At 34.5% G+C, this 72,089-nt stretch overlaps 1 protein-coding gene and 1 long non-coding RNA gene across 4 annotated transcripts; one reads left to right on the top strand and one right to left on the bottom strand.

Annotated features, from left to right (window-relative positions):
• Positions 1 to 13,022: 13,022 nt before the first annotated feature.
• On the bottom strand, positions 13,023 to 13,855 carry LOC150034896 (uncharacterized). Its single transcript, XR_016530971.1, has 2 exons — positions 13,798 to 13,855; positions 13,023 to 13,218 (listed from the first exon to the last, which is right to left on the bottom strand). It is a non-coding gene; the product is annotated as an uncharacterized LOC150034896 (long non-coding RNA).
• Positions 13,856 to 45,716: 31,861 nt separating this feature from the next.
• Positions 45,717 to 65,340, top strand: SMC3 (structural maintenance of chromosome 3). 3 transcript variants are annotated; one of them, XM_039020607.2, is made up of 28 exons: positions 45,717 to 46,156; positions 46,268 to 46,357; positions 47,634 to 47,735; positions 47,851 to 48,027; positions 48,101 to 48,231; positions 49,390 to 49,468; positions 49,573 to 49,730; positions 50,223 to 50,298; positions 50,420 to 50,548; positions 50,891 to 51,035; positions 51,310 to 51,440; positions 51,821 to 51,973; positions 52,061 to 52,250; positions 59,895 to 60,028; positions 61,065 to 61,223; positions 61,791 to 62,099; positions 62,190 to 62,366; positions 62,595 to 62,678; positions 62,755 to 62,964; positions 63,041 to 63,130; positions 63,237 to 63,358; positions 63,443 to 63,595; positions 63,674 to 63,781; positions 63,955 to 64,015; positions 64,278 to 64,412; positions 64,649 to 64,736; positions 64,833 to 64,905; positions 64,991 to 65,340. In XM_039020607.2, the coding sequence occupies exons 1-28, from the start codon at positions 46,004 to 46,006 to the stop codon at positions 65,109 to 65,111; spliced, it is 3,738 nt and encodes a 1,245-aa protein (XP_038876535.2). In that variant the 5' UTR covers positions 45,717 to 46,003; the 3' UTR covers positions 65,112 to 65,340. The 3 variants fall into 3 exon arrangements, 2 of the variants coding, with proteins under 2 accessions (XP_038876535.2, XP_038876534.2); XM_039020606.2 differs by having other exon boundaries at positions 45,724 to 46,156; positions 47,848 to 48,027; XR_016530924.1 differs by lacking the exon at positions 63,955 to 64,015 and having other exon boundaries at positions 45,724 to 46,156; positions 47,848 to 48,027.
• The last annotated feature ends 6,749 nt before the right edge of the window (positions 65,341 to 72,089 follow it).

Genomic DNA, 72,089 nt, shown 5'->3' with positions numbered 1-72,089 from the left:
GGTTTCTTCTATCTTCAAGGTAAAAAACTTGTTCAGATTGGCATGCTAATACAAATGGCTCATTTGTAGCCAATGTGTACATTATATTCACACTAGTTAGTCCATGATCATCAATTCTAATTCCTTTACCAAGACCGTTGATATTCCACCATTTTCATTTAAACAAAACGACCTTGTTTCCACCCATATATTGCAATTCAATAATATCATGCAATACACTAAAGTACTCTTGATCATCAATTCCTCTCACTACTAACCCACTATTTTGTGTTTTCTTAAATCATCACTATCTTTGATTCGAAATCTAAATCCATTAACAATGAACCCTTTGTAGCATGTTACTTCTTGTGATGGACCTCGAGATAAATCTAATAACTGTTTATCAACTTTGTTGCTTCCATCGATATATAATTTAGTAATCTACATAGAAAATAGTGTCAAATTTTAAAATGAATAGAAATTGTATAGATGAATAAATATCATAATTGTTGTCTTTTCTCACTTACATGATCTTCAAACCATTCTACAAACTCTTTATCATGCTTTCTTTGTGCATTTCTAGGGTAAAGATGTTGTAATCCTTGTATGTGCTCACTAAAAAATTAAAAAGTTACTTTAGATACTATTTAAAAATATTTTTAAAAAATATCAATAAGAAAACTTTTACATACCTAACATATGGAAGGACATCATCACAGTTCTTTAAAATATAGAGATGAGTTTGTCTCCACTCTTGTATCGTTAGCCTTCTTGTTTGTTTGATTAGTCCCATAAGAATTAAAGATAGATATTCCTTCATAAGGATTGTGATCATTATCTTCATTTCTTTTCTTTTGGTTGAACTTAGTTTCTATTGTATGAAAATATCTAGTGCAGAACATTACACATTCATTGCTGATATAACCTTCTGTAATAGAACCTTCAGGATGAGCTCGATTGCGTACATAAGCTTTTAACTTACTTAAATACCTTTCAAATGGGTACATCCACCTATACTGAACTGATCTACCAATTCTAACCTCATTTGGTAAATGGATTAATAAATGCACCATTATATCAAAGAACGACGAGGAAACATCATTTCCATTTTACAGAGAAGTTTTGCTATTTCAACTTCAAGAAGATTTATATCGTCCATTTTAACCACTTTGAGCACAAGATCTTAAAAAAATTGCTCAATTTAATCAATACATCACGAACTTCCTTTCTCATCAACCCTTGAAGTTCATATGGAAGCAAATATTCTATAATAATATGATAGTCATGACTTTTAAGACCAAATAATCAATAATCACACCTTCCAATAGTAGAAGAGAATCCATCTGGAACTTTTAATTTCTTCAAATACTCACAAAATGCATTTCTTTCATATGATGATAATGTACAACATGAAACTGGTAAGTATAATTTGTTTTCTTCTTGTATTGGATGCAATTCCTTTCTTATATCCATTTCTTCAAGATCAAGACGAGACTTCAAATTATCTTTAGTCCTCCCTTTAATATTCAATAATGTACCGATTACGTTTTCACAAACATTTTTTTTCAATATGCATGACATCTAAATTGTGTTGCACTAATAAGGTGCTCCAATAAGGTAGCTCAAAGAATGTGTTTTTCTTTAGCCAATCTTTAGAACGTTTTCTCTTTTTCACACTATTGCCAAATACATGTTCTCCAAATTGGTTCACTTGTTCAAGTATATCACTTCTAGAAAAATTCTTAGGAGGTAGGTTTTCTTCAATAAACCCATCAAACAACTCTCGTTGTAGTCTCCATTCATGTTCTATGGGTAAGAAACGATGATGACCCATGTAGCACATCTTTTTACTATTTTTTAAATAAAGTGATCGAGTATCAAAATTACATGAAGGACAAGCTAACGTATCTCTTGTATTCCAACCAGATAAGTTTCCATATACTGAAAAATCATTAACTATCCATAATAATGCAACATGCATGTTAAAATTTTGTTTTAGTGAAGCATCATAAGTTTCAACCCTTACATCCTATAAGAACTTCAGTTCATTAATTAACGGTTGTAAAAAGATGTCAATATCATTACCAGGGTCTTTAGGTCCACGAATGAGTAATGATAAAATGAAATAAGGCTCTTTCATACACATCTATGCTGGCAAATTATATGGGATAAGAATGACAAGCCAGACACTATAACATTTTTTTCATCAGCTTTCGCATTTTCCTTCCAATATAGTTGGCAATTATTAGAGCATGCATGTATCTTCGAGTAATGAAGCCCTAAATCTTGAAAGATTTTTCTTGTCCTATAGTAATTATTAGGTAGATCAGTACCTTTTGGAAATGCATCTTTTAATAACTTAAGTAGTAAAGTAAATGATTAATTACTCCAACTTCCAAAAAACTTCATAATGAAAGACAACTTAGAATATTTTTTTTACACCCAGGATAAAGCTCTTTTTCTGCATCATTCAATAATCTATAAAAATGAGAAACATTCTCATTAGGTTCTTCATCATAACCATGCTTATTTGATTCTCCTTTACCAATCTAATAATCCATGTTAAAAGCACCAAAATGATCCTTTAGTATTTCAAAAACATCTTTATCATCAGTGTCATTATCATTTTCTCCTACTTCATAAGTAAAACTTTCTTCACCATGCATTCATCCATCTAATGTAACTGGGAACTATTTCAAACATTAACAAATCTGCTTCAACATCATCTCAAGTCTTAAGTACTGCATTATTGCATCTTTTACATGGACAAGATATTTGACTAGTCGTTGCATGCATAAATGCAAAATCCAAAAAACTTCAAACTCTGTTTCTATATTCTTGCAATATTCGATTTCCAATTTGCATCCAACTTCTATCTATGTTATACACTTCTTTCTAAAAAGTGTGAGATTACCTAAACCAAATTAGTACTTTAAGCTAATTTACAATTCAAAGAATAAAAGGGAGAGAATGACAATAAAAGAAAAGTAAATAATATATTTAAAAGTAGTTTAAAGATCATCATAATACAAATAGAGAATTATTCATTCTATTCTCTTTTTTTACACTTTGGGTTGATGTTGACAAAAGAGTGTTACTCTGCATTATATACTTTTATGCACTTCAAAATATGAAATAGTAAGAGAATAAAAATGGGGAAGATGGAGATTCAAGAAGTATTTTTACCTCAAAAAAGCATCCACATTTGGCTAGATATTACTTTAAACTAATTATTACATCTAACAACATCAAATTATTACTTTAAACTAATTTACAATTCAAAGAATAAAGGGAGAGAATGACAATAAAAGAAAAGTAAATAATGTATTTAGCAGTTTAAATAATATAAGTATTCATCATGATTTTTCATTGTGTTTTTAGTTTAAAAAATTCAGAAACCTACTTGTTTAAAGATATGTTCTCAATGGTCCACTGATTGGTATTGTTCCACACAAGTCATTGTTTGAGACATCCTTGAAACAAAGGAGACACAATCCATCATAAACCAATCACATGACATGGCACAAAACTTCAATCAGGGATGTATATCACCTAAATGAACTAATACACAAGATGAAAGTATACAAAGACTTACACAAGTTAAAGACTTGTAATTCTAGTAAGTTCTCTCGAGATTGGTCCATTTAATCGATTATCATTAAGCCGTCTACAAAATAGAATAAGAGTTCAGACAAAAGATTGTTAAAAGAAAGGGTCACAGGAGAAAGCATTCATTCAGATTTTACTTCCATCCAGAAACAAAAAGATGATAGTCATTGGTTTCACAATCCTAACATGTCACACCCCTCCCCATCATTTAGTTCCTGTATCTATCGCTTAACTCCAGTGGCCCATCGTGTAGCTTAATCATTTAGTAAATGATCTCGCTCTCAACGATCTCGCGCATAGCCTATTGTTTAGCTACTGTGCCCATCATTTACCTCCATCATTTAGCGTTGATGCCTTATCGTCTAACGCATCTGCCTATCGCTTAACATCATCGCCCAGTGCCTGCGTCTATCGCCCAATGCCCATCGCTTAGTATTCTGCCTATCGTGTAGCGCGTCTACTCATCGTTTAGCGCAACACGGCTATCGTCTAGTGCTATCGTCCAGTTTCTATGCTTATTGTCTAGCGCTTTCACTGATCGTGCAGTACTTTGCCTATCGTATAGCCCGATCGTCTAGCACGTCACTCCTCATCGTTTAACATCGTGCACATCTTCACGATCGTCTAACGCATCTGTCTATCACTTAATTTCATCACTTAGCGCCTGCATCTATCGCCCAACGCCCATCGCTTTGTATTCCGCCTATCGTGTAGCACGTCTGCTCATCATTTAGGCGCAGCACGGCTATTGTCTAGCACTATCGTCCAACTTCTACGCTTATCGTCTAGTGCTTTCATTGATCGTGCAGTATTTTTCCCATCGTATAACCCGATCGTCTAGCGTGTCACTCTTCATCGTTTAACGTCGCACGCATCTTTATGATCATCTAACGCATCTTCACAATCCTAACCTTTCTCAAAGGTTTTTATTAACCTTCAATAAAAGGTGCATATTTTTCAAAGGACTTATTAAAGCCTCCGATAAATGTATGTCTTTCTCAAAGGTTTTTATTACCCTTCGATAAAAACTACATATTTTTCAAAGGTTTTCTCAAAACCTTCAATAAATATATATTTTTTTCAAAGGTTTTTATTAACCTTCAATAAAAAGTACATATTTCTCAAAGATTTTTCCAACATCTTCAACAAATGTATATTTTTCTCAAAGATTTTTTATAGCCTCCGATAAAAGATTGTCGAAATAGCTCAATTTTCTTGTAGTGTATATACAAAACAACCTGCCTAATTTTGTAATAAACTCTATATATATGTGTGTGTTTGCGTAATTTACCAAATAAAAAAAAAAAAAAAAAAAAGAGAGAGAGAGATTAAGAAAGGCTTTGAAGAATATTTGGTGTTTGGTTTTTGAGGGTGTGTTGCAATGGCTAAGGCTGTTGCTGCAATTTCTAGAGCTTCAATTTTATTCCATCTCCTTTTATTGTCATCCTTTCATTCTACTAGTATTTCTATCTTTTCTTATTTTAATCCAATTTTACAATTTAGAAATTTGAATTTTATATCCGATACATGAAACAATAGTTAAGCTTTTAATGTAATTTCCGTATAGTTAAGGGTGTTTATGGATTGGGTTGGGTTGAAAGACTTTTTAGACCCAACTCAATTATTCGGGTTGTAAATTCCTTCTACCCAAATAACCATTATTAAAAAGTAAACCCAACCCAACCATGAAAAATTTAGATTGGGTTGGTTCGGGTTAATCGGGTCATTTATTTAAAATTTTGTTCTAAAAAGAAGCAAAACGTAAATACATAAAAATCTAATTTAATTATTTTCATATATTGAGTTAAGATTAACAACTCAACTCAACTCAATTTCAATTTATATAGTGAAAATTTTCTTTCTAAAGTGCAAAGAAGAGTTGTTGAAAAATAAATTATTTAAAAAATATTAAAATTAAATAAAATTAAAATCAATATATGTATAAATAATTGTTTTATAAGTAATATAAAAATATTTTAAAGTTAATAATAAATTCGAATTGGTTTGGATTATACTAGGTGAACCCATGAACCAACCCAACCCATAAAATTTTTATTTATTTGAACCCAATCCAACCAAATGAGTTGATAACCCAACCTAAATTGCACGGGTTGGGTTAGGTTGGGTTGATCGGGTTTTCTGAACACTCCTACGTATAGTTAAGGACGTGACACTCCGTAAAGTTGAGAGATATTATCAAACCTTTTGAAAGTTCAAGACTCGTAATTTCTTTTTTTTTAAAAAAAATAATATATGGAATGAGTGAATAATTGAATCTCTCATGTCCAGGTCGATAATATAAACTTAGTGTATTAAGGATGGGAATGATTTAATTAGGTAGAACATTAGAGAGAAAATGTGAAGCAAATTCGATAGCAATAAGTCAAAGAGGAGGAGGGTCGCAGTTCAATGGAATCCCGACGTATATGGTGGAGATAACAAACCAATGTAGGGAAAATTGCATCATCTACGATCTCCATTTGAAATGTTGATCTTTCAGCTCAACAAAGTTAATAAACCCTCACGTCTTCAAGCGCATTGTGGTCGGTGATTCCCTTGTCAACAATGGTAGACACATCCCTCCCGGCACCACCATTTCCTTTATGTTCCCACTTTTAGTTTCCTCTCTCAAATGAGATCAGTTCACAATAATACATTCTTTTCTTCACGATTCATTTTTTGTCACAACGGTTTATTTGGATACTTTATTATCCATACTATATATAAAAGAGGTTAAAAGGATAGAATCTATACTTTCCTTTTTTTTCTCCTATAATATTAATAAATGTCTATTTTGTCATTTGTTGATTGGAAGTGACTTTTTGAATGTATGTATCTTTTAAGCTATTTTGCACTTCGTTGGTAAGTAGTGATTGTTTGAATGTAAGTTTCTTTTAAGTTCCATAAGTGCAATTGATGTTTATGGTACCGTCTTGTTCAAGTGGAGGTGTTTACATTTCGAACCGATGCATCCATTCATGTATGGGTACAATCCATGTATAAACTTACAAAAGTTATATGAAAATTTGAAAAAACTACCAAAAGTGTCCATATATAAAAACAATACAAACTAAATTACTTGGAATAATTGATACATTGATGCATTTCGCATATTGCTTTCATGAACCTCTTTCCTTTTGATGTTTGGCTTCATTTTTACTTAATTGTTTGTAACTGAACAACTACAACACATGTGCTCTGCTATGGAGTATTAAAGTTCTATGGTAGTTTATATAATGATCCATTATCCTTGCATTATTTCAAATGATTTTCAAGTTCTCAGCTGAAATGCAATAAAATTTAAAAAATTCTTCACAAGTACGTTATGTAATTTCCCCTAAAAAATCTATGTTCTTCATCAATTTCTTTAACTTAATATGGTTTATATAGCCTGTGGAAAAAAATTATTTACTATATGTATTGTTCCTATTTATTGAATCTCATCTTGGTCTTCTTAAGTATATTTCATTTTTTTCCTTTCTCATATTTCTTTCTCCTATAGGTGTCTTTACGTGTGGAGTTTTAGTCTTTAGAACACTACTGCAAATTTGACCTTTTTTTACACATAGAATTTTTGTTTTCTTGATGGTATAACCATAAAAAAAAATACATTTCTTAACTCAATTAACTTTTATAATTAACTTGAGGTACATGTACATCAAGAAAAATACTTTTCTTGACACAAAAATATGCAAGTTTCATCAAAATGGTGAATTCCCAGTTTTTGGATTCCTTGATGGTAAAAAACTGGCAATAAAATCCTTTCTTGATGGGTCATGGTCGTCAAGGAAGATGCACAAACGCGGGATTTCTTGATGGGCGGGCCTTGCCCGCCAAGAAAAGGGCTAAAGTTGACCGATGTTGACCGTCAAGAAAAGGGATCAAAATGATGCCATTTTGGTTGATTTTTCTTGATGGGCATTTTCCCTCGAGAAAAGTTGATAGCTTTATCACTTGCTTTAACCATCAAGAAAAGCCCCAAAACGATATCGTTTTGAGCCATTTTTCCTTTCCAAAAGCAATGTGGTTTAGGTCTTCTCCCTCCTTTCCTCAAGAAATTGTGACCCATACAAAGCTTTTCTGTAACTTCTCAAGTCTCCGGTAAATTAATTTAATTATATCAAGTTATTGGATTTTACCCTTATCAGGCCACCATATTTGATCTCTGGAAAAGGTGTTTGCACTTAAAGGAATATAGCAAGAAAAGGTTTGTGAGCTTCTTCCTTTACTTTTGCTTGTAGAGAAGAGATGATGTTACTTATTCTACAACTAACTTGGATCACTACTTTTTGGTAATTAACTAGTAGACATGTATATGGGACTACTTTAACCAACGGAAACAATAAATATCGGATGCGACAAGCCAAAAGCTCGAAGAACTAAACTTGTAGATGAATCAACATGTGAGTACGTATTCGACGATCTATTTATAGTATTGCCATATTGTTCCAAGAAGAATTAGCTTTAGGGAGTGTGTATGAAGAATTAGATTTGGTGTATTTTGTTATTTTCGTATAAAAAAGTATAGGTTAGTACCATGAGTTACTTCTTAGTACCATGCATTAAAAGCATGTTTGAGGTCGATTACAGGTTGCCCTTTCTTGATGGGCAAAAAACGTCAAAGTGCCCTTTCTTGATGGCCAAAAACGTCAAGAAAGGATTTTTGGTAACTTTTTTTGGCCGTTAAGAAAATCAGTTTTCTTGCTCGCCAAGGTTTCTTTATGTTGGCTTTGTTGACTACTTTAGCCATCAAAGTAGACATCTTTTTTATATTTTTTGCCCATCACAAAGACCAAATTTGTAGTAGTCGAAAATACTAAATTTCGTAAAGCTTAGTCTTCACAAGAGACTGAAATTAATAAGGACAAAAAAATTTGTCTTCTTTTTACAAATAGTTTTGAGACCACTCATCTTTTGGAAATATTTTTCAAACGATCCTATTTTTATGCTTAATCTGATCGTCCTTATAGTCGGTCAACAAGATTGTAGAGCCCTTAAAAATTGATTGATGATCTAAAACCGATGATCTCTAACATGTCAATTTTCAACATTAGTTTTAGTTTAAGACTATCTACTACTTTCTATAATAGGATGTAGTGCTAGGTGCACTAGTATTTCATCCTTTACCTAGCCCCCGAATTTTCGGGAAAAAAAATTTGAGCTCTTTTGAGTGGTACTAAATCGAGTTTTGAAGTTTAAAATTGATGAGATGGAGTTAAGAAGTGTGTGTTTAGGGCTAGACTTGTTTAATCTCTAGTTAGGCAATAATAGAGAGAGAAAGAGAAAAGGAGACAAAGATAGAATTTCTCGATAAATGTGCAAATTTCAATAACATGATTGAAGTTTGTAGAGTTGAGTTATTTAACATCAACTGGGCAAAATACTCCATTTGTGTATATATATAATGAGGGAATTGTCAAACATAGTCAAAACCAAATAGGACTCCTATGACTCTGAAATGACTATTTTTCCCTTTAAATTTAAAATATTTAGGCGGTCGTTTGTTTTCTGGGGATAGTTTGTATGCCTTAATTCTTGAAGTTACAACTTAATTTATTCAATTATTGTGAACCCTTTGGGTGGATTTGATTTATTAACAATAGAAATTTAATGAATTTTTCTGACAAACTAATTTATTAAATTTCTTGTATGCTAAATCATTCTAGCCTGTGCATAATTGAGTGATTAAGTTGCACATATTAGAATCACATGTCTAGACTTTTTCTGGCCAAATCCATGTATGCCCTAGTATAATATTCCCATATAAATCGTGCTATAAGATGTGGCTTTCCGGCTTGTAGTGTGTCTCGACAATTGAACCCTTTACTTAATGCTTTTCAGTTTTAACTCGTATGTCGCTGAGAAGGAAAAGTCTCAAACTGATTTAAGGCTAATTAAGATTGTTATCGAAATTGGCTAATTGAGCTATTAGAATTTCTAATAGGTTGAGGGGTTCAAATAATTGGAAGAATTAACTAGTAACTAATGATAGAAAACAAAAAGCATGAAAACTAATCCCAAGATTTTCCATTAATTTGATTCAATCTCTTTTCTGTTCTAACATTTATTTATTCTCCTTTGTTTGGCCTTTAATTTATTTTGCAAACAAAATCTAAATAACCAAAACCACTTTTTTTACTTGGAATTCATTAATCGATCTAAGCTAATTTAACAGTTTCCCTGTGGATTCGACCTCGATCTTATCACTTTGCTACATTTGTGGTTTAAGTCTTGGATCGGTCAAAATAAATTATCTTTGCTCGGGCCGAGGACGCTCACGACACACTAGTCTCGAAGTCGAAACACCCATCATATCCCAATGGCATTCTAGGCAAGCCGAATAAGAAATCCATCGTAATATGCTCCCATTTCCACTTTGGCACTAAGAGTGTGTTAAGCAATTTTGTCAGCCTCTATCATTCGGGTTTAACCTGCTGGCATATCAAATACTTATCAACAAATTCTGTTATTTCTCTTTTCATGCTTGACCACCAGTACGACTTCTTTAATGTTCTATACATCTTCGTATTGTCTGGATGCATGACATAAGCTGAACTATGTGCTTTCTCCATAATGGTTTGTTTCAAATTTAAGGCATTGGGCACACATACCCTACCTTCCTTGAGTAAAACTCCATATGTTCTTAACTCATAATCTATCCTCTAACTATTACCTACCTCCTCAGCTATCTTTTGGAGATTAGAATCTCTTAATTGTTCCCATAAAATATCATCAATAAGGTAGGTCGTATCTGAAATGAGGCTAACAAACCTTCTGCCTGATCAACTGCTAGATTAGCATTAGCATATCTCAACTCTTGCAACATCAAACCTCGTACTGAAAAAAGAGTAGCTCCTGTTGTTCCTGATTTCCTGCTTAAGGCATCTGCCACTACATTTTCTTTACCTGAATGGTATTCAATAGTACAATCATAATCCTTGAACAACTCTAACCATCTTCTCTATCTTAAGTTCAACTATTTCTGATCAAAGATATACTTCAAACCTTTGTGATCAGTGAATATGTGGCAACGCTCACCAAACAAATAATGCCTCTATAGCTTTAGAGCTAGTTCTACTGCTGCTAACTCCAGATCATGAGTCGATTAATTACACGCATGCTTCTTTAATTGTCTAGAAACGTAGGCTATCACTCTACCTTCCTGCATTAAAACACATCCTAGTCCCTGTTGGTACGTATCACAATAAATCTCAAACTCTTTACCTGGATTAGGAAGTGGAAGTAAATGAGCTGATACTAATCTTCGTTTCAACTTTTGTAAACTATGCTCACACTCAGAAGACCACTCAAACTTCATATCTTTCCTGGTCAGGCTAGTTAGTGGAAGGGCTATCCTGGAAAAGCCTTCCACAAATCGCCTGTAGTAACCTGCTAAACCCAGGAAATTATGTGCCTCGGATACCTTAATAGGTCATTCCAAGTTCACGATTGCTTCCATCTTCTGGGATCTATAGTAACTCCCATTGTAGATACTACATGCCCCAGAAATACAACTTATCTAATCATAAATCACATTTACTAAACTTAGCATAAAATTTCTTTTTCTCGTAACGTCTGAAGCACTAATCTCAGATGTTCTGCATGCTTCTCTCTGCTACTTGAGTACACCAAAATGTCATCAATAAATACTATTGCAAATTGATCCAGATAGAATGGAATATCCTGTTTATAAGATCCATGAATACCGTAGGGGTATTCGTCAAACCAAATGGCATTACTAAAAACTCATAGTGTCCATATGTAGTCCTAAAAGCAGTCTTTGGAACATCCGCTTCCTTTACCTTCAACTGATGGTATCCTGACCTTAAGTCTATCTTAGAGAACATTGTTGCTCCCTTTAACTGGTCAAAAAGCAGTTTTTGGGACATCCGCTTCTTTTACCTTCAACTAATGGAATCCTGACCTCATGTCTATCTCAGAGAACATTGTTGCTCCCTTTAACTAGTAAGAAAGATCATCTATATGAGGTAAAGGATACTTATTTCTGATTGTTACCTTATTTAACTATCTATAATCTATACACAACCTGAGAGTACCATTTTTATTCTCTACGAATAAGACCGACGCTCCCCAAGGTGACACACTAGGTCTAATGTACCCCCTATCAACTAACTCCTGTAACTGGACCTTCAGCTCCTTTAACTCAGCTTCTGCCATCCTATACAGTGCCCGTAAAATAGGTGTTGTACCTGAAACCAAGTCAATAGTATACTCAACCTCCCTATCAGGTGGCAATCTTGACAACTCTTCAGGAATATTTGGTGTTTGGTTTTTGAGGGTGTGTTGCAATGGCTAAAGCTACTGCTGCTACAATTTCTGGAGCTTCAATTTTATTCCATCTTCTTTTATTGTCATCCTTTCATTCTACTGGTACTTCTATCTTTTCTTATTTTAATCCATATTTACAATTTAGAAAATTGAATTTTATATCCAATACATGAAACAATAGTTAAGCTTTTAACGTAACTTCCGTATAGTTAAGGGTGTTTATGGATTAGGTTGGGTTGAAAGACTTTTTAGACCCAACTCAATTATTCGGGTTTTAAATTTCTTCAATCCAAATAACCATTATTAAAAATTAAACCCAACCCAATCCAACCATGAAAAAATTGGGTTGGGTTGGTTCGGGTTAATCGGGTCATTTATTTTAAATTTTGTTCTAAAAAGAAGCAAAACGTAAATATATAAAAATCTAATTTAATTATTTTCATATATTGGATTAAGATTAACAACTCAATTTCAATTTATATAGTTGTTGAAGAATAAATTATTTAAAAAATATTAAAATTAAATAAAATTAAAATCAATATATGTATAAATATTTGTGTTATAAGTAATACAAAAATATTTTAAAGTTAATAATAAATTCGGGTTGGTTTGGGTTATATTAGGTAAACCCATGACTCAACCTAAACCATAAAATTTTTATTTATTTGAACCCAATCCAACCAAATGAGTTGATAACCCAACCCAAATTGCACGGGTTAGATTGGGTTGATCGGGTTTTCTGAACACCCCTATGTATAGTTAAGGACGTGACACTCCGTAAAATTGAGAGATATTATTAAACCTTTTGAAAGTTCAAGACTCATAATTTCTTTTTTTTTAATAATATATGGAATGAGTGAATAATTGAATCTTTCACGTCCAGGTGGATAATATAAACTTAATGTATTAATTAAGGATGGGAATGATTTAATTACGTGGAACATTAGAGAGAAAATGTGAAGCAAATTCGATAGCAATAAGTCAAGGAGAAGGACGGCCGCAGTTTAATGGAATCCCGACGTATATGGTGGAGATAACAAACCAATGTAGGAAAAATTGTATCGACCAGATCCTTACATAATAAGGTTCGTTCGCTACGACATGCATACTTAGATTTTCTATCATGGGGTGCGTTTTGGTAAAAATTTCAAAAGAACACATCTAAAATTTTATGAATTAAGTATCAAAACTATACAAAAGATTATTTTACAAAACACCAGGATCCTTAAACATTAGCGTAGTAGAACAAAATGCCTATATGACCAAAATAGTGAGTTTGACGGTTGACCACTTGAGCGACGTCCAGTCATGCCATTTACGCTGTGTCCTTACCTACAAAGTCTGTAAAATAGGATGAGTATATAATAAACCCAGTAAGTAGTTCTCACTTAAGGTAGTGACCAAATGTACAGTCACATGCAACATGTCATGAAAACACATAATTGGGACCCAAAACATAAACTTATAATAACATGAGGTGATCGGTTATGCTTCCGATGTAAGTTCCTCCGCCCTGGTAGGAAGATGAGGACTTAAGCGAAAACTAACTCATCTGATGATTAGCGGGTCATTTAGTCAGTAGGGCCAGAGTTGCATCCAACATCAACCATTAGCATAAACGTAAGGTTGGACTAGAGGGGTGCAACATACATACTCTGTTAATCCCTAGCATAAATATAACGTAAGATTGGGCCTAGAGAGGTACAACCATACATGCACTGTCAGCCCTGAAAGCATAACCTATACCTAATTAAAACATGATCTTAACATAATTGTGACAAACATAATGCATGGGGTCCCTTATAGAGAAACGTGTTTTAAACATGTAATGCAACATAACAATAAGAACATAATAAAGTAACATATCAAAGGTATACTACCATAAACACACTTAAAGAGAATGTGAGATAAACTATTTACCTTTACTGCAATCATAATTGTTCCTTATGGTTTGGTCTTGAAATACTCTTGATTTTATTATTATTATTTTATTAACAAAGTGTGCCACTTCCCTATTTATAGAGAAGTTTTAACCAACCTCTCCTTATATTATATATATATATATATATATATATATATATATATATATATATATATATATATATATCTTCTTTTATATTTATCTTCCTTTTTTTTATGTTTATCTTTTTTTATATTTATCTTTTTTTTTAATATTTATCTTATTTTATATATATTTCCTTTTATATATATTTATTTATATTTATCTCTTTTATTCTTTTATTTTTAATGTTTATCTTTTTCTTTCTTTCTTTCTTTCTTTCTTTCTTTTATATTTATCTTTTATTTTTAATGTTTACCTTATTTTATATTTATCCCCTTTTATATTTATTTATTTATTTATGTATGTTTATCTTCTTTTATATTTATCTCTTTTTCTATGTTTATCTTTTTTTTATTTTTAATGTTTATCTTTTTCTTTCTTTCTTTCTTTCTTTCTTTCTTTCTTTTTTTATTTCTTTTTTTATTAAGTTTATCTTCTTTTATATTTATCTTTTTTTTTAAAATATATATATGTTTATCTTCTTTTATATTTATCTTTTTTTTTTAATGTTTATCTACTTTTATATTTATCTCTTCCTTTTCTCTTTTTTTTTAATGTTTATTTTCTTTTATATTTATCTCTTTTTTTTAATATATTATTATTAACTTAAACCTTCTACATATTATTTATTATTATTATTCACTTACTATTATTTACTTTAACCAACATACATGTATACATTGGTATATATATATTTTTATTTCCTTTAATTTATTTCTTTACTTAACCGACATAATCATATATAATTTATTTTGTTTTAGAAACTTACTAGATTTTTCTTCTTAAAAATCTTTCTATGTCATCTTTGTTTATTTATATTTACTTGTTTAGATATTGTTTAATTAAGATTTTATTTGTCAATTATTCAAGGATATCTATGGACCAACTTTTAATATTATGTATTAAATCTAAAATTGGTCTTCTCTAACAAGTCTTGCAAAATAAAAAAATTTAGCTTGTAATTTATGCACATACTTGGGTTTTACATTCTTCCCCCCTTAAGAACTTTCGTCCTCGAAAGTTTCTTGATTCCTAAATAGATAAGGGTATTTGGCTCTCATTTCTTCTTCTCGTTCCCATGTAGCTTCTTCTACTTGCTGATTTCTCCAGAGAACCTTCACTAAACTTATTTCCCGATTACAAAGTGACTTCTTCTCTCTTGCTAGGATGCAGATTAGAGTCTCTTCATATTCCAAGTTTTCACTTATTTCTAGGGGTTCATAGTTTACTACATGTGATGGGTCAAACACGTATTTTCGAAGCATCGATACATGAAAGACATTATGTATTGTAGAAAGGGTTGGTGGTAACGTCAATCGATAAGCTACTTAGCCAACACGTTCTAATATTTCAAAAGGTCCAATAAAGCGGGGGCTAAGTTTGTTTTTTCATCCGATACGCATAATGCCTTTCATTGGTGCTACCTTTAGAAATACGTGATCTCCTACTTTGAATTCCAGCTCTTTTCGATGGTTATCAACATAACTCTTTTGTCTGCTTTGAGTTGTTCGCATTCTTTCCCTAATTAACTTAATTGCCTCTGTTGTTTATTGCACCAACTCAGGTCCTAGTAGTGTTTGCTCCCCTACTTCATCCCAGTATACCCGGGATCTGCACTTCTTTCCATATAGGGCTTCAAAGGGAGCCATACCATTCGACGCCTAATGACTATTATTATAGGAAAACTCTATAAGGTGCAGTTGTGAATCCCACGCTCTAGTAAAATCCAAAGCACATGCCCTCAACATGTCTTCTAGGATCTGGTTAACTCATTCTGTTTGGCCATCAGTTTGTGGATGGAAGGTTGTACTGAAATTTAGTTGGGTGCCCATTCCTTTCTACAAACTCTTCCAGAACTTGGAAACAAAGTGAGGGTCCTAGTCCAAAACAATTGATACTGGGACTCCATGTAACTGAAAGATCTCTTTTAAGTACATTTGAGCTAGTGCTTCCGTAGTATGAGTAGTCTTGCAGGGTAGGAAATGGGCCGACTTGGTAAGTCGATCCACAATCACCCAAATCATGTTGTGGCCTTTAACAGTTTTCAGGAGTCCTGAGATGAAGTTCATGGAAATATGCTCCCATTTTCTGTTATGGAACATTTAGAGGCTGAAGGAGTCCTTGTGTCGTTGCCTTAGAACTTTCACCTGTTGACAAACTAAACATTTACTTACATAGTCGGCTACGTCCCTTTTCATGTTACGCCACCAGTAATGTGCTTTCAAGTCTTGATACATCTTGGTACTCCTAGAATGTAATGAGAAGCATGACACGTGGGCTTCCTTCAGTAGTTCTTTCTTGATTTATTCTTCATCTGGTACACATAGACGTCCATGGTAGTGAGAGTCTATGGTTGTAGAGAATTCACTGGTTTCTCCATTCTTTGACTGTAGTTGGTTGTTTAGGTATGTATCTGTTTGTTGTGCATCAATTATCCTTTGCCTTAAAGTAGGACTTGCAGTTAGTTGTTCTATTCGGGTTGTGATGGTTTCTAGTATTAGTGAGACCTCAGCTCTTTCCAAGTCATCCATTATGTGTTTGAAGTTGATACTCAGAACTGCCGTGTGAACTGACTTTCAGCTAAGAGCATCAGTCACAACGTTGGTTTTTCCTGAATGATGGAGGATCTCACAGTCATAGTCTTTGACCAACTCTAGCCATCTTCTTTGCCTCAAATTTAACTCCTTCTAGGTAAAGAAGTACCTAAGGCTTTTATGATCAGTGTAGATTTGGATCTTTTCCCCATATAAGTAATGTCTCAATGTCTTTAAAGCGAAGACTACTGCTGCTAACTCCAATTCATGGACAAGGTAGTTTTGTTCATAAGATTTAAGTTGTCTTGAAGCATATGCTATTACTTTACCATGATGCATCAAGACACAACCAAGCCCTTTTTTCAATGCGTCACTGTAGATAGTTAAATCCCCTGATCCATCAGGTATAGTGAGAATAGAGGTTATGGTCAATCTTTCGTTTAGTTTCCGGAAGCTTTGTTCATATGCTTGGTTCCAGACAAAAGGATTATTCTTCTTGGTGTGGTTAGTTAAGGGTAATGTTGTACTTGAGAAATTCTTCACAAATCGTCTATAATATCCTACTAATCCAAGAAAGCTTTGCAACTCACTGACCATTGTTGGGCGAGGCCACTTGCTAACTGTTTCAATCTTAGTAGGATCCACTAAGATTTCTTCTTGTTTCACAATATGCCCTAGGTAGGCAACTTGCCGCACCCAAAACTCACACTTGGAGAATTTTGGCATACAATTTCTTTGTTCTCAATGTAGAAAGGACATCCCCAAGATGTTTTTCATGTTCTGCCTCATACTTGGAATATACCAGGATATCATCTATGAACACGATTACGAAGTTACCAAGATAGTCCTTAAAAATTCTATTCAACAAGTCCATGAAGGCTGATGGGGCATTAGTTAATCCAAAGGGCATCACAACAAATTCATAATGCCCATATCTTGTTCGGAAAGCAGTATTGGGAATATCAGATTCCTTGATTCGTAGTTGATGACATCCAGATTGAAAGTTTATTTTGGAGAATACTGAGGCTCCTTATAATCGGTCAAATAAGTCATCAATGTGTGGGAGTGGGTGTTTATTCTTTATTGTCAACTTATTTAACTCTCGATAATCTATATATAAACGCATTGATCCATCCTTTTTCTTAACAAATAAGACAAGTGCTCCCCATGGAGACACGCTAGGGCATATAAATCCCCTATCTAACAATTCTTGTAATTGTATTTCGAGTTCTTTTAACTCCGCAGGCGCCATTCTATATGGTGCTTTAGATATTGGTTCAGCTTCGAAACTTAGGTCTATACAGAATTCTATTTCTCGACTAGGTGGTAAACTTGGAAGCTCTTCTGGAAATACATCTTCAAACTCTCTTATTACAGGAATGGCCTTAATTTCATCCTTTTGGTTTCGTAAATCCACCACGCTTGCTAGATATGCCCAAGCCCCATGGTTGAGCAAATGCTTAATTTTTAAGGCTGAAATTATTCTTGGGGCTGATTGTATATTAGAACTCTTAAATTTAAATTCGGTTCCTGTCGAAAAAGTGAAAATGACCTCTTTATTATGGCAATCTATGCTTGCATAGTTTGCTGCTAACAAGTCCATACCTAGTATTATGTTAAAATCACTTATGTCTAGATGATAAGAGTCACCCCTAGTTTATGTCCTGATGCTGACAACTCGCAGTTTTCCATCGCTGAGTTGGCCAGCATAGATACTCCGACAAGAGTAGCTACGGATAGAATGTAGCCTAAGGGCTTTGATGTTAGTTGAGCATGTTTTACAAATGTTGTAGAGATGAATGAATGACTAGAGCCCGAATCAAATAAAGTGAAGGCATAATACCCGAGGATAGGTAATATGAAGGATCTCTTAACGAAGAGTTCCATGAGCACGTTCGGATCGCTCCACTTTCACAGTGACTGAAATACACCACATACATTCAAACGTACAATTATGCAAACAAACAGTAATTAACGGCAAGCTTTGAACAACAAAATAACAAGGGAGCGAGTTCTCATACCAGTTGAAGGCGCTCTACTAACTATGGAACTCAATGCAGCGGAAGACCTCTACCCGAATAACCAACGCCCAGCAGATGTGTCACCTACAGCAGCACAAACAAACATAAACACACGAACGTAGCGGGGACGACACCACCAGAAAGGAGCCTTAGGTATTCTCACAGTGAGAACCCAAAGCGTGGTCTTCAGTGAGTTTGGTAGAGGTAGGAGGAAGAATTGATCGTGTAGGCAATAAGTAAGTGGGGGAGAATATGAAGCTATCACATAGCAAAATGAATATGAAGCTATCACATAGCAAAATGTTTATCGCTTAGAAGAAACCATATGATCGTGTAGATTTTACTGAACGATCATTAAGAAACCAATAGGCGATCGTTTAGCAAACACGACATACTCTACGACGTTTAGAAAGCTAACCGATCGTTTAGGACTTAGTGTGCGATCGTTTAGGCGCTAGGTAGGCGATCATTTAGGCGCTGGGCGACTATCGTATAGGCTCTCGGGTTTAAGCGATCGATTACGTTTTCATACCCACGCAAAAAATTTCGATATTTTTCCGAACCATTCAAAATGAAACAATTTTCATTTTTATTCATCGGTTACAATAACCGATACTGTTCCCACTAACACATGCCTGAGAGAGATTTTAGGTTAATTATCATATAATTAACCAATTAAATTATTAATAAGTAAAATCATATTATATTTTTACCCTATAGTTTGATATCACATATCTACTATAGTAATTTCACCTCTACCTGATATAAATCATATTTTTATCTAATTTCCTTCAAAATAATGTATCTTATACATTTAGCCAATTATATCATATATAATTAACCAGTCCAATTATATCATATATAATCGAACTTCCTCTTGTCAATTTGAACATTTCAAATTCACCCAATCACTAATTCTCGACTTTATCCAAGCTACCCAGGGGACCTAATGGACCTGTAGCTCGAAGCTCCAACGGTCCGTGAATAGCTGACTAAACTCTTTAGCCACGAGATCCACCATCCGTTAACTGTCAGGCATTCCACTAAAGACCAACAGCTGAACTCTTCTTACCATAGATATATTACTATGTCCATCGGATATAACCAATCATGAGTGCGATGACTCTTCACAGATGCTCATAAGTACAGTTGGGCCAAATTACCTTTTTACCCCTATAGTTACATCTCACTCCTTAAGTACCACTGATTCCTCTAATGAACAATACAACAAAGTCCAACTATGTGTGAACATCTCTCGAGCCAAGAGAAGGTGTGTGGCGCCACATCGTTCAAGCCCTGAAATCGGCCCTTAAGGGAGCCATCTATCTACTTACCCCTGCCTCGGCTGAATTCCATCTTGTATAGCTGAGTTCCCAGCTCCCAAATCAGATGAATCCCCAAAATGGTAGGTTTGAATCGGCGACTTGGCCACTCGCACCCATACAAATCAAATGACCGCCCTCAATGGCAGGAGTTCCCAACTCACTCAGGATTGAGGTCATGTTACCTATGGTCATCCTTGTGAAGTGAAGTCTCTGTCATAAATGATGTTATATAACGAGATGTTAACACTTCGTGGTCAGGTCTTATATAAACTCTTTGTATAGGATGCCCTCGCTCGCATGTCCCCAACACAAATGATCAAGATCAGACCATCTGTGACAAGTCACAACACTTGTGATCATTCCACAAAGCTGGCTGCATCCGTAGTGTTACCAGGATAAGGTTTCCCTCCTATATCCATATACTGCAGACCATTTTGGTTATCACTCAAGACATGATCCACTTGTATGTCACCACATACATGTTTGAGTCACATACAGATAACCAGGGATTTTATGTTTATTGGTTTATGATAAAGAAAATAAAACATGCAACTGAGCAAAATACAAGTTGTGAAGTAAGATATCATATATTAAATAACACAAGCGTTCATAGAAACTGTTTACAAACAGTAGGACAAGAGACTTTAGGGCATCAACCACAACTCAATATACTTGTAACAACTGTATCTTGGTTTTCTGCCTCTTGACGTGTAATAGCAAACACCCGTCCTTTCTACTGCTGGATAACATTATTATTGGTAGGCTGGGTGGTCTGAGCAGTTGATACTTGGGCAACGAGCTTTGGGCAAGCCTTTGCATAGTGACCTGTCTGGCCACAATGGAAACATACTCCTAAGTTTCGAAGACATTGCCCGTGATGGTATTGTCCACAATTTCCGCAATTAGGATTTGAGAAAATTTGGCTCTTCCATTGTGACTGTATGCCCTGAGTGTCTTAGGTAGTTTTAGCTTGCCATTGTGAACGTTGGAAGCTTTGTTGGTAGAATTTCCTGTTTTGATTTGGCATTAATCCTCGTTCAGGAATTGACGTTTTGGCAATGAGATTTACTCCCATGAGCAAGGCCGATTCGAGGGCAAGTACATACTCTTTGTGTCGGAAGGCAGTGACCATATCTCGAATGCCTTCTCTTAATCCCTAAATAAACCTTTCTGCCTTTTTTCTTTTGTGTCTGCTAGCCGGGGAACAAAACGAGACAAGCGATTGAATTTTCATTCATACTCCACCACCAACATGTTCCCTTGACGAAGATTAAGAAATTTCACTTCCTTCAGGTATCTTACTGTCCATGGGAAATACTTGTTGTAAAAAGCCCGACTAAATTGTTGCCTCGAGATCAAACCTTTGATTGTTCTTTGTGTGGATTCCCATCAGAACTTTGCATCACCTCTTAACATGAAAGTGCCACAATTTACTTTTTGTTCTTTTAGGATGTTCATGTGATGGAAAATAGTTTATATTTCTATTTCTATTATCCAATTCTATGCTATAGTTGGATCCACAGATGATTCGTCAAATATTGAAGGATCGAACTTCCTGAATTCTCTAATGATTTTCGAGTCATTTGTATCATTGATTATTGGTGCAGTTGACGAGGTTGTGCTTCCATTACCCATATTCTGTATTAGTATTTGTAGTGCTTCTAGTGTAAGTAACATATAAGGCATTTGTCCATGTCCTAGATTTTGATCCCCTGTGGGTTCATTTCGAGATCTTCCCTGTCGTGTTGGAACTCGTTGTGGTGCCATATGGTACACACATTTATTCATAAGAAGGAAACAATCTAATATTATTTATTTATTTATTTATTTACTCATACTTATGTTTACTAAGTTATTTACTAAATTATTATTTGAAAATTCCACTTACCAGCGTATTTAGCATAGCTATGGGCATCACATAATAGGCCAAACCATCAAACACCACGACTCTTCTAATGCAATAGAGCCTATTTGGCCCAAATGCTCTGATACCAAACTATAACGACCAGATCCTTACATAATAAGGTCCGATCGCTACGACATGCATACTTAGATTTTCTATCATGGGATGCGTTTTGGTAAAAATTTCAAAAGAACACATCCAAAATTTTATGAATTAAGTATCAAAACTATACAAAAGTTTATTTTACAAAATACCAGGATCCTTAAACATTAGCGTAGTGGAACAAAATGCCTATATGACCAAACTAGTAAGTTTGACGGTTGACCACTTGAGCGACGTCCAGTAATGCCACCTACACTGTCTGTAAAATAGGATGAGTATATAACATACCCAGTAAGTAGTTCTCACTTAAGGTAGTGACCAAATGCACAGTCACATGCAACATGTCATGAAAACATATGATTGGGACCCAAAACATAAACTTATAATAACATGAGGTGGTCGATTATACTTCCAACGTAAGTTCCTCCGCCCTAGTAGGAAGATGAGGACTTAAGCGAAAACTAACTCATCTGATGATTAGCGGGCCATGCAATCAGTAGGACCAGAGTCGCATGTAATGCAACATAACAATAAGAACATAATAAAGCAACATATCAAAGGTACATTACCATAAAACACTTAAAGAGAATGTGAGATAAACTACTTACCTTTAATACAATCCTAATTGTTCCTTATGGTTTGGTCTTGAAATGCTCTTGATTTTTTTTTTTTTTTTTTTGTTAACAAAGTGCACCACTTCCCTATTTATAGGGAAGTTTTAACCGACTCTCCTATATATATATATCTTCTTTTATATTTATCTTCATTTTTTTTATGTTTACCTTATTTTATATTTATCTCCTTTTATATTTATTTATTTATTTATTTATGTTTATGTGGTATTCATTCTCGTTCAACTCTTGGAATCACATCCAGCCGTGGTTGGAACAGCTTGCAAAATCCAACCACTTCACCTACTTTATTGCCCCCAACCGTTTCTCGTACCTCTATTGAAACAGAATGGTTTCATGTTCCTTCATCAATTGGTTATTCCTCCCCGTTCGTATCTCTTTTTCCAATTTCAGTCTCAATTAGTTTACCTGAGAACGATGACCCAATGCATGAGATGATAGGATAGATAAAAAGTCCGAGATTGTTTTCTTACACGTATTTCGAAGACAACCGAAACAAACTAGCCCTTTGATGCGTACCATTAGTTATCAACCCTTAGAACTACAACTCGATCAAAGGCATAAATTGTCACTGCCATTCCAACCTAGCATTTACTCGATACGCTAACCGTTATCCACCTTGAACCAAAAACTAGGCAAACAGCCTTCGGCAGCCTGGCATACCACTATGACTTTCCCCAGTAGCCGTATCGGCGTGCTCGCACAGTGCATTCTCAGCAAGTGTCCCGCAGTTACTACTGCTTGCGAGTCCTTCCTCTTTTGAGATTGTCAGAGCCAGGAGTTTCAGAGCTAACCGTAGGCAGTCATATTCCACTTTATATATATAAATATATATATATATATATATATATATATATTTATCTTCATTTTTTTATGTTTACCTTATTTTATATTTATCTCCTTTTATATTTATTTATTTATGTTTATTATTATTATTATTATTTATTATCATCATCATCATCATCATCATCATCATCATTATTATTATTATTATTATTTACATTAACCGACATACATGTATATATTGGTATATTTTTTTTATTTACTTTAATTTATTTCTTTACTTAACCGACATAGTCATATAATAATTTATTTTGCTTTAGAAATTTACTAGATTTTTCTTCTTAAAAATCTTTCTATGTCATCTTTATTTATTTCTTAGATATTTGTTTAATTAAGATTTTATTTGTCAATTATTCAAGGAATCTACGGACCAACTTTTAACCTTATGTATTAAATCTAAAATTGGTCTTCTCTAACAAGTCTTACAAAATAAAAAAATTTAGCTTGTAATTTATGCACATACTTGGGTTGTTACAAAAATTGCATCATCTACGATCTCCATTTGAAATGTAGATCTTTCAGGTCAGCAAAGTTAATAAACCCTCACGTCTTCAAGCGCATTGTGGTTGGTGATTGCCTTGTCAACAATGGAAGACCCATCCCCCCCTACACCACCATTTCCTTTAAATATGCTACTACCTTCATGTTCCCACTTTCAGGTTCCTCTCTCAAATGTATCAGTTCACAATAATACATTCTTCTCTTCTTCACGATTTATTTTTTTGTCACAACTGTATATTTGGAAACTTTATTATCCATACTATATATAAAAGAAGCTAGAAGGATAGAATCTTTACTTTCCTTTTTTTCTCCTATAATATTAATAAATGTCTATTTTGTCATTTGTTGATTGGAAGCTTTTTGAATGTACGTATCTTTTAAGCTATTTTGCACTTCGTTGGCAAGTAGTGATTATTTGAATGTAAGTGTCTTTTAAGTTCCAAAGGTACAATTGATGTTTATGGTACATGCTTGTATAGGTGGAGGTGTTTACATATCGAACCGATGCATCCATTCATGTATGGGACAATCCATGTATAAACTTGCAAAAGTTATATGAAAATTTGAAAAAACTACAAAAAGTGTTTATATATAAAAACAATACAAACTAAATCACTTGGAATAATTAATACATTGATGCATTTCGCATATTGCTTTCATGAACCTCTTTCCTTTTGATGTTTGGCTTCATTTTTACTTAATTGTTTGTAACTCAACAACTATAACACATGTGCTTTGCTATGGAGTATTGAAGTTCTATGCTAGTTTATATAATGACCCATTATCCTTACATTATTTCAAATGACTTTCAAGTTCTCTTGAGGTTCGCTGAAATGCAAAAAAATTCAAAAAGTTCTTCACAAGTACTTTATGTAATTTCCCCTAAAAAATCTATGTTCTTCATCAATTTCTTTAACTTAATATGGTTTATATAGCCCGTGGAAAAAAATTATATACTATAGGTATTGTTCCTATTTATTGAATCTCATCTTGGTATTCTTAAGTATATTTCATTTTTTTCCTTTCTCTTATTTCTTTCTCCTATGAGGTGTCTTTACGTGTGGAGTTTTAGTCTTTAGAACACTACTGCAAATTTGACCTTTTTTTACGCATAGAATTTTGTTTTCTTGATGGTATAACAAAAGACCATAAAAAAAAATACATTTCTCGACTCAGTTAACTTTTATAATTAACTTGACGTACATGTACATCAACAAAAATACTTTTCTTGACACAAAAATACACAAGTTTCGTCAAAATGGCGAATTCCCAGTTTTTGGATTCCTTGATTATCACATCCTACCCTAGATTACCCTCTAAACCTAGATAGAATGGTGACTGCAGTGGTTACCAACCATTTTGCTGGCACTTACCGCCTAACTATCCTGTTAACCTTTACTCAAACCCTGAATACATACATATCATCAATATATCAACATATTAACTCGGAACTTAACACATTTACATTACTGGGTTTCGCAACATTGTTCATATATGAATATTACAACTTAGTAAGCCTCATCTAATATAATAGTCACTAGACAGACACATGTGTACTAACTAACATAGGTCTTTAATTACGCTTCTTTCAACCTGTTTCTTTGAGTGGCAGAGTAGCAGCAGAATAGTCTTTTGGGAACTGACCGCTACCAGAAAAAAAAACATTTGAAAATGTGAGCTATAAGCCCAGTGAGTGAGTTAATAAAAATATAAATCTCATGCTCAAGACCGGAAGCCTGAAACCATAATACTGAAACTAAAGTATACCAAGCAAACGTGTACATAAAACCTTTAAACCACCATTAAACATCATTATTCCTTAGTTGAGAACGAGCATACATCGCTCTAGCTCCCAATGTCTGTTACCGACCAAGAGACCCATACTTCGGCCTCTCTTTGCTAGTATATAGCCTCGGGGACCCATACTTCAGCCTCTTATTCGGAACTACCTACAACACATGGATTTTTCTATGTACTGTCAATACCTTAGGTACATTTATTCAAATACCTTCCTTAACTTCAGTATCTGAGTCACTTAAGCTATCAAGTTCTCGAATATAGCATAGAAAACTCTTTAGGATACCTTCCCTACCTTTAGTATCCCTTTTCATTATGTTTAGGAATACCAATGCATGTACTTTGACAATCTTAGGTATTTAAAACATAGTACATCAAGCTTCATTCAACCTTAGCTTTAACCCTAACGCATGCTTCATACTTGAAAAACTCATACATTAGTAACATTATGCGTTGATAAACATTCATAAGAATTAGCAATTCCAAACTATCCTTCTAGCCGAGGAGAAGATATGACTGCCCTTATCCTTAGTTGAGAGTGAACTATTAGATCTAACCCTCAATATCAACCTTTGTCGGGGAGAACCCTTTTGCTCAATCACTCGACGTCGTATTACCTACGTGCATGTGGTTATAACTGAGTACCGTCATACCTTAGGTACTTGACTAGGATACCTTCTCATTGTCCTTCAGTATCCTTAGGATACCTTCTCATTGCCCTTCAGTATCCTTAGGATACCTTCTCATTATCCCTCAGTATCTGTCATATAACTAGTCATAAACATTTAGTTGAAAGGATACATTCTCATTGTCCTTCAGTATCCGTCATATAACTAGTCATAAACATTTAGTTGAAAGGATACCTTTTCATTATCCTTCAGTATCCATCATAAACATTTAGTTGAACACTAAGGCTTAGTGCTCAAATCATCATACTAGTTCATCATGAAAATGGAGTTACTTAAACATACTGATAGTATTTGGACAAGATAACATATCTAAATCATATCAAATCCATGGAAAACATGCTTTACTTAACATGAAAAACAGTTTCACAAATATGTTGCTTGGCAATCCATTTAAAACACTTAGCATGGGAAATATCTTCAAGAAATCATAGTTTTTAAATCATTAAAACAGTAAGTCATCACATAGTCACTCACAGTTCGTTGGCCTCTTCACGGGTTATACGCCTCTTCTAACTCTTCTTGGCCTGAAAGGACATAATTCCCAGTTAAACCACTCAGAGTTCTTAGCAAAATACCTCAAATAGTTCATTTACTAAAGGAACTTTCATCAACAAAGACAGCTTTATTAGCGAGATCCTTCTCATGAGCGAGATCAAGCTTTTCCTGGCAAACTATCATCCTAGCGATACTAACCTTACCAGCGAGATTCAGCCCAATTTCTAGCGAGATTCCCTTCTAGAGCGAGATCCTCATCACAAAATTAACGAGATCCTCTTTCTCCATATAAGTTGTTTGCTTGTTCTTCCCAAGTAGTTGTCTGCTTATGTACAGCTTCTCTGTTACAACTTCAAAAATTCATAACTCAAAATCCAGCCCTCTTATGAAGAAACTTCCTTCTACAAACATGTTTAGAATTGATTAGCAACATTACCTTAAAATTTCAGCTCAAAATTCCTCGTTGTTTAATCTGGAGATTCAAAAATTCATCATTGGCCCCAATTCAAGCAACTACCTGCTTGTTCAACAATTTCCAGTTCAAATTTCAAAATTATATAACTCGACTTTCAGGCTTCAACTTAAAAAGTTTCATTCTACAAGGTTGTTTATAACTGAGTTAACAATATTTCCTCAAATATTTAGCTCAAAATGCTTCGTAATTCGTCCTAGAGCTTCAATTATTCACTGATGGCCTAGATTCACCTGAGAAATGAACCCTTCGTCTTTATTTTGCCCCTCCGGCCTTATTCCGGTGAGTTTTCCTTTTAGAAGCCCAGCCACAGAAAATAGACACACAGAGCTTTTGAATGCCACTAGAATTACACAAATAGCCTAAGTAGTTTGTCCAAACTGACCCAATGAACTTGACCTTCTTGCTTATATTACCGCCCAAAATCCAGCATGAACTCTCCTTGTGCCAACTGGCTCACTATTGGTGATGAAGGGCTAGGATTTAGCAAATTTCCTTTTGCTAACTTCACTCACAATATTATTTCAGCACCATACCTCATTAGATGGCATGGGCTCATTCATATGCTTATTATGTATTCCATCATCAGGCATGACCTTCCTTAGCCTAGTCGAGTTTTGTCCTACTTTTACACTTAGCTACCCAAGAGCCTATTTCTTCTTGCTTACATCTTCTACCTTTCCTAAGACATGACTTCATTTAGCTCATTAGAAGATGTCATATTACTTACTCTTACTTGAAGTAATTAGGGTTCGGGTTTTACATTGATGGTCAAAAATTGTCAAGAAAATCCTTTCTTAACGAGTCATGGTCGTCAAGGAAGATGCATTACTTGACAAGCAATGATCATCAACGAATTTACCTGCAATTTTAAATTTTGGTGCACAAATGCGAGATTTTTTTTATGGGCGGGCTTGCCCGCCAAGAAAATGGCTTAAGTTGACCGATGTTGACCATCAAGAAAAGGGATCAAAATGATGCCATTTTGGTTGATTTTTCTTGATGGGAATTTCCCCTCAAGAAAAAATGATAAGTTTATCAATTGCTTTAACCATCAAGAAAAGCCCCAAAACGACATCGTTTTGAGCCATTTTTCCTCTCCAAAAGTAATGTGGTTTAGGTCTTCTCCCTCCTTTGGTTAACACTCATCATTGATTCCTTTATTTGGCTCTCCCCTTCAGGGTCTACTTTAATGTTGGTAGTTCCTCTTCTTTTCCATCCACTTCTGTTTTCTACCCTGGGTAAAATTTCTTGGTTCTTCCCTCCGCCACTGACTCATTGATGAGTCTCTTTCCAGTCTTACTTCTTCCGCCGTTAAATTTCTTTCTACTCTCATCGCGGCTTCTATTAGCTTTGAAAATTCTCCCCATTCCGAGTTGCTGTAACAGGAGTTCGAATCTCTTGTTTTAATCCTGTTTCAAACCTCCGACAACATTCTTTTTTATCCACCACTATGTTTAAAGCATACTTGGATAATTCCATATACTTTAATTCATACTCCGCTACAGTCATGTTTCCCTGCATGAGCTGTAGGAATTCATCTTGTTTCATATCCCTGAATGATCGGGGATAGAATCTTTCGAAAAATGCCTTTTGAAAGTTCTCTCAACATATTTCTTTTTGTTCACCTCTCCTATTCTTTAGTAGTGTCCACCAATCTTCTGCCTATTTTTGCAGTAAGAATGTGGCAAGACTTACCTTACGGTTTTCAGGACCTCTCATCACTTGGAAACACTTTTCTATTTGATTCATCCATGCCTCCACATCTGCAAGATCCTTTGTTCCTTCAAAGTTTGTGGTTCCCAATGCCTTTAATCATTCTATACCATATTTCTTCTCGGGATCAGGTTGTATATTTTCTAAGCTTGCTTGAAGTCTTTGGGTGAATTTATTCATTTGTACTTCCTCCCTGGATTTTTCTTTTGGATGGCTTAAGGCACTTTCACTTTCGTTTCCAGAGGGTTGCCCCGTTCTACATTTTTCACTTCTCAGAATTTTGTCTACAACCATTCATATATAAATTAGACATATGTTATCAACATATTATTCTTATTTATGAACATTGTTTCTATTTACATTAGTAGTTTCTTTCAATCTACATAGTCTTTCACTCATTTTCTGATAGTCGTAATTTTTCAAAGTTAAGACGCATTCTCTCGTCTCTCCATACACATCTTTCCTGGACATGTCCTATTTCCTTACAGAAAATACAGAATTTATAGGATTCTATGTTGTTAGAGCCATAGGTGGGTTGTTCCTCGAATTCAATTACGATTCGTCGAGGAATGTCCTTCTTTCCTGCACGTGCCCATTCCTGGTCCACTGTCAGTTCAGGCAATATTTTGTTGCTTCCTGAACTTGAACCTTCGGCCAGTTCCCGTTGATATTTTTCCTAAATCTCTCTTGTTTTTCTTTGAAAAGTATAACAGTTTTTACGGATATGCAACCTTGCCACACCCGTAGAAAATTCCGGTTCCTCTCAGACACATTCCACTATGATTTTTCCCACACTGTGGACATCCCATGTTAGTTCGGTATTCCACCAAGTTTGCATTGTTCAAGGTAATAGGATATTCAGTATTATTATTCACACTATTTTCAGATTGTTCAGGATTTTCCCCTGGGTTAGCACCACGGTCTCCAACTTGCGTTCCGGAGTCATTCCCTCACTAGTCTTGTCTGCTCGGATTCATTTCTAGTGGACATTATTCAAGTTATTACTCACTAATTATTTTCACTTCCCCCTTTTTCTCATGTTTCCCTATGTCCATTTATTATTTCTCATTTCTTTCTCTTAACTTTTCCTGATTCTACTTTAGGCTTTCCTAGTATATTTCATTATACTTATTCTTTTTAGGTTTTGACCTAGCCTAATTTCTATTATCTGGCTTCCCTACCTTAGGTAAGCTTTTTCCTGATGCCGCTTTAGCTTTAACCTATCCCTTTTTCCTTTATTTTTCCTAGATTCTACTTATACTTATGCTAGACTCAAATTTTCCCCAGGTTTTACGTAAACCTTTACTCTGATACCAAGTTGTCACACCCCCTCCCTAGCCTTATCCCCCGAGACCGGGAAGGGAGCGTGAGGGTAAACCAGTAGTATTCCAAGACAACATTTAAATTCAACATTCCCCCCTATATCTATTAAGGATTTCAACATGTTTGCAACACTCTATCTATCTTTCATACACATAGTTTAATTTCCTATATTCTTTATTACATGACCCGAGTCGTGCCCTGAGAATTTACCAAGTCCTGGTGTGATAGTGGTTAGCAGACTCCTCCTTGAACGCTCCGCTTTGCTACCTGGGGGAGATATAAGAAAATATTTGGAAGAGTGTGAGCTACTAAGTCCAATGAGTGGTTCTTTTAAAATAGTAATCATTTTGCAAATCGTATTTTTGAGAAATCAATCACATAATCATAATTCCAATTTAATTTATGCACGATCATGTATATGTTCATTCAATCAACATTTTCTAGTCCCATGCTATACGTGGCATGCTCATATCATGGACACATTATCAATCATCATAACTTTTTATGGAAACTTTCCTATAACCCACATTTCCCGCCAATGTGCACACCGATAATTCTTTATCCCACTAGTCATGCTTAGATACTTGACTATATTTCCCGCCAGTCATCACCGACTATTATTTTCCACCGATCGAGGCCGACTATATTTTCCCGCCAAGCACCTTTTGTTAAGCATGCTAACTATGTAATCTGGGTATAATCTTAGTTTCCATAGCAATTTCACAAACAATATCATGGCAATCATCATAACATCATAAGCATATATTTTGCACTTACATATGCATTTATTCACATATCAAAGCATAAAGCTAAGTAAACACTCACCGTCAGCAAGTTTTTCCACTAAAATCACCTTTAGACTACCTTCCTGAGAATTTCTTCATATCAATGGAAATTCTTCAATTAATACTTGTTATATCAATAAATAATGTCAAATTTAGCCAAAATATCATTATATATTGAAAACACCAACATACCCTACTCAAAATTAGCCAAAATACCAAAGTTAGCCTCTTTAAAGGTTATTTGGACCAAGATAGGCAGCTGGGCGTTGAGTAGTAGGCAGAGTGAGCGTGCTGTGCCACACAAGGGCTGGCGCGTATGGGCGTGCATTGCGTTGGACGTGTGCTGGGCATGATGTGTCGTACGGGGAAGGCAGCTGCATTGGGCTGCCACACGGGATGCGTCGAGCGATGCTCGTGTGGACGGACGGATGGACGCAGTGTTGCATGCGCACAAGGCGTGAGCTGGCTGTGCATCCGGCTACCTCAATGTCTCACTAATGCAACCTTATTTCTTTTGATCTCCAATCAGCCTAATAACTCAAATGTCACTCTCTAAATATGCTCTCAACACACGATTTAGGTGTTGGTACGAATGAATTTCCCTTGACCAACTCCTCTATTTATAGCCATTTCAAACTCACCCCATGTTGACAACATAACTCCCATTTGTCTCCCTTTGGAGTTGCCAACATTCAGTCTACCCAGCCTATCCTTAGCCTAGCCTTGAGGTGTTCTCCTTTCAGCTTGCCATCCAAAATTTCTTTTGTTGCATGAAATCTCCTTCACCCACCTCATGCTTGGGTGAATTGCATGAAATCTCCTTTAGCCACCTCCTACTAGAATTTTATGTGATCCTTCTTTTACCACCTAAATCACCTAAATACCTCACATATTTCTCTACTTAAATTGTTTAAGTATTATGTTCGTATACTCTTGGCATTCTCCTTTGAAGTTTTCCATCAATTAGCCTCACCTTCTATCCTTAACGCATAGCAACTCACCTTTCATTCATCAAAGTTCAACTTAGCCAACGTATTTGTTGGTCATCACCAACACATAGGGTGGCCGCTCACCCTCGACGCATGGCTTGCTAAGTGTGCTTGCTCGGCCTACTAGGCATGAACGCATGGTGCTGACCATCGACGCATGGTGTGCTGCCTAGGTGCTTGCATGGTTGGCCGTCTGGCATGCTCGACCGCAAAGACACTCTCGACCATGTGGGCGTGCGCTTGGCATGGCGTATCGACGCATGGTTTCCCGGAAGCGCATAGGATGGCTCGCTCGCTTGCTCGTTCGACGTATAGGCAGCGCTCATCGACGCATGGGCTGCACGCTCGGCATACACCATCGATTCATAGGTTGTGTTTGACGCACGGTCTGTGCTTGTCCTCTCCGTATGGCCTACGCGCTTGGCGCATGGCCTGTGCATTGGGCCTCGACGCATGGCCTGTGTGCTTGGCCTCGATGCATGGCTGGCGCACCTAGCATGTTCACTCGACACATGCTTGCTGCCCTGTCCGCATGGCTCTTGTATGCCTTTGCTTGGTTGTATGCAACCCCTAGCCATTTTTCCAAGTTTTCCTGCTTCCATCCTTCATTTCTTCTTGCGTCCAACATATCTTAAGCCCTTCCTAGGCGTTTGGACCCTTGGTCACATTTTTGGAAAATTTTGATGTTTTCCTCCCTTTGTTCCAATATCCCCACTTAATATTTTTCTTCTCTATTTAACTTTAGTTTTAGTGTTAGGGTCTTACAAAAATACTAAATTTCGTAAAGCTTAGTCTTCACAAGAGACTGAAATTAATAAGGACAAAAAAATTTATCTTCTTTTTACAAATAGTTTTGAGACCACTCATTTTTTGGAAATATTTTTCAAACGATCCTATTTTTATGCTTAATCTGATCGTCCTTATAGTCGGTCAATCTGGATTGTAGAGCCCTTAAAAATTGATTGATGATCTAAAACCGATGATCTCTAACATGTCAATTTTCAACATTAGTTTTAGTTTAAGACTATCTACTACTTTCTATAATAGGATGCAGTGCTAGGTGCACTAGTATTTCATCCTTTACCTAGCCCCCGAATTTTCGGGAAAAAAAAAATTGAGCTCTTTTGAGTGGTACTAAATCGAGTTTTGAAGTTTAAAATTGATGAGATGGAGTTAAGAAGTGTGTGTTTAGGGCTAGACTTGTTTAATCTCTAGTTAGGCAATAATAGAGGAGAAAGAGAAAAGGAGACAAAGATAGAATTTCTCGATAAATGTGCAAATTTCAATAACATGATTGAAGTTTTTAGAGTTGAGTTATTTAACATCAACTGGGCCAAATACTCCATTTGTGTATATATATAATGAGGGAATTGTCAAACATAGTCAAAACCAAATAGGACTCCTATGACTCTGAAATGACTATTTTTCCCTAAAAAATTTAAAATATTTAGGCGGTCGTTTGTTTTTTGGGGATAGTTTGTATGCCTTAATTCTTGAAGTTACAACTTAATTTATTCAATTATTGTGAACCCTTTGGGTGGATTTGATTTATTAACAATAGAAATTTGATGAATTTTTCTGACAAACTAATTTATTAAATTTCTTGTATGCTAAATCATTCTAGCCTGTGCATAATTGAGTGATTAAGTTGCACATATTAGAATCACATGTCTAGACTTTTTCTGGCCAAATCCATGTATGCCCTAGTATAATATTCCCATATAAATCGTGCTATAAGATGTGGCTTTCCGGCTTGTAGTGTGTCTCGACAATTGAACCCTTTACTTAATGCTTTTCAGTTTTAACTCGTATGTCGCTGAGAAGGAAAAGTCTCAAACTGATTTAAGGCTAATTATGATTATTATCGAAATTGGCTAATTGAGCTATTAGAATTTCTAATAGGTTGAGGGGTTCAAATAATTGGAAGAACTAACTAGTAACTAATGATAGAAAACAAAAAGCATGAAAACTAATCCCAAGATTTTCCATTAATTTGATTCAATCTCTTTTCTGTTCTAACATTTATTTATTCTTCTTTGTTTGGCCTTTAATTTATTTTGCAGACAAAATCTAAATAACCAAAACCACTTTTTTTACTTGGAATTCATTAATCGATCTAAGCTAATTTAACAGTTTCCCTGTGGATTCGACCTCGATCTTATCACTTTGCCACATTTGTGGTTTAAGTCTTGGATCGGTGAAAATAAATTATCTTTACTCAAGCCGAGGGCGCTCACGACACACTAGTCTCAAAGTCGAAACACCCATCATATCCCAATGGCATTCTAGGCAAGCCGAATAAGAAATCCATCGTAATATGCTCCCATTTCCACTTTGGCACTGAGAGTGTGTTAAGCAATTTTGTCAGCCTCTATCATTCGGGTTTAACCTGCTGGCATATCAAATACTTATCAACAAATTCTGTTATTTCTCTTTTCATGCTTGACCACCAGTACGACTTCTTTAATGTTCTATACATCTTTGTATTGTCTGGATGCATGACATAAGCTGAACTATGTGCTTTCTCCATAATGGCTTGTTTCAAAGTTAAGGCATTGGGCACACATACCCTACCTTCCTTGAGTAAAACTCCATATATTCTTAACTCATAATCTATCCTCTAACTATTACCTACCTCCTCAGCTATCTTTTGGAGATTAGAATCTCCTAATTGTTCCCATAAAATATCATCAATAAGGTAGGTCGTATCTGAAATGAGGCTAACAAACCTTCTGCCTGATCAACTGCTAGATTAGCATTAGCATATCTCAACTCTTGCAACATCAAACCTTGTACTGAACAAAGAGTAGCTCCTGTCGTTCCTGATTTCCTGCTTAAGGCATCTGCCACTACATTTGCTTTCCCTAAATAAGACTCAATAGTACAATCATAATCCTTGATCAACTCTAACCATCTTCTCTATCTTAAGTTCAACTATTTCTGATCAAAGATATACTTCCAACTCTTGTGATCAGTGAATATGTGGCAACGCTCACCAAACAAATAATGGCTCCACAGCTTTAGAGCTAGCTCTACTACTGCTAACTCCAGATCATGAGTAGATTAATTACATGCATGTTTCTTTAATTGTCTAGAAGCGTAGGCTATCACTCTACCTTTCTGCATTAAAACACATCCTAGTCCCTGTTGGGACACATCACAATAAATCTCAAACTCTTTACCTGGATTAGGAAGTGGAAGTAAAGGAGCTGATACTAATATTTGTTTCAACTTTTGTAAACTATGCTCACACTCAGAAGACCACTCAAACTTCATATCTTTCCTGGTCAGGCTAGTTAGTGGAAAGGCTATCCTGGAAAAGCCTTCCACAAATAACTTGTAGTAACCTGCTAAACCCAAGAAATTATGTGCCTCAGATACCTTAGTAGGTCATTCCAAGTTCATGATTGCTTCCATCTTCTGGGGATCTACAGTAACTCCCATTATAGATAGTACATGCCCCAGAAATACAACTTATCTAATCATAAATCACATTTACTAAACATAGCATACAATTTCTTTTCTTGTAACATCTAAAGCCCTAATCTCAGATGTTCTACATGCTTCTCTCTGCTTCCTGAGTACACCAAAATTTCGTCAATAAAGACTATTACAAACTGATCCAGATAGGGATGTAATATCCTGTTTATAAGATCCATGAATATTGCAGGGGTATTCGTCAAACCAAATGACATTACTAAAAACTCATAGTGTCTATATCTAGTTCTGAAAGCAGTCTTTGGAACATCCGCTTCCTTTACCTTCAACTGATGATATCCTGACTTCAAGTCTATCTTAGAGAACACTGTTGCTCCCTTTAATTGGTAAAAAAGCAGTCTTTGGAACATTCGCTTCTTTTACCTTCAACTGATGGTATCCTGACCTCAAGTCTATCTTAGAGAACACTGTTTCTCCCTTTAACTGGTAAAAAAAGATCATCTATACAAGGTAAAGGTGTTGAGGATGATGCCCTAAACTCTCGTAGGGTCCTGTAGTTTGTAAACACCTATATTGAACAAACGCTTGTGATGTAATAATATGAGATATTTTCTTCACTATTGTCTATGAAACATGAGATGTTTTATTTGCATTTACCACAAACTAATAAACTAAGATCCTTGGTTGTCATTGTAACTTAAGCATGTGTGTGGAGACATACAAGTGGATCATGCCTTAAGTGATAACCAAAATGGTCTATAGTATATGGATATAGGAGGGAAACCTTATCCTGATAACACTACGGATATGGCCCGCTTTGTAGATAGTTACAAGTGTTGTGACGTTCTACCTTGCTATTTAAATCACCAACAAAGTTACCTTGCTATGCTCTAGCTTTCTTCCTCCACCGTTATCGATGACCTCGAACTTCTCCAAGAAAAAGGACATCACCAACAAAGTTACCTTGTTATTCCCTAGGATTCCAAAGAACTTGGAAGAGTGGTCTTCAAGAACTTTTAGGAGGAAAAAGGAAGAGAAATTCTAGAGAGAGGTTAGAGAGAAGGTGGAGGCTTGGAGGCTAGGATTTGTGTAATAATAATCCCTTTTTTTCCCTAAATGGGCTATAAAGATATATTTATATGGAGAAGAGTTAAACTCTTCTCCAAGAATTTCCCTTTATACCCTTAGTACTAATTAACTAAATAACCCTTATTTAATTAATTAGCACATTAACTAAATGACCACATATTAAATCCTATTTAATATATAAATTTAATTAATTATCATAAACATCATATGTGAAACCCGGATTTCTATTTTCCTTACTTAAGCAAGTGATAAAAGGCATTACCTAAATGAAAGTTAAATCCTAAGTTAAGGGGAAGGAAATTTCTATGTGTTAAGTAGATTTTCCTTGAATAATTTAAGTTAAGCTTTAATTGGTAAAATTATAATGGAATTTGTATAATAAGTAGGTTGATGAGAAAGTTAGTGTGGAATGGTGAAGAAGGAATGGGGATTTGAAAAGAAAAATATGGACATTGAGTTTGGGAAATTTAGGAAAAATTGGCTAAGTAAGGAAAATTTATGTGAAATGCATGTTGTGCACAAAGCACTAGAAGGCAAGTGACTAGTGACACAATCGTGTAGAAATTGCATGGAGACGAACAATGTTCGCAATAGCTAAGAGGGAGATCGTTGAAGAGTGAGATCAGCGAGATCGTTGAGAGCGAGATCATTGAGATCGAGACCAGCGAGATCATTAAGAGCAAGATTTTGAGCAAGAAAATGGGGGAGAGCGAGATTGGAAAGAACAAGACCAGCGAGAAAGTGGGAGAGTGCGAGAGTAGAGAGAGCGAGATTTTGAACGAGATTGGAGAGAAAATGGGAGAGAGTAAGACCAACGAGAAAGTAGGAGAGAGCGAGATTATGAGCAAGAAAGTTGGAGAGAGCGACACCACCGATATTGGAGAGAGCAAAAAAGTGGGAGAGAGCGACACAACTGAGAATGGAGAGAGTGACACCAGCGAGAGTGGAGAGTGCGAGAGCAGCCTGTGCGTCAGCCACGCCTTGTTCGGTGCTGCATTCGAACGTCACGCCCACGCGATCGAAGGGCCTCGCCTATGCATTGAACGGTCGGGCAAGTATTTAATGTGTTAAATTTGGTCGTGTTCTTGTAGATTATACATTGAAAACCTTAAATTGAATACAAAAAAATGTTGAAGACGCAAGGGCAAACGTCAACCAAAATTAAGTGTCTTCATAAGAAAAATTCTTAAGGGCTAAGGAAATTTGGTGGACGCATATGAAGAAAACACCTTAGGACAAGGTGATGCAAGCTTGCGTTGATAAGGGGAGAAATAACATTTGGCCATGCAGCCAAGTAGGTGTTGTCAACACCACGAGAGATTTGAATGCCTATAAATAGAGCTTTGGGATTTCATTTTCAAATCACAAAATCATAAATTTCGTAAAGGAAAGGGAGAACAGTGAGGGTTGAGAAGAACGTATCAAATTTAGATGAGAAGATCTTCCAATCTACTTATGCGTTTGGAGTGATTCTAAAGCCATCTGAAAGCTCTGGAAGTCTAGTTTTCAGAGTAGGGCTGCCGGAGGAAAAAGCTCAAAGGAACTGGGCTGGAGGTTGAGAAGAATACAAAAGGGTCAGACTGTTAGATCAGTCTAGGCCAGTCTTGAAGATTTTGAGATTCCGGCCAAACCACGAGAAATTCTGAGCTGAAAGTTTAAGATAAGATTCCTGAGAAATTTTAGAATAATTTTATAGAAGGAAGTATTTCAAAATAAGGTTTAGAACTATGAGTAATCTAAGTTGTAAGTTGAATCTAGATTCTAGGGGTGAAAAGGAGCCCGAGGAGCTACTAGAGTGAAAAGCTCCTAAGAAATCGAGGTGAGTGGCTAAAATGTTTTCAAACTAAAATGTTTTTAAGCTATTTTGGATTACAATATTTACAGAAAGCATATTTGCGAAAATAATTCTCATGCCTACTAGTTTTATAAAGTGGTTTCCAAGCAAGTTTGAATTGTGATTTGAATGCATGCATATTGTTGAAAAACTACTTACATATGTACATGTATTGATTTTATCCAGCATGCGTTACCATCTTTAAAGCCATGTTGTATATGTGTTATACTGTACATGCTTTAAAGAGAAAAGTTGTTTATAAATAGTTTTGGTAAAATGCGATGCCGAAGTATATGGAGAAGGCATCCACCCAACTAGCTGAAGTACAAGGAGAAGGTATCTATTGGTACTGAAGTACGTTTGAGAAGGTACCAAGCCAACAGGATACTGAAGTACGTTGGAGAAGGTATCCTAGTAGCTCAATACTAAAGTACAAGGAGAAGGTATCTGAGCAGTAGTACCTAATGTGGCCACAGGTGAATAAAGTCGGAGATTGAGCAAAAGGGTTCTCTCTGGACTAGTAGTTGGTGTTGGGATTTATTTTACTCGTTATAAAGTACTTGATTTGAGAAATGCTTTTACTGTTTTATGTTTTAAATAGTTTTATATACATTACACTTGGAAATTGTTTATACTACATTAAATTATATTTTAGATAAAACTATCTTATGAAATTATGCATGAGAATTTACTATGTTTTCTCGGTCACTCACGGGGCGTAAGCTCACCCCGTTTTCAAATGTTTTGTTTTTACCCCCCACAGGTAGCGGTCAAATCCTCTGAAGATAGCTCTATATCTGCTCTGCCACTAAAGGACCAAAAGACTTGTAACTGTTTGCTAGGTGGTTACTGTTAATATTGTACACATGTTACTATTATTCATATAGGGACTAGGGTTTGTGGGTTTTGGGACTTGTAAATCTAGTGCTGTAATGACTTTAAACATATGTTGTTTCTAAGTTAATAAATTGTAGGCCTAAAAACGTCCCGTTGCATATGAATTATAATTGGTATCAGAGTTATTCCGCAAGAGTTATTAGGCAGTAAGTGTTAGCCCAAGTGTTGGTAACTGCTGCAGTCACGCCTTTCTCTAGGCTAAAAAGGTGGTCTGGGGCGGGGTGTGGCATCATATATTTATACTATCTTCCAATCTCCATTATTTCTTAATTAATTAATTAACCATTAATTAATCAATTAAATACTAGATTAAATCATATTTAATGTGGAGTTAACTAACATATAAATATCACGTATTTATGTGTATACATCTCTTTATGAATCCAATTCATACAAATCTAATATTTGAATCTTATTCATATATATCTCTCTTACATAATTTGGATTATAGATCATAACTATAACTAACCATTATATATTAATATCATAATAAAATTTCCTCATTTGATTTGAACAATTTAAATCATTCCTCATTATTATCCATTAGTGAGCTTACAAGGGGACCTTATGGACCTACATATTAGAAGCTTTAATGATATGAGATTAATTAATTAAACTCTTTTAGTCCAATTAATCAATATTCATTAACTACCGATCACTTCACTAAAGACCGATAGCTGCACTCTTCGCACTATAGGTATATTTTTGTGTTCATGGATATAATCAATCAACAAAACGACGACCCTTCACAAATGCTCATAATTATAGTTGGGTCAAATTACCGTTTTACTTCTGCAGTTACATCTAACTCCTTAAGTACTGCTAATTCCTCTAATGAACAAACAATTTATAGTCCAAATATAAGCTAACACCTCTCAGGCCAGTGAGAGGTTGAGGCCTCATTGTTCAAGACTCGAAACCAGCTATTAAGGGAGCAATTTATCTACTTTTTCAAGGAACGAGAATGAGTGAATTCCATCTTGTGTAGCTGTGTTCCCAGCTCCCTAATCAGACTAATCTCAAAATGGTAGGTTTATTGAGTCGGCTATCATGGCCACTCTCACCCATACAGATCATTCCATCATAAACATGAGTTTACAACTCATTCAAGATTAAGATCAAGTCTCCTATGGTTATCTTAGTTATATGTAAGTCTCTTCTAGTAATGGTGTTATATAGAGAGTCTATTCATTTCATGGTCCTCGGTCTATGTATAAACTCCTTTATACAGGATACCCTCATTCACATGTCTTTACATGAACAATATGGTTCATATTGTTTGTAACACTTACATCTCATGTAACAATTACAAAGTAGGTTGTATCCACAGTGTTACTAGGATAAGACATCTAACCTTCATCCATTTACTGCGAACCTTTTAGATTATTACTTGAATGTAAACCATGTTGGGGTTGATGTCCTAAATCTCGTAGGGTCCTATAGTTTGTAATTGTACTGTACAAACATTTTATTTATTAAATAAAATATATGATGTTTTATTTCAATTTTAGTTGCATTAACCACAAAAACCAATAAACTAAGATCCAAATTTATCTTGTAACTTAGCTTAAACATGTATGTAGAGATATACAGGTGGTTCATGTTTAAGTGATAACCTAAACGGTATGTGGTAGACGGATAAGGTTGGATACCTTATCCTAGTGGCACTACGAGTATGACCCGCTTTGTAGATGTTACAATCGTTGTAAGTGCTACAAATAATCTGATCCCGATCATTCATGTGGAGATATGTGAGAGGGAATATTTTATACAAAAGAGTTTTTATAAGATCGAACCACTAAATATTTAGTCTCATTATATAACATCGTTCATAATAAAGACTTACATTTCACCAGGATGATCATAGGTAACATGATTTGAATCCTAAGTGAGTTGTGAACTTCTGCCTATAAAGGTGGTCCTTTGATTTGTATGGGTGAGAGTGGTCAAATCGTCGACTCAATAAACCTACCATTTTGGGAATTCGTTTGATTGAGGATTTGGGAACACAGCTACACAAGAAAGAATTCACTCATTCCCCAATGTCGGGATAAGTAGATAAATTGCTCCCTTAAGAACTGATTCTGGGGCTTAAACAATGTGGTGCCTCACCCTCTCCTAGCCCGAGAGGGGTTTGGTCATAGTTGGACTATGATTTATTATTCATTGGGGGGATCAGTGGTACTTAAGGAGTTAGATGTAACTATAGGGGCAAAATGGTAATTTTGGTCCAACTATTCTTACGAGCAATTTGTGAAGGATCATCGTACCATTGACTAGTTATATCTAATGGACACAGAAATATATCTGTAGTGCGAAGAGTGCAACTGTCGGTCTTTAGTGGAGTGTCCGATAATTAACAGATGGTGAGTAATTAATTAAAGGAGTTTAATTAATTGTTCTCGTTGGAGCTTTAAGCTACAGGTCCATGAGGTCCCCTAGGTAGCTCAAGAATGAGAATCATATTTTTTGATTAATTTGAATTGTTCAAATTAACTGAGGAATTAATTATATATGATATAATTAATTTAATTTTAATTATATATGATATAATTACTACAATGTATTTGATACATTATATATAAAGTATATTCGAGAGAAAATTAATATTTGAATATGATTCAAATATTAATTATACGAATTGGATTCATATAGTTAAAATTGAATATAAATGTGATTTATATTAAAAGCCATTAGCAAGAGAAAATTGAAACTATAGATTATATTGTACTTGATACAATATAGAAACTATAGGTTATATGTTATATTTGATATAACATATAGTTTAATATATATTATATATGATAAGGTAGTTATTATATAAATATATATTAAATAGTTTATTAAAATAAATAAATAAATTTATTTTAATTTATTATTTTTTTAAAAGTAATTATGGGAGGGAGTTCTAACTCTCTCCCCTCTTTTCTCTCCATCACGTTAATGGGGTGGTTTTGGGGCAGTCATCTTCTCTCTCGTGTTTTTCACCAAAATAAAAAAAAACCCAACTTTTGGATCATAAGAGTTTTGAGATTTTGCCCTCTCCTTCCCCACCTCTCTCTAAAAAAAAAAAATCCTTCTATCAAAATAGCCAAATCCCACAACTTCTAGGTTTTCATCCCAGAGAATACCGAATTAGCCATTATGGTATTGCCTATTGTTCGAGGGAATTCTATTGAAGATTTGTCTTCAAAGGTGGGGGTTTCAAACCCATCTATTCTTATGTATTTTGTTTTTTAGCATGCTGTAAATTCTGTTTTAAATGCATAATTTTTGTTCTTCCACCGTAAAATTTAAGTTATGTGAAAACTAGAAAATTGGGACGATCTACTTCTGCTCAAGGACCTTAACCGGGTTCCTTTAATCCTATATGTCAACTACATATTGTTCAAGTGACATTATATAACCTTGGATCTTAGTTTATTGGATTGAATTAATGTTGTCTTAATATCAAATAAAATACTTCTGATTTTATTAGATAAACAATTTGTGTTAACAAAACTACAAATCAGAGATACACTAGATTTAGGACATCAATCTCAACACACACTTCCCTATGCCCTTGCCCTGTATTTTGTGAGTTTTGGGCTTTGCCTTTGACAACCTTCGATAAAACTCAATTAACTTTTTTTAAAAAACTAAAATATGCACTATTTAGTGTATTCTATATCAAAATAATAACAACAAACATAAAACATGTTCATAAATGAATTAATAATAGTTTACTATCAACTAATATTTCGTGGGTAACTACAACTAGTTTTATGATTTATAAATATAGTATCATATACAATTTAAATGATTGTCTATTTAATTTCTAAATCTTCTACCAAGCATAAATCTGAAAACATGAAATACACATTGTTTTCAAATTTATGTTTTTAGATTCTCTACCAAACAGGCCATAATGTTTTCACTTTGCTCTCATCTTCTCTCAACTTCTTTCATGTTAGTTTCTCTCCATCTTTCCTAAGCATTGCTATCACTCTCTACTATTCGGAATTTCTAGTAAGATTTTACATTTTTACTTCAAAATTAAGTTTTCATACTTAGGCCATATTTACTAATCTGTAATAAAAATTGTCGCAATTATTATGAGTTTACATTCATGTATCAATCGTATTGGGTCTCAGTTGCAAAGTGAAAAAGATTCATTTGATTGTGTTTACTATAAACGGATGCAATCGTAATAAAAAATTTATTGTTGTTGTTTACTTTCGTAGAGAAACATAATGAAACATAGATGATTACCATAATGCCCTTTTATATTTCTAACTAACTAAAATATGGTAACTAAATAATATGTTATTGGAATTGAAACACCTTTATCATTTTTATCTACTTAATTCACATTTTTATATTTTAAAAGATGAACATTCAAATTAAAATTAAAAAACACATAAGTTTAAAAAATAAAACAGTAATCCAAATTTTAATTTAGAAAAAAAAATCCTCTCTCTCTCTTTCTTCTCTCTCACTCAAAATAATAATAATAATAATAATAACACACAATCTTCATATAAATACATTGAAATAGCAAATTTTAAACAAAATCTACATTATTTTATTTAATAAGATGATATTATTTGATACTAATATTATTAGGGGCTACTTGGGGACCAACATGAAATGGTATGTCCCCACACCCTACATTATCTCAGTGAGGTTCATTATCCTATCTCACCGATTTTAATTATTTATGAGCCCATTTTCGGAACGTGTTTTGTATTTCACCGTCATTTTTCTTCTGTGTATCATATATCATCTCAATGCTTGAACATGCTCTATCATACTCGATTAGAACTCCTCAGACATCATAACTCTTCAGACATCATAACTCCCTATATCTTATATCATCTCAGCGCCTCAAACAGCCCCTTACTGATATCGATATCGATACTGATACTAATTATTCATATTGATACTGATTATCGATAATGATACTGTTATGAATATGGATATGGTTCTAGATAAAATGGGTAAAATGATGGAAAGTTAATAAAAATATGGTGTGGGTCCCACGTAATAATCAAACATAATCAGATTGATGACTTTCTTCTCTGCAATCAGGTTTTGTTTGTTTGATTATGGGTTCGTAGCGAGGCTCACATTTCATTACAGTTACATAATACTAGTAAATAACAACAAATGCTAAACATGACTTTATTTCTTACTTGTTTACAAGTTACAGAGTGAGTTTTTTCTTTTACATTTTTTTTTTTGTAAATTTTTAGTTTCTTTATCTTATTTTCCTTTGTCAAGGTGAATAGCTTAACGGTAATTGACATGAGCTCTCTCCCTAAAGACTAGAGCTTTGATCCTCTACCCTCACAGTTTTACTAAAAAAAATTATTTTCCTCTCAACAAAAAAAGGTTAAAAAAATCCTAACCATCAGTACTCTATTTTAAAAATATCTTAAAAGTTTCAATGATATACCTAACTTAAAAAAAGTCTCTCTTTTTCTCTCTTCTTTTTTAAAAAATACTATTGTCGCTAGTATGCGGACACCGATTTCAAAATTACCTTGAACTTTTAAAATTTTTATTAATACTCTTAACCTTTTTTTTAAAAAAAAAATTAATAATGAGCTACTGTAAGTATAGTGATCAATTTTGAAGTTATATTGCATTGGAAATAACATATTTTAAAATAATTATATCGATACCCTTATTTTTTTCTTAATACAATTACTCTTATTTTTGTCCCATTTGTTCTGTTCTTACATCAATTTTCTCAGTAACCAAATATAAACCAAAACCTATAATGCATATCATACTAATTGAATAATACAATATCTCTACCATATACAACCTATATATACTCATGTATACACAAAATATTAAGTTACAACACTTATCCATACTAATATTCATCACCAAAATTTCCATAAGTTATTGTATATGTCAAAAATAAAGATGAAAAAAATGGTGAGGTGAGCTATTTTTCATGTAAACATAGGAAAGAAAATAAACAAATTCTACAATTACGAAAATATAAATTTGAATTATCTTATATTAAATGCATTTCAACCAAAATAGATTAAAAATAAAACCAAAGTCAAATTCGAAAAATTAAATCAATGAGAAAATAATTACAAATTTATAAAATATTGAAATAATTGAGAAAATGTTAAATTGGTCCAAGATTATAGCCAAAAGCTCATAATGAAGTAATAAAAAAAAATAAAAAAATTTAAGAGATCTGTGAGGTATTGGGCCAAGGAATAAAGTTGGGCTTTGGGCCAAGCCAACCCATACCTAGGTTATGCGTGGATGGGGTTTGTTGTTTGGGCCTGAATTGAAGGGCCCATCTTGGTTTTGAAAGTTGGAGCCTCTACGGTTTTCCCGCGCGCTGAATTTGTGATATTTGAACCTATTTATGAAAGACCAGTAGAGGAAAAGTTTTGTTCCTCTATCCTCAAGCTCCTCAACAATCCTCACAATCGCATTCAACTCCTCTGATTATTCAACTCAGTTCCACTTCTGCTCAACCTAACATTCATCAACTCTGCTCTGAATTACCTAAATCACAAATTTCTTAGCCTAATCTAGGTTTTGTTGTAAGGATCTACTTCCATATAGCTAGCTCCTGCCTCCGTTCACTCACGATCTTGCTCAGGTCCAGACCAATTCGCCTCCATTCCAGATTCACATTCGGTTCAACCAAATCTTTTCTCAAATGGTTAGCAGCGAAGCCGTGGATGAGATGATGGCGGAAAGTGCCGATTCTTTCAATGGAACTTCCAGACCTCCCAGGCTCTTCATTAAGGAAATGGTTTTGTGCAACTTCAAGTCCTATGCTGGGGAACAACGCGTTGGACCCTTCCATAAGGTTCCTCACCCATTTCAAACCTAGGGTTTTTCATTTCCTGCTCACAATTGTGGAATTATAGCACTTCTTCTGTACTTGATTTTTTTTTTCTTTTACATTTTCTGGTTTCAGAGTTTTTCTGCGGTGGTTGGACCGAATGGCAGTGGAAAAAGTAATGTAATCGATGCTATGTTATTTGTGTTTGGAAAGCGAGCTAAACAGGTAGGTCCTCTAAACGTACTCTCTGCTTCGGGAATATTTTCCCCTCTGAGTTTCAGAGTTAGAGCTCACAATACAACTTTGTAGATTAACAATATAAATTCAAGTTAAATTTTCTGGAACTCTCATGCTTTTATTAATGCCACCCCTTTTGTGGACTTGGTTTCGCCATCTGGGAAGGTTATGCAGGTCCATTTTTGTTAACTCCCTTATGGAACATGATTATTCGTGTTCCCCTTGTTCTTAACAAAGTAGTGATTTTACATTGAACTCAAAGATGACATGATAAATAGTAGTTCATTTGTTTAGTACAAAAATTTTGAGGGGAGGATTTTTAACTATTTAACTTTGAAATTCTTGTTTACCTTTTGATTTGTAAGGCTTGTGAAATGTTGCTTAGATAAAGAAGTAAGTGGTGTGTATGTTTTGAACCACAAAGAGTGGAGATTCAATATGCACCATTTAGTTTAGGGCTATTACCCATTGCTGGAGTTTCATTTTCATTGTACTCAACTTTCTATCTGAGTTGGCAATCTAATATCAATTGTTGTGTGTTTACTTCCTCCACTGTCCGTGAGCCAATTTGGAGCAATTTATGCTTCAAGAGATTTTCAGGAGTTCTCAACATTTATCTTGAAGTATTGAAGGAGCTATAGAAGGAGTGGTTTGTGGTGACCAAGGCATCGTAAACTTGATTTACCATTAGCCTTGTGTTTCCCTTGACAGAAAAAACGTTGAGCTGTGGTTCCTAAAACAAGACTCTTTAGTTATTTTCCTCGCAGCTCAACCAAGTTCATCGACATCCACATCATGTTGTTCCTTTTAACCAACTTCATGGTGAGATATTGGTTACCCAAGGGGTTGAATAGAAGGTGGATTTACTAAGGTGGTTGTAGTTGTACTCTCAAGGTTTTGGTTATACATCCCACCAAAATTCTGTATGAAAATCATGTAATTATCATGTTGTAGTTGTAGTCTTGCATGTAGTGGTGTTTGTAGGGTAGCTCCTTTTCAAGTGCCATGGTGACGAGAGTGAATTTTTTGATATCAGATGAGAGTTTAGGCAATGAGAGAAAGATGAAGGTGAAACGGGAAGATATAATGAAATGAGAATTATTGCTATAAATTGAACATAATATAGAGGAGAGGGAATAATAATGTATGACTATCATTCTTACATGGATGCATAGTACACAACATAAGAATGATATGATCAATACAATGGAAATGAGTTATTAGATTTTCCTTGTTGTTTCTAATAGTAAAAAATGATGTGCAGATGCGACTCAACAAAGTCTCCGAGCTAATTCATAATTCCACCAATCACAAGAATTTAGAAAGCGCAAGTGTTTCAGTTCACTTCCAAGAAATAATTGATTTGGTAACTTTTGATCAACAATTCATTTTTACTACCAATGTCATGCATGCTTTCATAATGTATTGTTTTTTGGGAATCAATAACTCAGTTTGATGTATGTTGTTGACTAACATAGCAGGATGATGGAGCATATGAAGCTGTTCCAGGAAGTGACTTTGTTATAACGCGGGCTGCCTTCCGCGATAACTCTTCTAAATATTACATTAATAATCGTGCAAGTAACTTCACTGAAGTTACCAAAAAATTGAAGGGTAAAGGAGTTGACTTGGACAACAATCGCTTTTTAATTCTTCAGGTTAGTTCAATAGCGTTGGTTGCATCTGAGTGAAATATTTCTATGAAGTATGATATATCTCTGGTTTTATTAGGGTGAAGTTGAGCAGATTTCACTGATGAAGCCAAAAGCTCAAGGACCTCATGATGAGGGCTTTCTTGAATATCTCGAGGATATAATTGGAACCATCAAATATGTTGAAATGATTGATGAGTCAAGCAAGCAGTAAGTGTCTTTTTCCTCAATTTTATTAGTTTCTTATTGGTTTTCTGTTTGCCATTATTCCGTGAGAGTTACTGTTGGTGCTCTTGGAACATCAGAAATAGATATTTACATAATTGATCTTAAGATCTAGTTTCATGGAGAAGAAACTAGTTCTACCAGTTAGAGCATATTTGCTTGGTCTTGTTTGTTTTGGTTCAGGTTTGTCTTTTAGTTTCTTTTGGGGATCTCTATTTAAGTCTTTTGTGCTTCTTGGTTAAAGGTTTTTATTTTTATTTTTTTTTGGCCTGTATTCCTCAATTCTCTCCTATATTTATCTTATAATTGAAGATGTTATGTTTTGGAGCATTGGTCCCTTTTCATTATATCAATGAAATTTTTGTTTCTATTTAAGAAAAAATACCACTTAGAGCATATTTGGGTAAGAAAAGAAATGGAAGTTGAAGGCACAAAATGCCTTTTGCAGCTCAAGTTTTTAAATATAAGTCATAAACTTTTGTGCTCGAAATGTTAGTGATATAAAAAGACATAGGAGAGCAAAGGTCACTTAATGAGTATATAGTTTATCTGATTCATCAAACCACTCTCAAAACTATATAAAGAAAGGAAAAGTTTACTCAACAATTAAATTTCAAATCAAAATCTTTATTCCTTAAGGATAGAGTTAGGAACAGAAATAATTTGTGTTTGAGTTATATTTTTCCCCAATATTGGGTGAATAACTTTTTTGAGTTTGTTATCTTGGGGTTGAGGGTGTGAAACGTGCATCTTTGTTCACTACCGGTAGAAAAATAGCTTCAACAGTGTGATTTCTTTTTCATTATTCTGTTCCTATTAAATATTGTATTCCTATGAAATATTGCTTTAATTATAAATCTAATGGTATAAGCGATATTACTATTATTTTAAAAAATTTAAAATTCTTCAAAATTAAAGATCATAAGTCACGTGAAATGGATGTGGAAACAACTAATTTTTGAACTTTTCAAAAACCCAAGACCCAAAGGATTGATTTAATCTTTTTATATTTGTCACTGCCATTATGAGCTACATACATACTTACATACATACATATCTATCTATCTATCTATCTATCTATCTATATATATATTCTAAATGGATTTTAACCATTGTATATATTGTTTGTGATTGGTCTTTCAGGCTAGAATCCCTCAATGAGAAACGTTCTGGTGTGGTGCAAATGGTTAAGTTAGCTGAGAAGGAAAGAGATGGCTTGGAGGTAGAGTACCCTTTTATATACTAGAAACAATTTCCTGATATATAAATGAAATAGTTTTTTATTTCTCAAAAAAAAAAAAAAGTTTTTACATCTACACAAAACAGGGGGTGAAGAACGAAGCGGAAGCTTACATGCTCAAAGAATTATCACATTTAAAGTGGCGAGAGAAAGCCTCTAAACTAGCTCATGGGGATACTACAAAGAGAATAGTTGAACTGCAAGCTGAACTGTCCACCTTAGAAGCAAATAAGAAAACTGAGAGGTTCTTTCTTTATCTCTTTCTACTTTTGCCCTTCCTTTATTTCGCCACTCTGTTAAACTTGGTAAAAAATCTAGATTTTACCCTTATACTTAGTTGAGTAAGTAAAGTTTAGTCGTAATTTCATCACATTGAATCTTGAGCTTGAATAAATGATATTAATTGATGGCTTCCAATTGTTGAGTTTTCATTCACCAAATAAAACCATATTTGTACAGCTCACTGTTGCTCGGTGGTGTAAAAGCTAAAGCAATTTATTTTGTGATTATCCTATTTCCTTCATTATTCTTAATTGGAAGGCTTTCTTTAAGTAATTCCTTGGGGGAGGGGGAGCCATTTTCTCCCGGCCCCTAGGTTCTTTTTGTTGGGTAAGTTATTTTTTTCCTTGTTTCTTATCATCAGAAAAAAAAAACATAAAAAAATAAAAATAAAACCATATTGGTTTAGACTTATGTCCATGATGTATGCTAATGCAATGTAAATGTCTTGTTGTAGGGAAAAGATTCGTGAAACTAGCAAGGAGTTGAAGGAGCTTGAAGCTGTGCATGAAAAAAATATGAAAAGAAAAGAGGTTCGTTTTGCATTCTTCCAACTTTGTTAAAAGATTTAAATTCTTTTTGTTTGACCTGATTTCAAAATTGTAATCTATTATGTGACTAATTTATACCCGTATTTTGTACTTGTGCATCCAGGAACTTGACAATGACTTGCGAAGATGCAAAGAAAAATTTAAGGACTTTGAACGTCAGGATGTTAAATATCGTGAGGATTTGAAACACATAAAGCAAAAGATTAAGAAACTTGATGATAAGCTTGAAAAGGTGTGAACAGTGTCCAATTTGTATTAAGCACATTTTTAAATCTTAGGGACAGTTGCAAAAATAGCAATCAGACTCAAAGTATTAGTAGATATAACACAATGTAAAAAATTTACAATTACGGAAAAATTTAGATAGTCTATCAGTGATAGGCCATATTGTTGGTAGGTATCTATCAGTGATAGGCCATATTGCTGGTAAGAGTTTATCAACGATAGAAATCTATCACTGATAGACTTTGTTATATTTGCAATTTTTTAAAAATGATGCTATACACTTAGTTATCATCCCTAAAAATGCTACCAATTACAATTATTCTAAATCTTATCCTATCTTTTATTACAGGATTCTATAAAATTTGATGACTTAAGGAAGGAGTGTGAAGAATCAACAAGCTTGATTCCAAAGCTTGAGGAGAGTATTCCAGAATTTCAAAAACTTCTTTCAGATGAGGAAAAGATCTTGGACGAGATTCAAGAGAGTTCAAAAGGTAGTTTAATTTTCTTATGTATGTTTGAGGATGATGGTTGAGGAGTATCTTGTGTTTGTATTTTTAATCATGCTCGCTGTACTTTAGATCAATTGACTGAGTTTGTTAAAACCTTATTTTTATAATTGTTTATTAATCGTCTCTAACCTTGGCCTCAAAGTCTCTAATTTTTTCTGTTGCTAGAAGAACTTTATAGAGGTTGAGTATTTGTTAGTGCCAAAGTTGTAATCATTATTTTTGTAATTTGTTTTTTCTTTATTTCATTTGCATCTAGTTGAAACTGAGAGGTACCGCTCAGAGCTTGCAACAGTTCGTTCTGAATTGGAACCTTGGGAAAAGCAACTGACTGAGCACAAAGGGAAACTTGAAGTCGCATGTACTGAGAGCAAACTGTTGAGTGAGAAGGTAAAAAATATCACTAATGCATTTCTTGGACTACACAGTGATGATTGAATATCCACCATCCAGAATAACCTTTTCTACTACACAGTGAGGTCTACACATTTGCAGAAATCGTCTCAAACTAAAGTTGATTTTCATATGGCATTTTTGTGTGGTACTTTATATGATAATTAAGGCTGCAAGTTCCTTTTTCCCGGATCATTGATAATATCTTTTTTGCTTGTGGAAGAAGAAAAATGGAAACAATTATTATAAATTAAAGAGAAGGTTACTATATGATAATATAATACCTTTTTATTGTAACGTGACAATGGTAATACCTTTCTAGGAGACGTGGAGTTAGAATTCTATCTTTTTGACTGAAATTGTGGTGATTGTTTCAGCATGAAGTTGGTCGTGCAACTTTTGATGATGCTCGCAAGCAGATGGTTAACATACTGAAAAACATAGAAGAAAAGTCTTCAAACATTGAACAGATTAAAAATGAGCTTCAAAAGAGAAAACTGGAAACCTTGAAAGCTCGAGAAGAAGAACAAGTATGTGTTTTAAGAGAAATTCTCTATCATTTTCTTTTATGAAGTTATGCTATGGTAAATGATGAAAGTGATTCACCATCTTTTTAGGAGTGTATTAAGGAACAAGAATCACTTATTCCTCTAGAACATGCTGCAAGGCAGAAGGTTGCAGAACTTAAGTCTGTTATGGATTCAGAGAAAAGTCAGGGATCGGTCCTAAAAGCAATTTTGAAGGCAAAGGAAACCAATCAGATTGAGGGTATATATGGGCGAATGGGTTATTTAGGTGCTATCGATGGTGAGTTTTCTATATTTGGGATACTATTCTTTTGATATTAACTCGTTGCATATCTTAAAATTTTCCATGTTTGGCTATAAAAATCATAATGCTATTTTGGGCATATGGTACCCTAACAACCTAGGGGGCATTTGGGGTAAGGAGTTGGTATTATAGTCCTGAGTTATTATAGTTGGATTATAATAGTTTGTGTTTGAAGTGTGGATTATTTTAGTTTGAGTTATAATAGTATGTGTTTGTGGTGTAAATTATTTTAGTTTGAGAAGGAAATAGTAAATATTCTAACAAAGAATATGTTGAAAATAAGTATTTTAGCCCTAGGGCCATATTTGTAATTTAACTTGACCCTAGGATTTCCTACTTGTCTATTTATTTGAGCAGTCTTCTTGTATTCTGTGTATCAGAAAATAATAAAAAATAGTAGTCTACTATCGTGATTTTTTCTCCCTATTCTAGGGTTTTCCATGTTAAACTTTGTGTTCCTTTCTTCTTCCTTTTTCATCATAGTATCAGAGCATGGCAACGAAACCCTTGCCGTCATTGACAAGAATCAACAACAGTGTCCATCAACAGCCTCTATAGGAATTAGTGGAGCCACTAGCGTCGATGTTGCTACCATGATACAGGTGGCTATTGAACAGTATTTCCAGACCGCATTTCCTTACCTTCTTCAGTCGGTTGCAACAAGGACCAGCCAAGATGGAGCCGCCCAGCAGATCGGCTCTAATCGCCCAGTCGAAACCCACCAGAAGCATCAGATCAGCTTCGATCCAACCCTCGTTGCCCAGTTGCACTCACACCAGCCGCGGTCTTTCAGTCAACAGATCGGCTCGGTCCTGTCAGGTGTTGTTGCGGCCGACCACCACGTTGCTGGCCTCCTTCGACCCATGCAACCGAGTTCGCACACCGGAGCCGGTTCTAGGCGCACCAATCCAGCGACAGTTCTCTTCAACCTAAGCGGTTCGATCAACGACAATTCTCCTCAACCCAACCAAATTCCCTTCTTTGGTTAGCAAGGTCTCACAGCCGCGCCAAGCGGTAGTGGCGTGGCTCATGGTCTAATCCTGGTGGCTTCAAGCGGCAGCGCCAACATCAATCAGTTAATGGGCTTTAAGCTTGGAGAGTTTTCCTCCCAGTTTCTTGGACAGCAACCGTCTCCGGGGAATCAGGGCAATATAGGCCTTGTTAGTTTTTCTCCAAATGAGGTACAATGTCAGTTTGCCCATCTTCAACAGCAGATTGCAGCTCTCAGAGCGGCTCTTGGTACAAGCCCACAATTAGCTCAACCAGATCTCTCAGCCAATCTACCGATGTATTCTGAGAATCTGGTAAATTCTTTCACTGCTTTACCCACAACAAATTTTTTGTCTAAACTTTGCAGAGTTATTATTGGAGAGAAGCTGAATGGCCAAAACTATTTTTCATGGTCACAATCAATCAAAGATGGCTCTTGAGGGATGTCATAAATTTGGGTTCTTAACGGGAAAGATACTGAAACCGAGACCTGGTGACCCTCTAGAACGCATCTGGAAAGGAGATCGGTTCTAGTTAACAGCATGGTACCTCAAATTGGCAAGCCATTACTTTATGCAGCAACCGCTCGAGATATTTGGGATGCTGTGCAGAAGTTATACTCAAAGAAACAAAATGCCTCTTGGTTGTATACGTTACGCAAACAGGTCCATGAATGTAAACAGGGATCAATGGATGTGACGTCCTACTTCAATAAATTATTCCTATTGTGGCAGGAGATGGACTTGTGTCGTGAGATGGTCTGGGATTGTCCTTGTAGGGGAGTACAACATTTCAAGATTGAGGAAACAAATCGAGTATATGACTTTCTAGCTGGGTTGAATTCGAAGTTCGATGCGGTACGTAGTCGGATTTTGGAACAGCGTCCCATACCCTCCCTCATGGAGGTTTGTTCAGAGGTTCTTCTAGAAGAAGACAAATTAAGTGCCATGAATAACCCCGTAATCTCCTCAACAGATGCTGCTGCTTTTACTACGAAATCTTTTGGGTATGACAGTGATAAGCAGAATAGTAGACCCCCTCTTGTTTGTGAACACTGCAAAAAATTGTGGCATACGAAGGATCAGTGTTGGAAGTTGCATGGGAGACCTTCAAATAGCAGACGGCGTCAGCACATGACAAGTCAAACCCTGGACGCGCTCTTTGAGTGATTCAACGAGTGGAAATCCTTAGACTCAACCTCCAGTAGATGGTCAGAATAATTCAAGTGTTGTTGGTGTCAGTGCCATTGCTTAGTCAGGTACGATTCAATCCTTAGGTCTTATTAGTGTCAATGGTAAAAAACCATGGATTATTGATTTGGGAGCTACGGACCATCTAACCAGCTCATCTGATCAATTTATTTCATACTGTCCAAGTGCTAGTAATGAAAGGATTAGAATTGCAGATGAGTTGTTTGCTCCGGTTGCAGGAAAGGGCCACCTTTCACCATTTGAGGGTTTAATGTTACGTGATGCGCTACATGTTCCAAAGATTTCTTATAACTTATTGTCCAACAATAAAATTACTAGAGATCTAGGTTGGCAAGCTATTTTCTCACTGGATTCTTTTTTGTTTCAAGATCTGAGCTCGGGGACGACGATTGACATTGCTCGATACGATAAGGGAGTCTATTTCTTGACTGATGATACTTTCTTTAAGAATTGTTATAGGGCTAATTTCGTTTCTTTGTGTTATTCTACTTCTGAAAATGGTTTTATGTTATGACATTTTGGCCTTAGGCATCTTAGTTTTCAATACATGAAATATTTATTCCCTCATCTGTTTTGTAATGTTAATATTTCTTCTTTGTTTTGTGATGCGTGTATTCGGGCCAAACAACACCGTGTCTCGTTTCACTCTCAGCCTTACAAGCCATCCATACCTTTCACCCTTATCCACAATGATGTTTGGGGTTCCTCACCCATCACCACCGTTATTGGTAAACGCTGGTTCGTGACCTTACTCGGCTTACTTGGGTTTTCCTTCTTACAGATAAGTCCGATGTGTCATCTATGTTTCTGTAGTTCTATACTACTGTGGAACCCAATTCAACACGAAAATCGCAACTTTGCGAAGTGATAACGGGCGTGAGTTTTTTAACAATTCTTTTTGGAATTTCCTGACATCTAAGGGAGTTGTCCACCAAAGTTCCTGTGCTTACCCTCCTCAGCAGAATGGAGTGGCTGAACGAAAGAATTGCCATTTGGTGGAGGTTGCATGTTCCCTCATGTTGTCCACCTTCCTTCCATCCTATTTATGGGGGATGCTATTTTTATTGCAACTCATTTGATTAATCGCATGCCTTCTCGTGTCCTAAACTTTCACAACCCTCGACTGTTTCAAAGAGTCGTATCCAACCACCCACCTTATCCCTGATGTGCCTCTCCAGGTGTTCGGGTGTGTTGTTTTTGTTCATGCCCACGGTTCTAATCGCACAAAGTTTACTCGTGCTAAAAAATGTGTTTGTTGGGTATCCTCTCCATCAACGTGGGTATAAATGTTATCACCCACCTTCTCGAAAATATTTCGTTTTCATGGATGTTACCTTTCTTGAGGATCAACCGTTGTTCCCTATTAGTCATCTTCAGGGGGAGAGTTCTAGTGAAGAGACTAATTGGTCCATATCTCTAATACCATTAGAGTTGTCACCTGAACCTGAGCCTATCTTAAGTAGTAACGATACAGTTCTCCCCACCAATCAAGTCTCGTGGATAACGTACTATAGGAAGAATCTCAGGAAGTAAACAGTGCCACCTGTTGCTTTTCTGGCTTCGGTCCATAAGTTGGACCTAGTGTCAGCTCCAGCTACTTGTATTCCTGCCTCTAATGATGTTGGTACTTGTGCTGAGAATGATACTTGCAGTATGAGTAAAGATGAAAAAAATTGTCAACAGTTGTGCCAAGGATGCCATGTACGATGCAGATGCAGTTGAAAATAACAATGCTGAGGAAACAACTCTAGAAAGTGAGAGTGTTACAAGGGAGGATGAATGTGTGAAAAATCCCTTAGAAGATAAAGCTTTGGAGTAGACTACCGAATGTGGTGGAAGGTCAAACGAGATGAAAAGTCATGACGCTTCTCTCGATCTTCCCATTACCCTGAGGAAAGGCACTAGATCCTGTACGAAGTATCCTATGCACAGTTACATGTCTTACAGTAACTTGTCACTCGAGTTCAAGGCTCTCAGCACAAGCCTGGATACAGTAATGATACCAAGTAGCATACATGTGGCAATGAAGATTCTTGAGTGGAAAGGTGCAGTTATGGAAGAAATGAGGGCTCTTGAGAAGAACGGGCTTAGAATCAGGTTTTTCTCCCTGAAGGACACAAGACGGTTGGATGCAATGGGTTTTCACCATAAAATACAAGTCTGATGGAACGATCGACAGATATAAGGCTAGACTGGTTGCCAAAGGCTTTACTTAGACCTTTGGAAAAGACTATTCAGAAACCTTTTCTCTGGTGGCCAAGCTTAATACCGTTCGAGTTCTGTTATCAGTGGCTGTAAACAAAGATTGACCTTTTCATCAACTTGATGTAAACAATGTGTTTCTTAATGGTGAGTTAGAAAAGGAAGTCTACATGAGTCCGCCTCCTAGTTTCGAAAGTTAGTTTAAACACACACCGAGTCTTAGATTGAGGAAATCGTTGTATGGGTTGAAACAATCTCCGAGGGCTTGGTTTGATAGATTCACTACCTTTGTAAAATCCCAAGGGTATAATCAAGGGCACTCAGACCACACGTTATTTACAAAGAAGTCCGTATCAGGGAAGATTGTGGTCTTCATTGTTTATGTTGATGACATAGTTCTATCCGGTGATGATGCCACAAAGGTTATAAGACTTCAAGAGAAAATGGCCGAGTTCGAGATTAAAGATCTTGGAAGATTAAGGTATTTCCTTGGAATGGAAGTTGCTCGATCAAAAGAAGGCATTTCAGTTTCTCAATGGAAATACACCCTTGCTTTAAGAGACAGGTATGATTGGGTGTAAGCCTGTTGACACCCCCGTGGAATTCAATGCGAAGTTTAGTAATATGGATAACAGAGTTCCAGTTAATAAAGAGATATATTAGCGTCTCGTTGGGAAATTGATTTACTTATCCCATACTAGATTTGATATATCCTATGCAGTTAGTATTGTTAGTCAATTCATGCAAGCTCCTTACGAAGAACATGTGATTGCCATTGAACACATTTTAAGGTATTTGAAGACAACTCCTGATAAGGGCTTGATGTTCAGAAAGCCTGATAAATGCTGCATTGAAACTTACACCAATTCTTATTGGATAGGTTTTGTTGTTGATAGAAAATCGATGTCTGGAAACCACACCTTTGTCTAGGGTAATTTGGTTACTTGGAGGAGTAAAAAACAAGGGGTTGTAGCCAGAAACAGCGCTGAAGCTAAATACAGGGCCATGAGTCTAAGGATATGTGAAGAGATATGGTTGAAGAAAGTTTTGTCGGATCTCTATCAAGACAGTAATCTCCCGATGAAGCTTTTCTGTGACAATAAAACAACAATAAGTGTTACAAATAATCCTGTTCAGCATGACAAGACAAAACATGTGGAGATTGATAGACACTTCATCAAGGAGAGATTGGACAATGGTAGCATATGCATTTCCTATATTCCTTCAAATCAACAAGTCGCGGATGTCCTCACGAAAGAGATGCTTAGACACAGTTTTGATTATTGTATTAGCAAGTTGGGTCTTATTGATATCTACGCCCCAACTTGAGGGGGAGTGTTGAAAATAAGTATTTTTAGCCCTAGGGGCATATTTGTAATTTAACCTGACCCTAGGGTTTCCTACTTGTCTATTTATTTGAGCAGTCTTCTTGTATTTTGTGTATCAGAAAATAATAAAAAATAGTAGTCTACTATCGTGATTTTTTCTCCCTGTTCTAGGGTTTTCCACGTTAAACTTTATGTTCCTTTCTTCTTCCTTTTTCATCAGAATAAAAAAACGATGAATGTAAAAGAGTAAAAGCTATAGCAAATAGTAAAAAATGTAGCAAATGGGGGTTTTCAAATAGTGTTTACTGTAACTATTTGGGAAATACAAAATAGTATTTACTGTAACAAGAGGGTGTTATTGTAGTCTTAGGATAGTTCTTGCCCCAAACACACCCCTAGATTTTTACCGGACTCGTTCACACTGATTTTGTATCGATTTTTTTTTTTTTTTTTACTTTTAAAAAATATTTAAAATAAGTTTCTTTTTAATATTATATATATATATATAATAACTTTTATAAGAAACTATTTTATTGATGAATGTGATATCCAAAGAGATACAAGGAAATTTAAATTGTAACCATTGAGGTGCTGTAAATGTTTACACAAAAAAAGAGCAAAGAAAATGGATGATTCAAGAACCTCCCTAAGGGATCTTTCTTTTCCTTTAAAAATCCTAAAATTCCTCTCATCCCGAATCTTACAAAGAATGGCTCTATTAAAATATTTAAAATAAGTTTTAGCTGGGATCACTTTAAAAACATCAAAATAACATAAAACCCTAATTTAGTGGCACGACCAGTAACACTAAAATTCAAGCTATATTAAAGTTATAGGTTAATATAATGTTTATACTTGTTGAAATAAGGAGTATTTGCCCTAAGGGCGTTTTAATTTTTTTACATGTTCCTACTATATTTAGGTTTCTGCCAGATCTATTTATATATGAGTCTGGAGTGTTTTATAGTGTGACAAAAATTAATAAAATTCTCCTAGTATGGTATCCCTGGCCTAGGGTTTTCCACGTAAACCTGGTGTTTATTTTTCCTTCCCTTATTTTTTAGTAATACTTTATAAGTTAAAAGAAACTTTGTTGCTAAATTATTGATAATTGTTGCTAATAATTTAGTGCACAAATAATCTTGAATTACAAATTACTAAAAACATGTACATATATTAAGTGAAGTCTTAAAACTTATGTGACAAGAAAGTTGTTAAATTTAGATTAATCATTAACCAATTTCGTAATTGAAAAGAAAGGAGCAAATAAAAGTAAAACAAAATGAAGAAAAGTAGCTTACTTGAAAGTTGAAATTCCAAAAGAGAGTGATGCTCTCCCAGTTACTCCACTTACCAAAATTCACTCCCAGCCACACATACACACATGCGACGCACACATGCAGACGCGCGCACACACACACACATGCATGCGCACACACGTTTTCCACCGTCTCTAAGTATTTATTATTATTATTCACAACCTTTCCTTTTATTAAGAAAATTATTACTTTATTTGGTACTTATTTAATTGCCAATAGGATTTATGAGCTAATTTTAATCTCAATGTTTTAGATTTTAGAAATATTCTTTCATTAGTTAGACTTAAAACAATTAGATTTCGTATAAAATCTTAATTCAAAATAAAATACTACATGTTTTCAACATTTAACTTTAAGAACAACTTGGAGTGTTACGGGTATAATTACTTTAGATGTTATTGTCAAGCCTTTTGTTATTATGTGCCTTTGAAAATTTATATATAACGCAATTCTTTCTGTTTCCTAATAGTATTTGTACATGAAGCCATGAATATGGTTGCTCTACAACTTGTATCTAGTCTTTTCATTCCATATATTTACAATTTTGGTGTACTGGTGTTGTGTTTGCAGCAAAGTATGATGTTGCAATATCAACGGCTTGTCATGGACTTGATTATATTGTAGTGGAAACATCTGGTGCTGCACAAGCCTGTGTAGAATTACTGCGAAGGGAAAATCTTGGTGTTGCAACTTTCATGATATTGGTATCATATTTTTTTAGTATGTTGACATACAGAAATTTTATTCTTCTAAGATATTATTGGTGTCATTTCTTTTTGCAACTTGAGGAATGAATTTATGTGCTTGGTATTTTGATGGACACAAGACAACTGTACTTTTAAATTTTCTTGCTTGTTCACAATTGAAAGTTAAGAAGCACAGCACAGACATGAGGTATGGACACGATACGGCTGTTTATGATGACACATTAATTAGTAGAATTCCAGAACACGACCTGGCATGGCAACATTTGTTAAAACTATTTATGCATGCATAGTTTTTCTCAAATATACATCGGTTAATGAGTTCCCAAGCTAAAAGTTTGTTTTAGTCTATGATGCTTATGTCCAGATATTCAAGATACATTTGAAGATCCCAAACCAACTTATTAATATTCTAAGTGAATTAGTATCTTAACAGAAAAAGATATTTAAGGTCAATAATGCTTATGCATTTATATATACTTCATCCTCAAAGTGTACATGAGTGTTCGACACATATTTATTGTGCTTAACAAGTATTGTACTTGTATTCAATTTGTTCAACTACTATATGATATGTGACCATTGTGTTTCTCAAATGTTCAACAGGTGTCCAACAAGTATTGGAGTGTTAAGACACACGTCAGACACAATGATGTGCACATTAAAGTGTCCATATGTTATAGATCATAAGCCATTTGACATTGAAACCTTGGCTATTAAGATTCTTGTGTTGCTTGTTATTTTATTTCATAAATTCCATTAGTTCAATTGTTTTGCAATTATAATCTTGGGGATTTCATGAAATATTTTTGCTTCTACATGTAACTGAGAATAAACAATTATGTGGTACTTTCGGTCAGCAATCTTCATAAATGGTCAATACTTGAGGAAATATATATTTGCAATTCTTCTTGAGGCATTATATAAATTTGAAAATTCTTTTGATGTCTTGCAAACTACTGTGTCGTACTCATCCTAATAAGCTAAGCATGCAATTTGAAATTTGGAATGACTTATCTTTTATTTCATCATGCAGGAAAAGCAGGTTGATCATTTGTCAAAGTTGAAGGCAAAGGTTACCACTCCTGAGGGGGTTCCTCGCCTCTTTGATTTAATTAAGGTACGAGATGATAGGATGAAGCTTGCCTTCTTTGCTGCATTGGGGAATACAGTTGTTGCTAAGGATCTTGAGCAGGTTGGTTCTAGTACTTTATTGTGCATTATAAACTCTTTAATGTCTTTATGTTGAACTGCCAAAGATGATGCACATGTTCAGAAAGAATTTTATTGGAGCTGGTAAGTGTACAACGGATGTTGTAAATGTTGCAGTATGCTGCCGACTTTTGAGAAAATGTCTGCCTCTTGTATCCTTTGTAACTAGTTTGGACTTTGGATAGCCAATTCATGGCTGAAATTCCCAATAATCTCTCTGGCTTCAACCTTGGGATAATTTAGTTATTTCTTTGACGTGGCTCTACATGCAATGATCTTTGATTGACATAAGTGTATCCTTGCCGTCTTATTATTATTATTATTTTGATAAAAGAAAATGTATTCACGTTGGAAAGTTGTACAAAGACAATATAAACTATCTGATTCTGTTCTTATGAAGAAGAAAAAAAATGAAGGTTAAAACCATTCTATGCAACAAAGAAAGAATTTAAAGTGGGATAAACTTCTTCGCTTACAATAATATTGCTCTTTAAAGTTTATTTGAGTTCCAGACTTTGAGTGAGGTTTCATGTTGCTTCATTTTACTCAGGCAACACGAATTGCATATGGCGGCAATAACGATTTTCGACGTGTTGTAACTCTTGATGGTGCCCTGTTGGAAAAATCTGGAACCATGAGTGGCGGGGGACGTATGCCTCGTGGTGGTAAGATGGGTACATCAATTCGATCTGCCAGTGTATCAAAAGAAGCATTTGTAAAAGCTGAGAAAGACCTCTCAGATATGGTTGATGCCCTGAACAAAATCCGTCTAAGAATTGCTGATGCTGTGCAACGTCACCAAGTTTCAGAGAAAGCAGTTGAAGAGTTAGAGATGTTATTAGCCAAAAGGCAGCAGGAGGTAGTTTCACTGATTGCCTTTTCAGCTGTCTTTTGATAGTTGACGTAGTTTTAACATGTTCTATTTGTTTGCTTTTATTGGTCTACACAGATTGACAGTTTAACTTCACAACATAGCTATCTTGAAAAGCAATTAGGTTCCCTTGAGGCTGCATCGAAACCAAAAGATGATGAGCTCAAGCGATTGCAGGAGCTGAGGAATTTTATCTTGGAAGAGGAGAAAGAGATCGATAGACTTGTGTTAGGCTCCAAAAAGCTATCAGAAAAGGTATGCGAGGAGCATGTCTGTATTTTCTTGAGATTGCTTATATGTTACTACGATATCTTTAGGGTCAAGTGCAATGTCAATTGATTTATTGTATATATTTATCTCTCTCATGTTTGACATATTTATATTTTAGTGTTGCAAAGCTTGTTGCATGAACTATTCATTTCAATTTGTTTAAATTGGTTTCATGACAATGATTTTCAGTTTGATTGCCTCTCCCTATTTTAGGCTTTAGAACTTCAAAGTCAGCTCGAAAATGCTGGTGGTGAAAGATTGAAAGCTCAAAAGTCCAAAGTGAATAAGATTCAATCTGTAAGTCTTTCTATTACTTGGCAATATTCAGATGATTGAATTACTTGTTAGAAATTCATATGTTGGTCCTTTGTAGGACATTAACAAAACCAGAACAGATATCAATCGCTTTAAAGTCCAAATAGAATCAAGCCAAGCAACAATAAAGAAGTTGACAAAGGCTATTGAAGATTCAAAAAAGGAGAAGGAACGACTTGAGGAGGAGAAAAATAATTTGCAAGGAAAATTCAAAGAAATTGAAGTTAAAGCATTTGCAGTTCAAGAAAATTATAAAGAGACCGAAAAGGTTAATTGTTTACTTGTCCACTTCCATGCAATTTTTTGAGCTCTTTCCTGAAGAATTGTGTACATTTCATGTGCAGCTAATTCATCTGCAAGAAGAAGTTTGTGATACATCCAAATCCAACTATAATAAAGTCAAGAAGACTATGGATGAACTCAGAGGATCAGAGGTGTCTCCCAACAAGCCTACGACTGTATTTTATTTTATTTTATTTTTTTAATTATTATTATCGTCGTAGATTGAGAACCAAAATTGAAAGGGTGTTGGTTACATAGGTTGATGCTGAGTACAAACTACAAGATTTGAAGAAGTTGTACAAAGAATTAGAGTTAAAGGAGAAGGGTTGCAGGACAAAGCTTGATGATTTGCAGACTGCTTTAACAAAACATATGGAGCAGTAAGTAACTTTTGAAAGATAAAGAACATTTTGGAGTAAGTTTTTTTTTTGGATGAAGCATTTGTATTGCATATCTTGTGGCAGAATTCACAAAGATCTTGTTGACCCCGAGAAGCTTCAGGCAACTCTTGCAGAAGACATTGATGAGTGTTGTGACCTGAAAAGGGCTCTTGAAATGGTAACGCTGTTGGATGCACAACTAAAAGAAATGAATCCAAATCTTGATTCAATCACTGAGTAAGACTAGTCATTTTGAGTTTTATTATGCATTGAATCTCCACTTGCTTCTTTTCCTGAAATGCCATCTCTCGACAGATATAGAAGAAAAGTAGAGGTGTATAATGAAAGAGTTGAGGATCTCAATACAGTCACTCAGCAGCGTGATGGCATGAAGAAGCAATATGATGAACTGAGGAAAAAAAGGTAAATTGAAATTTTCTTCTTTTTTCTAAGTATTGCAATTATTTGCACTTATTAAATCACTAATGAACTCAAAAGCTTAAGTTGATAAATTAGGTAAATTTAAGTATATCAACACTCCAACAACACTTTGTTTTTTTTCCCCCTAAGTTCTTGCTTTATTTGTTCATATTTAGGTTGGATGAGTTTATGTCCGGATTTAATGCTATATCTTTGAAGTTAAAGGAAATGTATCAGGTTCTCATCTAAGCTCATTCTTTTTCCTTTCATTCGTCATTCACTTTTACATTCTTGCTTCCCTCTTTCATAATACTGTATGAAACTGAATGATTGTGCAACCACTGGATTCTCCTAAATTGAGCATCGCAATTCCACTTGAAGGTTGATGGTTATCAGCCTTCTGATGGCCTCTCTTTTCCAGATCCCTCTTATTGTCCTTTGTTGCTAATTGTATTTTGAGTAGTACGCTTTGATATATTCCCTTGATGTTCTTTGACAGATGATCACACTTGGAGGTGATGCAGAACTTGAGCTGGTGGACTCTTTGGATCCATTTTCTGAAGGTGTCGTTTTCAGTGTCAGACCGCCGAAAAAGAGCTGGAAGAATATTGCTAACTTGTCTGGTGGTGAAAAGGTTGGCTCCTTTCTAATTATCTTGAATACATTTTCTTTTCCTCCAAAGGCTTGAGAAATGCATTCTGTGTACCTTTAAACTACCATAGTAACAAGACTTCTTATCTCATTCATCACTCCTTGGTATTTATCATGTGGCATATATGTTGAATTCTAATGGAATCACTGAAAACGACAGAATGCATGCATATATGACATGCATATGTTGAGTTCTAATGGAATCACTGTTTCTTTCAGACTCTAAGCTCTTTAGCTCTCGTTTTCGCACTTCACCACTACAAGCCAACTCCGCTTTATGTGATGGACGAAATTGATGCTGCTTTAGGTAAAATCACCGAGCATAATTCTGTTTTCTTCTCTTCTGCTTATAATTTATCGGAAAAAAATTTGCTTCATTTACCTATTGTTATCGTGGATGTAGATTTCAAAAACGTATCAATTGTTGGGCATTATGTGAAGGATAGAACCAAGGATGCTCAATTCATCATTATAAGGTTTGATGAACCCACCAAGTGCAAAGTTAGTATTTAGGCAGGCAATGTTATTTATGATTGATTTTGTGTTTCATAATTTCTACAGCTTGAGGAACAATATGTTTGAGTTAGCAGACAGACTAGTGGGGATCTATAAAACTGATAACTGCACAAAGAGCATTACCATCAACCCAAGAAGCTTTTCAGTATGTGAGAAAGTTGCTTGACATTTCCCTTTTGGCTTTGTTATGTATATGTGTATGTGTGTGTATATATATATGACAAAGAAAACTAGTAATCTTTTTCTTTTTGCAATATCTTTGTAAGTCACTTCATATGGCATGTCTGATGGAAGTTTGATGTTAAAAGCCATTATTGAAGAACATGGATGGATATTTGTAAGTGGTGTGTAATTGGACAGTTCAAATGATGAATGGATAAGCCATTTTATCCCCATATTTAGTTGAAAACGAAAGAGTTAACAAAAAGCAACGAGGACAAATGTGGAATTTTGTGATGTAATTCAGCATTGGAGTTTTATTTCGAAATGATCAAAAGGTGCCGAACAACTAAAATAGCCTCCCTTTTATAGGAGGTCTAATTTGATACAACTGACAAACCTGTCTAGCAAAAAAGGGGACATTGGGGTAATTTTCTATAATATGTTTTAATTTAATTCTCTTTATAATGATTTGAATTATCCCAAGTAAATTTGACATGAAAGGAAAAAAAAATGAAATTGGATTTATAAATAATATGTTGAGTTAATTCATCTTTTTTTTTAATTATATTAATAATATGTCAAGTTAATTTATTTATTTTTAATTATTTTTGAAATCTTAATTAAAAGTAAAAAGAAAGGGCGAAATTTAGTTTATTGAACATAAGTTTAGTTGCATTTCAGTTTTATTTGGTAATCATTTTCTTGTTGGTTTTTAGTTTTTGAAAATTAAATTTTTTTTAATTATTTTTTACAATGATTTGCATGTTTCTTAGGAACAATGATTGAATTCTTTGTCAAATTTTAAAAACAAAACAAATTTTTAAAAGTTATTTTTTTTTTTAGTTTCAAAATTTGGCTTGATTTTTTAAACCATTGGTAAAAAGTAGATAACAAAGGAATAAAATTTAGAGGTGGAAGTCGGGATTTATAGGTTTAATTTTCAAAAAATAAAAATAAAAAAACAAAATAGTTACAAAAAGAGTCTTAGTCATTTCATTTTCTAAATATGTTTATTTAAAAATATATATATTTTTCTTTCAACAAAATTACTAATCCAACATTTGGAAATAATTTGTTTTTTTTCTTTGGAAATTAAGTTGGTAACCATTACTATCCACAAATTTAAATACTTTGTTTTCTACTTTCTACTAATTTTTTTAAGATTAGGCCAAATTTGAAAACAAAATTGTTTTCAAAGAATTGTTTATATTTATGGAATTTCATCATGAATTTAAGTATTTATTTAACAAAGATGAAATTATGATTGGCAAATTGGAATCAAATAAGAATAAATTTAAACAACAAAAGATAAAAAAAAAAATGAAATCATTACGAAACGAAATGTAAGTTAAAGTAATCAAAATTGTATTGTGACAAAATGGTTGTCATATTTGTAAATTTGTCACATAAATAAATAACTTAGCAAATATCAACTTATACCCCTAAACTTTGGGGTCTGTATCAATTAAAATCCTAAATTAATAATTGAATTAATTTAAACCTAGAACTTTCATAAATGTATCAATTTATACACCCTTCTCCAAATTTGTTTGACCAATATCGTGTGAAGCTTATAATTTGAGTTAATTAAACTTTTAAATTTTCACATGTCAATCAATTTAACCTATTCAGTAATATTACCTTTAAAAATTATCCATGCATTAATTTTCAAATGCGTGTATACTTCTTCAAATGTCAGTTTTACAAAGTGGATGGTTAAAATAAATGCATGGACAATTCTCAAAAGAAATGATGTCTAAGAATCTAAATTGACCCATTTATGAAATTTAAGAGGTTTAACAATTGTAAATTTCATACGAGATTTTCTAAAATGGAATGTAATGGAGGGTGTAAATTGATACACATACAAAAGTTCAGAATTTAAATTAATACAATTGTTAGTTTAGAGTTTAAATTAATATAAGATCTAAATTTTATATTTTCCCTAAACAATTTGTAAATATGACAAATTTAAAATTTTGGAGTTATCTTTAATTTATAGTCTATTAGTGATAGACTTTTATCTATAAGATTAGTATGACAAGCCAGAGAGGGTGCATATGGTTTATTCAAATTAATTAAATTTTTTTACTAATGTGTGTCTAATTAAGAAAATCAATCAACATTTGCTAGCAACTAATTTAAACAATAATTTTATCCAAATAATTTCAACCAAAATAATCAAGAAATTGACATAAACTTTAATATCCAAATTAACTTTCATAACAAGATTGATAATATAAACATGCAAGGATAAATTCAACCCATTTAAATAGAAGACATGAGCCATTGATTTTAAGAATAAAAATTGCAATTTATTTCATGCTATAAAATATAACAAAATTAATTTCATGCAAGTTTGGTAATATAAATACTAACGTCATCATCCACGTCATCTGCCATGTTATTACTTTTGACTATTAGAAATGCCACATCATCTACCACATCGTCATGTTGACCGTGGATTGTCCATGTGTCAAGTGTCAAATCATTAGTTTGACCGTTGACTCATCATGTTAGCTGCCATGTCATCCCACTGTAAAGATTTTCCTTCGACTTCTTTTTTACCTTAACTTCTTCGTTTGAACTATGATAGCGATTTAAAATGCGTTGGAACAATTATTCCGAGTTCTACACAATGAACTCTTCAAAACACTAGAGTTGATGGTCAATAAAAGTATGGTTGTTATCATTAAAACAATAATTAATTAATTAATTAATTCATTAAATTTAATTAATTTGAGATTAAATGCCAAAAAGCCAACAATCTCTCCATTTTTATGATGATAAACTACTATAGAAAAATGAAATTCAAAAAGGGGTAGGATATGATAGTCATGCACAATCAAAACACATATAGTTTCAATTCACTTGAAAACAATGAACGTTTCAGTAACAAGAAGACTTTTCTAATTTCCTCCCATCCTTTTCGAATCAACTAAAAGAACCATAAAAAAAGAGCAGTACTTGGTGCATCTCAAGGCGCACTGATCTCTATGCATCTCAATCTCGTCACACACAAACAAAAAAAATTAAAATATTTCAAAAAAGAAATAAAGTGAATTTGGCATGTGGCAATTAATGATTGAACAATTGGGTGGGATGCACCTAATTATTTTCTAAAAGAAATAATAAAGACAAAAAAGTTCTCCTTAAAAAGTTGTGAAACCTATAGTGGATTTGATAACTCTTTCTCCTGTTCATTTGAAAGGTGAAATGCCACATAAGATAAGGATAATAAAGTATCCTTCCTATGATTATTTGAAGATCTTTGGATGCAAAGCATTTGTTCATATCCCAAAAGATGAGACATTAAAACTAGACAATAATACTAAATAATGCATATTTTTGGGCTATAAATATGATATGTTTTGGTTACTATTTGTGGGATCCGGTTGAAAAGAGCTTGTTAGAAGCCAAGATGTTGTATTTCTCAAAAATCAAACTATTGAAGATATAGATGAAAGGATTAAATCTCCAGTAGAAGCATGTGAACACGTGTGCTTTGATTTATATTTGGATTAAATAGTAAAAAAAGGTGGAAAAATCTAAATTACAAAATAATAAAGCATACTATAATTTCAATAGATTAAGCATATGTAACAACCCGACTTTCAAGGACTTATACTAGGACATCACTATATGCATGCATAAATTTCAAAACGACCCTCTCATAAATTTTAACTAAAATCAAAAGAATTTTATTGAATAAATAGCTTTTGTAAAATCTAAATAATTGAAAATCTTTGGGCGGGGTCCCCTGAAATAAAAATAAATTTCACAAAGCTTTATAAATAAAAATTTCAAACAATGGAACTCTAAGTTCAAACATCAAGACTGGAATTTAAAATATCAAAACATGAAAATATGAACGGAAGCATCTCTCTAGTCCTAATGGCACGATCATGGATTCCTTTTATCATGCATTAGTGTGTCTTTATCCTACCTAAAAACATAACATAATAAAGAATGAGTATAAAATACTCAGTAAGTAACCCCACTACTGGGATCAGGCTATGCATATATGTCAAATAAATGGAACTTTCTAGTGAGACATGCAAAAACCTCTACGAATCCTGGATGGTCATTTAGTGGATAATTGAACCTGCTCTACCGTAGGTGAGATATACCTACAAACCTCTGGTGAAATCTCGAAGGAGACCACTAACCTCCATTGAAGTCTCGAAGGAAATCACAACCTCTGGTGAATCTTGATGAAGTCACAAATCTCTGGTGAATCCCGAAGGAAATACAAACCTTTAGTGATTCCTGAAGGAAAAACAAACCTCTGGTTATTTCTGAAGGAAACATAAACCTTTGGTGATTCCCGAAAGAAACACAAACTTCTAGTGAAATCCTGAAGGAGATCACTAACCTTTGGTGAATTCCGAAGGAAACACAAACCTTTGGTGAAATTCTGAAGGAGATCACTAACCTCTGGTGAAAACCTAAAAGAGATCACTAACCTCTGGTGAAATCTCGAAGGAGATCACTAACCTCTGGCAAAACCCTGAAGGAGATCACTAATCTCTGGTGAATCTCGAAGGAAACATAAACCTCTAGTAAAATCTTGAAGGAGATCACTAACTTCTGGTGGGTACACGATTACGAGTAGAGGCAGCTATCACTAATATCATTATCATGCAATAAAATCAGAGTTGCACAATCATCGAAATATATCATCCTACTCATACATTCTTATAACATATCATATAAAACTTAGTTCATGCTTATTCATCCTCATAAAATATTTCATAAAATTCTAGACCATGCACATTCACATAACATGCTTTAAGCATAATTATCTTATGCTCATATATTCTCTCTAAAATTATCCTAATGGTATCGGCCGACACAAAGGCAATTTCGGTAGTAATTTGTTGGGGTTGGTACCCTAAATCTCGTAGGATCCTGTAGTTTTTCGTTGTGTTGTGCAAACTTTTTATTTATTTAATAAAATATAAGATGTTTTATTTCACATTTAGTAGCATTAAACCCACAAACTAATAAACTAACATCCAAGGTTATCTTCTGTAGCTTAAACATGTATGTAAGGACATACAGGGTGGATCATAATGGTTTGTAGTAGATGGATAAGACTGGATACCTTATCCTAGTGACACTACGAGTGTGACTCGCTTTGTAGATATTACAATTGTTGTAAAGTGCTACAATTGATCTGATCCTGATAATTCACGTGGAGACATGTGAGTGAGAGTATTCTATACAAATGAGTTTGTATAAGACCAACCACAAAATGACTAGTCTCATTATAGAACGCCGTTCATAATAGAGACTTATATTTCACCAGGATGACCATAAGGTGACATAACTTGAATCCTGAGTGAGTTGTGAACTTCTGCCTATGAAGGTGGTCATTTGATCTGTATGAGTAAGAATGGCAAGATCTTCAACTCAACAAGCCTACCATTTTGGGGTTTTAACTGATTGGGGAGCTGGGAACACAGCTACACCAGATGAAATTCACTCATTCTCCGAGATTGGAGTAAGTAGATAAATTGCTCTATTAAGTGCTGATTCTGGGGCTTGAACAATGTGGCGCCTGTTGGGAATGTCATAGAACTCGCAGTTCGTAAATTTTATGTTAAACATTCTATTTATCAATAAATATTATAGAGTATCTTATAAAGTTGTTGACATTGCATTCTATTATGAAAATCCAATAAACATATCCATGGTTATAGTATGAATACTTTAACTTTATGTGGTGACATAAATAGGATCAAGTCAATAGTATAAAGCCTAAATAGTCTATAAGTACATGGATGAAATTGGGTATCTCATCTTGGTAACACTATTGGATGCGACCCATTTTGTATAGGTAATACAAATGATGTAATCCACAGATCATTCATGTAGAGACATGTGAGTAGAGGCATCCTAGGCAATGAGTTTTCATAAAGACTGGACCACGAAATAGTCACTTTTCTTTATAACGACCATTTAATGTTAAAACTGACAATTTCAAACTAAAGTAACCTAAGATAACTCAATCTTAATCCTGAGCTAGCTATGAACTCCTATTTTTTCAGGATTATCAATTGATTTGCATGGGTGAGAGTAGTCCAACAACACTACTCAATAAAACTTCCATTTTAGGGATAAGACCGGATGGATAGCTGGGGACATAGCCCTACAAGATGGAATTCAGTCATACCTGTTTTAGGGTTAGCAGATAGGTTGTTCTCTTAAGTGCTGATTCCAGGTCTTGAACAATCAGGACCCTGTCTTCTCATAATAGAGAGAGACATGATTCATAAGTAGTATTATGAATCAATTGTTCATTAGAGGATCAATGGAAACTTGAGGAACAAGATGTATTTGCAGGGGTAAAACGATAATTTTGACCCAGTTGTAATTGCGAACGACCTGTGAAGAATCGACTTACTGATTATGGTTTACATGGACAGAAATATATCTATAGTGAGAAGAGTGCAACTATCGAGCTATAGTAGTGTGCCTTGATAGTTAACGAATAGTAATTAATTCGATTAAAAAGTTTAATGAATTAATTACAAATCGTTGGAGCTCATGATCTGTAAGTCCATTAGGTCCCTCTACTGGCTTTTAAATTGGAATAATAAATTGAGTATTGATGTATGAAATTAGGGTTATGAATTTGAAATGTACAAATTCAATTTTAGGGCTTTCAATTGATTGTATATGATACAATTAAATTTTTTTAATTTAATTGAAATGAAATGAAATTGGAAAATCAATTAATATTTAAATTATGATTTAAATATGATATTAAATTAATATTCTTTTAATTAAGAAGTTTAATTAAAAAATTAAAAATTAAAAATTAAAAATAGTTTTATTTAAATTAATTAATTTTGAATTAATTATATAAAACTAATTTAAAAATAAAATGAAATGATTTTGAAATCATTTTAGTGGGTTTTTCCAAATTTTGGGAAAAATTCACTAACTACATTTTATTGGATTCTCACCAAATTCC

Source organism: Benincasa hispida, chromosome 7 (assembly GCF_027475165.1).
Source record: "Benincasa hispida cultivar pf3 chromosome 7, pf3_genome.v1.1, whole genome shotgun sequence".
NCBI lineage: Eukaryota > Viridiplantae > Streptophyta > Magnoliopsida > Cucurbitales > Cucurbitaceae > Benincasa > Benincasa hispida.
The sequence above is the reverse complement of the archived record's forward strand: the minus strand, read 5'-3'. Positions and strand labels throughout refer to the sequence as shown.

Coding starts and splice junctions, on each gene's coding strand:
- SMC3 (XM_039020606.2), top strand. CDS start 46,004: ATGGTTAGCAGCGAAGCCGTGGATGAGATGATGGCGGAAAGTGCCGAT. Junction 62,367..62,594: donor CCAAAAAGCTATCAGAAAAG/GTATGCGAGGAG, acceptor TCCCTATTTTAG/GCTTTAGAACTTCAAAGTCA. Junction 64,737..64,832: donor CGAAATTGATGCTGCTTTAG/GTAAAATCACCG, acceptor TCGTGGATGTAG/ATTTCAAAAACGTATCAATT.